This window comes from Ruditapes philippinarum, unplaced genomic scaffold (assembly GCF_026571515.1).
Source record: "Ruditapes philippinarum isolate M1 unplaced genomic scaffold, ASM2657151v2 ctg6351_1_1_1_1, whole genome shotgun sequence".
NCBI classification, from domain to species: Eukaryota; Metazoa; Mollusca; class Bivalvia; order Venerida; family Veneridae; genus Ruditapes; species Ruditapes philippinarum.
Window position 1 is genome coordinate 1 of NW_026862856.1, and position 53,775 is coordinate 53,775.

The 53,775-nt window shown below is 32.1% G+C and overlaps 3 protein-coding genes across 4 annotated transcripts; all 3 read left to right on the forward strand.

Moving 5' to 3' along the window:
- The first annotated feature begins 5,378 nt into the window (after positions 1–5,378).
- LOC132720401 (calcium-activated chloride channel regulator 4A-like) lies at positions 5,379–27,500 on the forward strand. Of its 2 annotated transcripts, none has more exons than XM_060704530.1 (14): positions 5,379–5,642; positions 10,662–10,953; positions 12,115–12,229; positions 12,520–12,688; positions 13,256–13,394; positions 16,256–16,362; positions 21,659–21,883; positions 22,682–22,972; positions 23,588–23,803; positions 24,088–24,358; positions 25,216–25,371; positions 26,184–26,408; positions 26,576–26,994; positions 27,223–27,500. In XM_060704530.1, exons 1-14 carry the CDS (start codon positions 5,484–5,486, stop codon positions 27,259–27,261), a joined length of 2,823 nt encoding a protein of 940 aa, XP_060560513.1. In that variant the 5' UTR covers positions 5,379–5,483; the 3' UTR covers positions 27,262–27,500. The 2 variants fall into 2 exon arrangements, with proteins under 2 accessions (XP_060560513.1, XP_060560514.1); XM_060704531.1 differs by having other exon boundaries at positions 10,662–10,884.
- Positions 27,501–28,950: 1,450 nt separating this feature from the next.
- On the forward strand, positions 28,951–31,538 carry LOC132720399 (complement C1q tumor necrosis factor-related protein 6-like). The gene is made up of 2 exons (XM_060704528.1): positions 28,951–29,101; positions 29,909–31,538. The coding sequence occupies exons 1-2, from the start codon at positions 29,014–29,016 to the stop codon at positions 30,385–30,387; spliced, it is 567 nt and encodes a 188-aa protein (XP_060560511.1). The 5' UTR covers positions 28,951–29,013; the 3' UTR covers positions 30,388–31,538.
- A 9,466-nt stretch (positions 31,539–41,004) lies between these two features.
- Positions 41,005–44,946, forward strand: LOC132720400 (calcium-activated chloride channel regulator 1-like). Its single transcript, XM_060704529.1, has 4 exons — positions 41,005–41,263; positions 42,589–42,880; positions 44,055–44,169; positions 44,394–44,946. Exons 1-4 carry the CDS (start codon positions 41,120–41,122, stop codon positions 44,617–44,619), a joined length of 777 nt encoding a protein of 258 aa, XP_060560512.1. The 5' UTR covers positions 41,005–41,119; the 3' UTR covers positions 44,620–44,946.
- The last annotated feature ends 8,829 nt before the right edge of the window (positions 44,947–53,775 follow it).

Consider the following 53,775-nt stretch of genomic DNA (forward strand, 5'->3'; position numbering starts at 1 on the left):
TAATATATTTACCAAACACAGAATAACCCTGATAAAACTCGGACCTGTCACATAAATAAAAACATTATCTTGAATAAAAGTATCGAAATCATGTCAAAAAAATGTTCTAAATATAGTACACGACTCTATTCAAATCTGTTCCCGCGAATGACGTCATACGAGATCTCGCGTGGCACCTGAATGTCATGGCAAACTGTAGTCGGCGTAAATTGATATTTTACAGTTAAATAGGCAATTTTAATGACGGTATTAATATTTTGATACTTTAATTGGTATAGAATGATATTACAATGATTGTTTTATCGTAAAATGCACAAGAATTGATTGGGCCAAGTGTATTTGCAAGTGAAAAACAAGAATAAATCAACTTATGTTATTCTGGTTAGGTTTCGTAACGGGTCTAATCCAAAACTTTAATGCCGCATCAGATGAAAAACAAAAATGTTAAAAAGCGGCTTATAAAGTTTTGGAAGCCAGAACTATGTCATAACCTTTGTTGAAATGATTCATATGCTTTGGACATCAAATATCATATACTACGATTACTGTTACTTCATAAATATCAAACAAGATAAACTGACCATTATTACAAGTATGGACAAATTTACCTCGAATGCAAACCATGAGTAAGGGGAAACTACATCATAAAATAATTCAACAGTTTTCCTTGTGGGCGCAGCCATTTTTATTCGCGAACTGATTTGGATAAAAGCCGTACCGGATCGGGGATGTACTATTCGCCGGTCTCCTATCGGTAATTCCCGGTCTCTCCCGGTCTATTTTGACCGGGATTTACTATAGACCGGCGAATAGTATCGTCCGGTCTCTCCCGGTTTTGGAGAAGATTTATTTTGATATCGTTAGAAATATATTAGATTTTATTCCCAAAAATGAAAGTCTGTCACTTAGTTTGGTTACAATAATTAATTGACACAGATCATCTTTCAAATTTATTCATTTACTGTAATACATAAACATATAATTCTAAAAATAACAATAGTATGCATTTTATTTATGTAAGATAAAAACAATAAATATATACAATAATTGAATTAAAAGATGCATTTTTATGATATTGATATGGCAAATCAACTTTAAAACATTTTATTTAATTTGTTATTCGCTTTAATAAAGAGATTCTGAGGAATTATATATTATAGTTACAAATAAGATTTTATGAATTATTCAATTGATTGATATTGGTACGGATTTAAATCCGTGATTTTGGCAATTAAAAAAAGAGATAAAGTAAAATAAATGGTTAATGAATTGTCAATGTGATGATAATTTACTGACTTTTCCAGTTAGTTTAAGAATCATAATCGTCGGTCAATATGACAATTTGAATTTTTAAAATTTATATCACAATTAAAAAAAAAGCGTAATGGCTCAAGATTAAATTAGCACATAAAACACACAAAAAAAGAAAAAGGAATCATTTTTATAAAATATGTAGAAAAACAAACATATTGAAACAGATATTACAATTATTGATTAATAAAACAATTATACTCAACATAATGAACATAGTAATATAATCAGTGTCATCTTAAGTGTGAACAGATATTTTTAAGATATTTAATGATTGGGACAAAAGTCTTCGCTAGTAGCGATATAAATATAATAAGGGACAATAAACAAGTGCGGTGTTGATCATGTGTTACACAAGTAAATTTTAAATGATTGTATATATCCGTTACCGTTGTTAAACGATATTCCATGTATGACCATAAAAACTAATAATTATAATTATAAACCAACATGTTAATAAAAAAATGACTGTTGCATATATTTTGGCAAAATCGGCATGATATATCATCAATCATTTCATTGACAATTACATAACAACACAGAACATATATAAATCAACATTATGCACAAATGAAATCAGAAATAATGACATATCTCACACAGGATGCATTTTATCATTTCCAAAATGTAAAAACTCATTTCAAATTATGAATTTACGTAAAAAAGACAAAAATCATGAAAAATAATTGAAAATGGTACGGTGGTTAAGTACCAATATTAAACGATATTATTATATCATGTAAATTTTAATTAGTATGCTTTTACATTTATATCTTTGATGATTAAAATAAATAAAAAAAAGAACAACAAAAATACGTAAAATAAAACACAATCTATCGGAAACAAAATACTTTATATACAAAAAAATAAAATATCTTATATCACACTCTTTTTCATCTAGAAAGATCGACCTTTGAGCGGGCCAGTAAATATGATACTATTCGCCGGTCTCTAGTTAATCCCGGTCAAAATAGACCGGAAAAGACCGGAGGCCAGAAGCGACCGGACCGGAGGATAGTATATCCCACCGGATCGGTTTATAACCTGTAAGACTACTCCGGTATAAGTGTCGCTTTAAACGCACACAATATACATGCAGTATAAATAGTAAAACATAGACAATGTAGTAGAGCACGGGGCCTCCGTGGCCGAGTGGTAAAGGTCGTTCACTTGAGATCACAGGTCCCTCACCGCTGTAGGTTCGATCCTTTCGAAATCTTTCATGTGAGGAAGCCATCCAGCTGGCTTACGGAAGGTCGGTGGTTCTACCAAGGTGCCCGCTCGTGCCTGAAATAATGCCCGAAGGGGCACTTGGGGTCTTCCTCCACCAATAAAGCTGGAAAAATTGACGAAAAAATCTCGGCGGGACGCTCTAGGATGGCCCGACTTGAGTGTACGGTCGCCCATATGGGCTTTCCGGCGGCGACCTTAAATAAACGCATAAAAAATGTAGATAAGCAAAAAAGGTGCGACAGCCAGTTAAATGTTTAATCAGTTGCTTTAGACGAAATTTGAAATACAATAAATACCCAGTTAATATTATACATGTGTATATGTGCATGTATAGGCCTATGCAGGGTCTTTCAAAAAGAATTCTATTTGAAAGACCCTGGCCTATGTATACATGTATTGTGTTTTTATTATAGTAAAACTCTACTATAGCAAGACCCTGACCTCATCGTGCTCAACCCTTATTATTATCAGTAAATTCTTTCTTTCTTACATGAATGTGGTACATGTATCTATTTCCACCATAAAAACGTGTTTTTAAAGGTGAATTAAAAACAAAAACCATATACACTGTACACTTGTAATATAAATCCGTGACAGTATGTACCATCAAGTTTCGACATTTAATGTACTTAATTGACACTATTGATTTTTAAACTCACGTTGAAATTAAATCAAACTAAGTTTATGGTAACTATATACAAATTTAAGTTTAAAGCCCAACGTCTATTAAAACACACACAACCTGATATGTGCTCATGTTGATTAGTTTCATTAAGTGCAAAATAAAATTTGTGTCCCAAAACTTGACAAAAAAACTAATAAATTAACATTTGAACATTGACTTTCAAAGTTAACGTTACATTAGTAAATGTCCAACATTTTATAAATAGCAGAAAACGATTTATTTTAGAACCCTGGGTAAACATGGTAAAGGCTAATCATAAAGTTCGTGATTATAGACAGAAAAAGTAGCGCAATTTATTAAGATTTAGTACACATTTCATGAACAGCTCTTTTTATAATATCTGGACTTAAAATAGCTTATATATGATATTTTAAGTTTTTAAGTCCCAGATATTATGAAAAAATAAAATCACACAAAGTGCTTATTTCATAATTTTGATTATACTACCAGCAAAGAGTATATTTTTCCTGTTACCTTCAAAAGAAAATTCATACATGTAGTCTAGTATTTATTTGTATTTCTTTGTCTGTTTATAGTATATTTTTCATTGAAGTGACACTAAAGTTTACAAAAAGGAATTTATTTCAATACATAATTGCAACAAAAAATGTATAGCATATCGATCAGTACAGACAATGTCGTTAAGTTAAATCTATTATTACACCAAATCTATATTTTGCGCGTTTTGCTACATATTCAATGTTGTCTACAAAATTATAAATGCGAATGAGATTGAAATTAACAGGGACTATTCTGGGATTCAAAAACAGGGGGGGGGGAGTTATCGAAAAGTGAGAATTGTTTTAATTTGTTGATTTTTTGCCTTCTTTCTCTATGTAAAATGTTCCCCCCTGCCTCTGAAAAAATAGGGGAGAATTCTCAAAAAACATGAATGCATCCCCTATCCTAGAATAAACACTGAATTAAGCTATTAACTCTGCACATATTGTACTTTCTTCAACGTCTTCATTTTCTGTAATAATGCATTTTAGTCCCTGCATTCTATATACATGTTTATATAGGACTGCATTTAATTACATAAATGTCAAAAATCAATATGATTAAAGAAAGTCAAAACTGTGTTGTAAATTGATCAAACATATCATATTACTTTCGAGGAAATTAATAATGCATGACTATAGCCCATTAGGGGTTGATTTGGTACACTTTGCGCGTTGCCTTGTCGATAATGACAACACAACCTATGTCGTTATCGCCTTTTCGTCTTGTCGCTAGCGAACTGCGCCAAACGGCGCGTTGTGGTGCGGTGCGTTGTCGCAATGTCGCCCTGTCGCTTGGCTTATGTATATACAAATAGCCAATCCTTGATTTGAGCCGAGCGACGATGTGACATCGCAACACAACACGCCGCACGACAACGCGCCGTTTGGCGTGCATCGTTATCGACAAGACGACAGTGCGAAAACGCACTGTTTGGCGCTTTGGCGTGCTATCGCTAGCAACACAACGAAACACAAAGGTGTTCCAAATCAGCCACAATACATAACAGAACATTTTCAACTGACGCATAGAATAGAACAGAAATTTTATTCAAGACTTGTACATGGTACATCATCTTACAATTTGTACAATTTATATATACTATAGTATACAATATTCACATGACATTTAATGTACAACAATATTTTCTTATTATTACAATTTAACAGTTCAATAAATTTGAACTTACTTGGTCTAGCATAGTAGTATCTCTAAATATATTTTTCACGAATTTCAAGAAATCAGGTACATACTAATATAAAATGGTTTTCATCTTCGATGTCACGAAGGTTACAATATATACAATATCGTTTCTAGGAATTCTGTTTATACCATAACGTCCGGTTTGTATTAGTAATGTATGTGAAGACACACGTATTTCTTAATTACAATTAATAAGTAGAATATTCAAGAAAAAACTTGTTTAATAAATAAACCTTCGCCCGCGCCCCGCTAATTGGCGTGTTTTCGCGCTGCATCCCCGCCGTTTTATTTCTTAAATCTCGTTCCGCGCCCTCGCAGAATGACGTTTTATTTACTTCCCGTAAAGCGAAAATACGACATGGCACAAAACAGCCACCATAGTAAACAGATCATGAAAGGTATAGCAAGATAACATAATACATGTATAATATTACACAAAGCGATTGCTACCCATTATTGATAGCGATAGATCATGCATTGCGTTTGCATTGTTTAAATTTATAAAATCATCTTAAATATATCACTTAAAAAAGGAATTGTACACGATTTAATGAGAGAGCAAAACATGAAGATTTTGGTATTTCTGATAATGTGTTGGTGCTTCAAATACATCGCTCCAATCCGTGTAAACAATGGCGGATATGAAGATATGTATATTGTTATACAGGACAACAACGAGGACAGTGAATTTCTTCTAGAGCGTATACAGGTAAAAAAAATTATATAAAAATATATATATTAGTATATTGAAATTATAAATATTATCGCACGACGCGAGAAACCCGGTCTTAATGACATTTTTTTCGAAATTTTGTTTTTATCTCGTTATTGTAGATTTTTGTTCTGTAGATGATAGTGAAAACCGTTTGCAAATCAAAAGGTTATTTATCGAGATATAGCTTTTTAAACAACAACATATATTTGAACACTTTGTTAACAAATGACGTCGAAAAATTTAATTGACGTTTAACGTAATTAATTGAAGTATTTTAAAGCGGCAATTTTATTTATCTTAAATCAACTCAATTATTTTGATCTAACTGTAAAAAATTAGTAAGACAGTTATTTAAAATAAGAGACTTCTTGTTAATTGCGATTATTAGCGTTGCTTAGCAACTTTATTTTATTCTTTATTATAGTCTCATCTATACACATATATACATATAAAACAATTAAAACATTGAAATTGTATATCGCCATTCTCGAAAGAATTACAAGAGACTTGATAGAAATGTATAATATGTACTGTAGATTTACCTCCCTTACGTATATTCACATTCTCAACATTTACATGCAATAGGATGACATAATTGCACATTGCCATTATTTAAAAAGTTATTTGAGACATTTAATTACATAATACAATAGACTTTTTACATTCTAAAAGTTTGATAACCCCTACTGACCACGACTTAAAAACTGCCATAGAAATTATACTGTAAAATACTAAAGTTTGTAATAAAAGCACTATCACGCAATATAAAAAAATGATTTTACAAAATCATTTATCATTCATGGTTAGACCATGGATGAACTGATCAGTAGTGATTATCAAAACATAGGGATAAAACAACTTATTTATGTAATTTAAAATATATCATAGTTCTATATTAAAATGTCTATGTGTTTAAAATTATGTTAACTGTTCACTTCAGGCAGGAGGTGAGATACAGACATTACAGACACTCTTGTTTATGAATAAGGAAATATTCTAAAGACTAAAACTTATTTAATACAATATTATTTTCAGGAAAAAAGTTAAACTCTCAGTATCTGTATATATACCCCATCTCCTACATAGAATGAAATAATATAACTTTGCTTTTTTACTATTTACGCTACTAATACTTATAATAAAAGGATATATGACTAATCCTGAAATGTAGTCTGTTTACCTATTTATATAAATGGTTGTTTCTGGCTTTTAAAATTTGGAACATCTCTTTTAACATATGTTCATTTGGGGGTACAAAGTTTAATTTATCCTGATCACTTAAATTGTTAAATGAGGCATCAATCTCAATAGCTTTTTTAACAATATCATTTCTGAGACTCTGATACAATGGGCAATGAAATAAAACATGAACTTCATTTTCCATTGCAAGTTCAGAAATCGGACATAGACGCTGTTCTTCTGGGATATTTTCATATCTCCTCTAAACGGAGGGGGGCAACTCCACATCTAAACTTAGCTAACGCAGACTTGTATTTACTAGACAAAGTTGTACATTCAACATACTTTTCAGTTTCATAAACAGATTTAAACTGCGTATAAGTCCTAAGTTTATTTCTACCTCTACCAGAGGGACCTGTGACATTTTGTATACTGGTTCTCCAATCATGAATGAAAGTATCCATGGTGCACTTACTTATCTTATCACAAAACTGTTTGGAAGCCATGCTAATACAATCGTTTGATATATTCAATAAACTGTTTGACAATAGATGTTTCTTATACAGAAATTGCCAATTTTTGCACCTATTATTACTCTTACTGTCACAAAATCTAAAAATCTTGAAATTAATTATCTCACTATCCATTAACTTCACTCTATGCCAATGTTGAGACACAGATCTCCACTGTTTCACATGAGGGGGTTGCCAACCAAACTCACCATAAATGGCATTAATAGGGGTATATTTACCCAACCCCATAAAGAATCTCATTGCTCGACTCTGCACTGCATTTATGCAAGAATAGGATCTTGTTCCCCAAACAGATGCCCCATATGCAATAACAGGCCATACTGTACTATCGTAAAGTTTTGTGAATGCCTTATATGGCATGCCACCATAGGACTTGGACTTAGCTATAAGGAGACCAAGGGCTCTACCAGCACTCTGAGCAACAGATTTCACCATGATATTAAAATCAAGCATCTCGGTCAGTAACAGACCTAGGTAAGTATGGTTGGCAACGACTTTCAGACTGTGGTCCCCACATGTGAAACTGTATGAAGTTCTGGGAACAGAAACAGGTCTAAATTGAATGATATTACTCTTCATAGGATTTACAATCATAGTATTCTTGTTACACCAATTATTTAACATATCTAACATGAACTGTAAATCTTCTGCGTTTTCAGCTATAAGTACAATATCATCTGCATATAAAAGGATGCATAGTTTTTCATTATCAATACAAATACCCTTACCGGCTGCTTTTATAGATACTGCCAGATCATTTACGAATAAATTAAATAACAAAGGTGATAAGGAGCAGCCCTGTCTTAACCACATTTAACATGAAACCAATCTGTATACAAACCGTTAACCCTAACACTAGATGTAACTTGACTATATAGAGATTTCATAGCATTCATCATTTTTCCATTAACACCAATTTCCGAATTCATTAATTTGTCCCATAAAATAGTCCTATTTATAAAATCATAGGCTTTTTGAAATCAATAAATGCACAAAAAGTAGATTTTTTGGCCTTTTTTCTAGTATCAATAATATTAGTTAATGAAGATTTATGATCAGTTGTATTTCTACCCTTTCTGAACCCATTTTGTTCATCCACTAAAATATTATTTGATTCGGTCCATTTTGACAACCTTTCATTCAGGATTGAACAGTAGATTTTATACATAGCACACGGCAAAACAATTCCTCTATAGGAAAGTGGATCTCGAATATCCATTGTACTAGATTTTGGAATAGGGCTGATAATAACTTTGCCCCACTCTGTAGGAATATTATCAGTATTAAAACAAACATTATATAAAATATGTATATGTAAAAACGACACTGAACACTGGATTTTCAAAATGTCTACTGGTATTGAGTCAATACGACATGATTTACCAGACTGTGCTTTGGTAACAGCCTTCTCTATTTCCATTATAGATATATTTTCATTTAAACTATCACTATTATTTTGACAACCATTATTAAGTACGGTAGTTTCAGCACTGCATTGTCTACTAACAAACAAACTGCTAAAATCTTTTTCTATTTATCAAAAACTATACTTTATATATCTATATTGTTTGTAATAGAACCATGTTTACAAATGACTTCTATTGGTATACCCTTTTTCTTTGATTACCAAACACCTATCTTGCCTATGGTTTTCCAAAACTTCTGTTGATGATGTTCACAATCAAGAAGTAACTCATTCTGTAAAGAAACCCAATATGCTCTCTTACACTTTTGAACTTCTCGGTCAAAATCTTTTCTAGCAGATATGAAAACACCCTTTAAATGATTTTTAACTGGTCAAATAGAACCTTTCAACCATTTTCTTTCAGCTTCACATAGTTTGTTCCATAGGCGAGATAGGTTGCTGTTCCACCTGGGTTTACCAACTCTTCTTTTCTTGTTAGAGATACTTACATCAAATTATACATTAGCAACGTAATAACAACACGAACAAGCGTGTCATACATGTATGTGTTTAAATCATTACCACGCTAAATATCTTAAATCTGGACAAAACCTTTCATCTTCTTTTTTGGATTTTTTTTTCAAAATATGTACTGACTGAAATGCAAATTTTGCAGACTACGATCAGAAGGCACAGGTGTGTTCGTAGGTTTTGTATGCACTGGTCGCATAGATGTTCTCAGTTCCCACCAGCAGAAAAATTGTTTAGAATGAACCCAAAGAAAGAAACAAACAAAAAATAGTATATAGGTCGACGTTAAATATCTTTACGGCTAAAAATTAAAAAATAGTGAGTTAATGTCAAAATTCTAATTTCTTTTTTTATTCCTTACAACAGAACAGTAAAGAAAATTGTAAAACAATTAAACAATGCTGTATGATGAACATAGAAACAAGTAGTTTGAAACACCTATTTAAGCACTAAGCTATTAGAACAGTGTATCTAAATCTGATTGGTCTTGACTTTAACAAACGTTCGCACACTTTGCGACAAATATCTATTGCGCTCTGCTGAAAAGCTTTCCATTGCCACCATGACCACTGAGGGTAACATACAGCGGCGATTTTTGTAGACGATTTCTCTGTTTCATCGGCTAGCTGTTGTAGTGATTCTACATCATGCCTCCGGAATTTAATTTTTAGATGTGCAAATCCCACACCAACTAAACACCGCGCATGTCAAAAACAGAAAATTCAAATTACTTTTAAATATGGAAAAGCCTTATACGATTAAAATATATATGCATTTGTAACTAAACTACATTGTTTATGATACATATTTGGTCATGTAGAAAATCAAATATGATTGTCAAAATCAGTAAAGTTTGAAAGATTACCTTGAAGTAAGTAAGAATATAAGTAATGAACGTTTCTTGAATAAGTACCTGGTACATATGATACTCGATCTTTTTATTCTGTCCTGTCATGAATAACCAATATTGTAACAGTTCTTATTTTGCCCTGAATATAAGTTATAGTACAATTATTTCTATGTTAAGTTATTCACTTTGCTGTATTTTATTCAAAGAAATCTTTTAATTTTGAAGAAAATAGTAAGAACAAGTTAAGTCACTTAAGTTGCTTAAAGACAGTTAGTTCTTTTGATACTGTTATAATGTTTCTATTTTAAAGCTTTTTTCATATTTTACATATTTCACATATTGTTAGCATACAACTGTCAGCAAAAATTAGCTTGAATTGTTGTGCTAGAATTGGTTTGGGCTAATACTAGAAATCTAACAAACTGAAAAGGTTGAGCTCACAGAAAGTTAATTTATACACAATATGTTTTAATATGTCCTGTTATTTGTCATAAATGATCTTTCATAAATTGCAGAAAATTTTTACGGACGCGTCTGAACTACTGTTTACAGCCACCAAGAATTATTTATACTTCAAGAAAATCAAAGTAATTGTACCAAGGACATGGCAGCATAAGGAAAAGTACAAGAAGGCTCTGATACCTTCACACATTAAACAGGAAATAATTATTGACAACACTAAACAGAACGAAAAAGGCACACCAAGAGTAAATGGGATAACAGCATGTGGCAAGGGAGGTGAATATATGTACCTTCATTCAGAATCATTTATTTTGAAAACAGGGCAAACATCTTGGGGTTTGCATGGTATGTATCATTTACCCTTTATTAGATAATTACTTAAACAATTGGAAACAGCGAAATTAAAACATAAATTAACCTTTAGACTTTCTCACTGTTGTTGAACAAGGTGCAAATTTAGTTTGTAGACAAATCTTGCAAATTTCATTTATTTTTATGCGCACCTGTTGCCAATGTGGCAATTACATACATGACCTTTTTGACGCAAATGATGCGTGACCTTTTCCCTCGTGTGCAGACTCAAGAAAACCGAGTCTGCAATGTTCATGTAATTTTTGTTGTGATTAATGCTTCCGAAGGATCACTTTTGTTTCTTGATTTTGATATGCAAGGACTTAGTCTTTCTTGGGCTGCCCATATTTGTTATGTATCTTTCGCTTAGACTCATAAAAGATAACACACGTCTCATCGCCAGTGATGATTTTTGTGAAAGATCAATTGTTTAGGGAAGTGTTTCAACAATTGTTTGGAGATATTTACCCGAGCAAGTTTTTGTTCTTTTGTAGAAGATCGGGTATCCATCTGGCACTAATCCCACATATTTTGAAATCACGTTTGAGCATTGTATGAGCGGCTCTTACAGAGATACCAACGCATTTAGCTATATACGTAGTTGTAAACCTTGCATCAGTAGTTATCAAATCCTTTACGTTTTCAACTTTTTTGGCAAAGTTGGAGTTTTCGGACGGCGTGCAGGAGATTCATCATTTACTGAATCCACACCACACCATTGCTCCCATACACACGACATATTTCTTTTTTTGCCATGCAATTACATCTGCAGAAACACAAGTACTCATTTAAAGTCTAACCCTGAAGGGTTTGTGCAGTAGTTAGATATGCATAAAGGTGCATTAGTTCTTTTCTTTTTATTCCGCATTTGGTTATCTATTTTTTGTATAACGAAACCCTCTGTTCATACTTTATATGTGTTAGTGCGGTATCATTTGACAGTTATGTTTAAATAATGAAACTACCGTGACCATCATTGCAGTAATCTACTTTCACATCAATAATATTTGAGGAAAATGCAACAATATTGGTCACGTAAATATCTCCATTAACGCGTGTCTTTTTTTCTCCATAATTAATGTTATTTTATGCAAGAATATGCAACAGCTTTGCAAGTTTGTGAATAGTGAAAAATTTGATTAAATTTTATTTCAGATAGAGTGATTGTTCACGAGTTTGGTCATCTACGTTATGGCTTATATGATGAGTATCCTATTTCCGGTGGTAGTTCTCAATTTTACCAGCACGAAGGAGAGTGGAAACCAACAGGGTTTGTATGCTTGTGAATGAAAAGTTACGTTTCAAACTTTATTAAAGAGATACGGCGCTCAAATCATTAATTCTCAGTCTAGTTTTTGTATCCTTAATTCTTTTTTGTTCCGTATCTATATTTAGTTATATAATTTACAACATGCAGTTGAATATGATGTTAATGATTTTAAATCACCATATCGTACTACATTGACAGTTCCTGTTAAAAAAAGCAAGGAATTATGAAATGGTGTTTGACTTTTTTTCGCTTTGCTGCCAGTTTCCTGATGTATATTTTGTGAAATTTAGATGCACAGAGGACATTCAGGGAGAAATTGGAATTGGCAGCCATTGCGAGAAAAGTAATGCATGTGATTATAAAAATACCGGAAAGAAAATGGATGATAATTGCGACTTTTGTCCCGACCAAAATCAAAATTTAGAGGCTTCTTTGATGGGTTATCAATGGATAGATGCCGTAAGACTTTACATTAATAACTTAAGGCATGTTCGACATAAAATTGTTTTATAAATGAAAGTACCCTTCTTTGATATATTAAGTTTATTTTTCTTATATAATCATTAATTATTTTGCTACCGTTCTTATTTATAAATACATCTCGCGTGATAGACTATACAAAAGCCATTTTGGAGTTGTTAAGGAACTAGAATGTGTGTGTGTGTAAATTGATTTGTGATGTACTTATTCGTGTATTTCTGGGTTTTGCTCTAAAGACCAATGTAGTATTTCAATTGAAAATGAGGCTTTCATTATAAGTTTTAGGATAATATACACAATATTGGATGCCGGCCTGAATTCTGTATGCAGAATTCATGTTGCTTTTAATCTGAAAATACACGTATGTGTCAAATCCTTACTCTATAAAAAGGAGCATAATATTTATTTTTCGAATCAATTTGCGTTTGAATCAGATCATTAACAAATGCGTTTTGTTAAACAAATTGAATAATTATCATTTACATCAGATTATGTCTAATGGTCACTGACCAATTACTCGTATATTGACACCTTGTTTGATCATAGTTATCCAAGTTCTGCGAAAGGAATGACACAACAACGTCCAAACATGTGTGGCATAACCCTTCTGGGAAAAATTTGCACAACAAACGATGCAGTTCCAAGAGTGCTTGGGAAATAATGAGCAATCATCAGGACTTTTCAGGTAATGTTTACTTAACAACTTAAAAGAAAAATAATGCTTCTTAATTTTGATATATCTCATTGCCATACATCAGTCTTATAGATCGTTCAGCACGACATTATCGTTCTGTTTGTGTGTTTTTTTAACCCTTTCCCCCATAAGCATACATGTATTGTGAAAAATGGCCGTTTTCACTGAAAAGCCTCCTGTTACAAGTTCAAACTGCTATGAAACTATGAAAAATGCTTCAATACTAATCAAACTTGGCACAAATGTTGACTTGACCATTGCCTTTGTAACGACATGCTCAGTCTTAAATTTCCTGTTACCATGGCAACGAGGGGACATCTCAAAATTGCCAAAAATCACTATTTTGCCTCGATTTTTTCCATCAAAATTTATTTCAAAGTGCTGCAACTTCTCAAGGGATAGAGTCAAAGGCTTTTCAGCGTTGGTTACACGTTACATTATGATCGACCTGGGGTCATTTTTAGCCTCTCACAAGTCCAAAATTTTCTTCAAACCCCCCTAACAGAAGGGGGCACATACCCCTTCTGGCAACCCCCTGATGTTTCTTTTGGATGGGGGGCGGCGCCGAAAAAGTGCTCATTTTTTTAGCAACATTTCTCAAACGAAAACATGTGCCTGGGGCCCTAAATAGGACTTTTTTTCACTATTTGAGGCCTATAAAAGCGGGGGGGGGGGGGGGAGGGGTCGAAAGTGCGTTGTTTCGCGTATATATGAGGTAAAGGGTTAAGTTACTTCATTCGGTTTCTTTCTAGTTAGGTGGTTCCAGTATTCCGAACTTGGTTTGTGGCCTGCCTATTAAACGTGTCTATTTACAGCTTATCTGTGATATGCAGGGTTCAAAACATCTGATCCCCATTTCAAATTCTATTTTATTTTGTTCCATCCATTGTTTTCCTGTTAAGGGCGCACGGAGATCATACGTTACTATTCGTGCAATGGCACTAACGTGTTACATTGTAGGTTCCTTGATAACCGCCTTATGAACACAGATGATGTTTCATAATTCAAATTTTACCATTTCATGTTACATGTTGAATACTGCTGAAACCGTGCTAGGGAGCGTGTACGGTAATTTTCACTTCCAATTACCGTTCATGAACATGCTTGATTAATCCGAGCCTGCAACATTTTTAATTTTGTCGTTTCGTGCGTTCTTCAGGGATTCTTTATTTCTCTCTATTTTATTGCCACATCAGCGTTGTTTGTGCTGTGTTGAGGCCGTAAAATAGCCATGTACATTCAATTAGGGATGTTTTATTTTCGATCATTAAAGATCGTTAGCACAAAATTATTGTTGTGCTTGTGTATTTTTAGTTCTTTCTATTCGGTTATTTTCTATTTGGGTGGTTCCAGTATTCCCAACTTGAACATTGTTTATTCACTTATAGTATATGTGGGCTGATTTTAAATTTGACTTTTGACAGCTTATCTGTGATATGCAGGCTTCCTAACCTCTGAGTTCCTTTCAAAATTACATCTTAGTTTGTTCCGCCCATTGTTTTCTCGTTTAGGGCACACTCATATATTATTGGAGAGGTCATCAGACCTCTCCATAGTGTTCAGACTGATTGCTGGCGGCATCCATTATTGCGTATCTGATTGTAGTAAATGAATCTCATTTACAGCTGAAAACCATTAGGAGCAGTCTACAAAATTTGTTTTGCGCATGCTCCGTTTCAAAATACGACTTAACTTAAACGAAAAATTAACATCGAAGTGAACGAATCGGTACATAGAAAAATCAGAAAATATCATTTACGTTACTTAGCGCTACGTGAATGTTTCATTCGTAACCCATCTTTTAAACTGTTTAAATCGATTACAGTATTGTTTTCTGAATAGCGTTTTACTTTTTCGTGTTCCGATAAATAGTAACAGTGACGATACATAGTAGCAGTGAACATTATAGCTACAATAACACCATGTACTATTATATAACCGAGTGAACCGTGTACCGAAATTTTGCTGCTCAATTAACTTTTGAACAGGAATGACTAAGTAACGCAACGGTGATTTTTTGGCGCAAATGGCAAAAATTGGTTGGAGGCCTGCAGCTTTATATTCTGTTTATTCCAATCAAATGATATAAAACATTTCTTATGTAAATCCTGGACTTAAAATTGTCTGATTTACATACTTTATGCCGTTTTGGAAAATGTAGAGGAAATGTTTCCATATACTTACAAAAACACTAACAGAAAATTTGCTTATTGAATTTTACATGAAACTTTTATTTTGCTACTACTTTTGATATACCTTTCATTTATTTTAAATTTAGTTACCTTTGTAGAAAAAGTATCCCTAATGCGCCAAGAAAAAAGTCCATTTCTCCGGCATATAATCTTTCAAAACATTAAAAAATGAAGTGTAAAACAAACTTTCATTATGATACTAGTACTATATATTCAATTCATATAATAAATTATATTTTGTTAAATAACTGTAATTTATAACCATTCATTGTGTCTTTCCTTCAAATATTTTCAAATCAAGCAAATCTTCTACAGCAGCAAAAGACCTCTCGCATGCTTCTTTTTAAAGGAGCAATCTTGTTTTCATACTACTTGGGGACCATACGCCGCTTTTCGCGGAATGACAGTGTCACATTGAAGGTTTCATGATAACCATGAACACATCTGCGCATGTTTTATAATTCTAAATTTTATCAAATTTGCTTACGGGCGTGAGAGCTAACCAGCACTTTCCATAAGGTTCCGTTCAAGGACAGGCGCAATCAAACCGAGCCTGCAACATTTTCAATTTTGTCGTTTTGTGCGTTTAGTTAGGATTCTTTATTTCTCGTTATTTTATAAAATGTGTTGTATCGATAATCTAATAATTTGTGATTCTAGATGCACATAAGCTGCCTAATTCTACTGACACTCAGCCAACATTTGAATTCATTCAAGAAAATGAACAATACCGTGTTCTTGTGCTGGATGTTTCCGGCAGTATGGAGGTAAAGATGTATATGTTTCACAGTTAAACATGCTAACGCTCATAAGCATAGCTTTAATAACTTATACATCGAGGGGTGAGAGCGAAAAGGTTCTAAGTGCATTTTCCAAAATTTTACAGGAGAAGCAAAAAAACTGTCTCAAATGTTTGTAAAATAGCAAAATTCCACAACACTTTTATTTTACACATAGAAATGTTTAAGAAACATGTCAATGATAATAACATTTTTTGGAAAGACTTCACAAACAAGATATTTAATCAAATGTAACTTAGAACTGTTTCGCACTTAAAATTTCTTATATTTTGAATTTTTTGTTCAAAGCGAAAAGGTTCCAAGTGACATTTTGATAGAACAAAAGCATGATTTTTTTCTTATTTAATTTCAGATTGAGCAACATTTTGTCATTTATAATTATTCAGTAAGAGATGGAGTATAAATTGCCAGATAGGCCTGTTCGCATTTACTTTTTATTTTGATTTCATATTTTAGGTGTGAGACATTCTCTTACTCCACATTCAAGATCAAGAAATTTTAAGTTTGACTTTGTTTAAATTAGAAACATAAATAAAGGTCATAATTGGTAGTGTACAAATCTTTTAAAGAACATTATGGACATTAAATACCCCTGTTTGAAAAAAACAAAACAAAAAAGCAAACACCAATCAATTTGATAATCATTTTTAGCTGAACTATACGAAGTATATTGAGAGCTGTCCTACTCGCCCGGCATCCGCGTCCAGATTTCATGCAGTAAAATACTTAAGGTACAAAAAATGTATCAACTTCCAACTTCAAATATATGTTCCTACGGCCTTTGTAGTCAATTCCTATGCATCAAAACTCCAAACCGGTGTTAAATAGCCAATAAACACCGCTAAGGCCGATATTATTTCTTAATCATTACACACATGCCGTGTGACATGGTACATAACTCTAGCGTCACTACTTCCAGAATTATTCCCCCTTGAAATTTGAATTTATGTTAACAAATGTTATTTTCTTTTTACTATAACTTCTTGTCATATGGATAAGACTTATAAAACGCAAGCTCCTGTATTCCCAGAATTATCCCCATTTAATTTTTGAAATTCACTTGTAAATTGATTTTATTTTAATATTATCTTTGTTGTTATAAATGGTATCTACTCTAGACTTAAGATAAATAATTGATCTTTCTCATTACTCACATTATGCATGACAAGGTTCATAACTCTAGCTTCTTTTTTCAAGAGTTATTTCCACTTTGAACTTATAATTTTCATTATTGTTGCTCTACTTCAGATTTAAAATTGCTGTCCTTCCATTAACGAACATTTATTGACAAGATCATTATGTTGTGCAAAAGTATAGAACATTTGACTGCTTTTTGATAAAGAAATATATTTATAGCATAATTGATTTTTCTTTCAAATGTTCGTCTTCCTTACTGTGTCCAGTATTTGATAAGTCGAGCTTCGCTGTCTCCTGTGACAGCTCTTGGTTTCTTTCATTTTCTGTCATATTCTTTAATATTCATAATAAAACAGTTACATTCATATTCTTTCATATTTATAATGGTTACCTTCAATTTTAAAGATATTTATTCATGGGAATTCATGTCTTTTCATCCACAGCTATTTTCGTGCAATAGTGTATGCATTTATTTTTGAACAACTTTAATAAGAACGGCTGAATGACGTCATCCTTAGCACATAGTTCAATTCTAATAAATGAGCCAAAATGACATTTTAACGCTGTTTATTAATAAAATGCGCTCAAATGACGCAACTCATCTGGCATTCCCATGCTGTACGGTTTTTAGAATATGAGTCCCATGCTGTACGGTTATTTAGAATATGAGTCTGATTCTAATTTAGATTGGGAAAATCCAATTCAGCCAGTGAATATGATACTTCACCCAGTGAATATGATTTTATAATTTGTTCTGATTCCCACTATTTGAACCAATGAGATAACATTAACAGCTATTTTTAGATCATATAATAGTGAACAATATTGTCTGAAAAACTTTTTGGACTTGTCCCAAACTTCATTCAAAGGCCAAGAATATCTTTATAAACAGTTTCACAAACAGTCCCAGAATATTTTTGAACTGAAAATATATTTAAAAAATTGTGCATTACATATGACTTGCACAATTTTTTAAATTATGTGCATAACACACGAGACACCCTCATGTAGCAACAATACATAAAAGAGATGACATGTCTCAAGGCCAAGTTCCAAAGGCCACCTTCATTAGCATAAGTGTCACCCATACCTATACTTTCATTTACATTGTTTATACATCAAAGTCACCCAAAACTCCACCTACATTTACATTTTTTAATATCTCAGAGGCACACATAGCTACCACTTTCATTCACGTTACTTAATATCTCAGTATCACACATAGCACTAGCTATATTTACACTTCTCAGTTTCTTGGACTAAAACATAGCTCCAAGTTCATTTGCAATGCCCAATATATCAAAGTCACAATATTTTTTATTTTAATTTTGTGTATAACCTTCCTACCTTATCATACCCAGTTTTCTGATAATCATCAAAAAATCCTTTTTAACAATTCTAAATATATCACTATCACCTGACGTCTAACTTTCAAGGATATCACTTATCGTATTGTCATCTAAAGTTGCGGTCTCACTTACTCCTGGCAGAGCCCAGGACAACCTTGGTAAGTTACTGGGATGATCGATGGTGAAATTATTGTTGCTGTCACACTTACCCCGGCAGCACTACGGTAATTCCCAACTAACACCCAGGATGCGCCCGGACCATCCAGGTAGAGCCCAGGTAAAGCTATAATTCATGTCGGTGCTTACCCGGTCATTCCTGGATGACGGAGGCAGAGCCCTGGTTGACCAAGGCAGAGCCCCAGACGATCTTGACAGAGCGCCGGTTAGAAATCCCAATGGATTGAAAATGTTAAAAAATGATGACGTTGTTACATAATTTTCAAAAATACAGTTCTTAATGATATGTTCTCCTATTTAATAAGTAATTCATGATGAATTTCTGAATAATCCTTATGCAAGACTGGACAGAAGGGAAATGGGAACGGTTTTATAACAAACAATTATACCGCATCAATGCAAATTGGCGGGTACTTCTTTGAAATGAAACCGGGCTTTGCCGTGACACTACAGGGATCAACTGTAGCTCACTTCGTCATCCTCCAGGGCCTTCTGCCGGCTTTTCACAGGGGGCTTCTGCGGCATTCACTGGGGCTCTGCTGGCATTCACCGGGGCTCTACCATAGCTTCTACTGGCTATATAATACCCCGGATCATCCCCAGTTTTGAGTCAGCAGAGCTACAGTGCTGCCCTGGTGGTAACCCGTTCGTTCCCGGAAGGGCTAAGGATGACGCCGGCAAAGCTACACCTTCCCGGATCAGCCCAGTGATAATATAATTAATTATTTTATTCCAACCGGGTCGGATGCCTAATGTTCCCGGATCATCCCGGACGTTGCAGCAGAGTAACGGAAAATGTACCCTGGGTTGTTCCCAAATCATCCCTGGACGTCAACCAGGGCTCTGCCGGGTTTTGAGACCATTATCTTTAAGATTCTTCGTGCCTTGATTTATTACAACCAGCTAAAGCATCACTTTCAGTAACATTATCAGATTTCTTACCGTCATTTATAGCCCTAGCTTCAATATCACCATACAATTTCTCACAGGCACTTAAAACCATTTAAGATAGTGTGTGATCATTACTGGCCTTGTACACTTAGAACTGTTTCCCTTTTAAAAATTTGATAATTTCATGAGTGGAGTTAACTGCGAAACAGTTTTAAGTAATTAAGTTTTCTTCCAAAATCAAAGCATCTACTCTGAAACTAATGAATTTCTTATATGATGTTATTTAATGATATACAATAAAAGGTTAAGCTTCCAAAATTATTTTGATTTCATTTATTTTAATGCAGTTTGAGTTGTTTTTATTTAATCTTGTACATTTTATACTCAATGAAGGCGAAAAGGCAGTTAGAACCCTTTCGCTTTTTTTTTTTAAAAAGTGAATTTCACTTAGAACCTTTGGACAATTTTTCATTTCACCCTATTATAAGTAAACTAAGTCTAATATATTTTGACATAAGATGTATCTGGATGTTTATGTTACAAATTTTTAAAAAAGTGAATTTTGTAAAAAATGTGAGTTAGAACCTTTTCGCTTTCACCCCTCGACATTTAAATAAAAGAAATAGAAATGTTCTATCGTATAAAACAAGTCTAATATTATAATAGTTTTTCTCATTTTATAGTTGAATATACTTCAAATCTAATTTAAACAGGTTATGCCCCTGCATCAGATACTTTTGGCACTATGGTTTATTTCGTAATTATTTAATTGATCATTATATGATATTTTACATGTTTGCTTAATTCAAATGCTCTGGACCTCATTAATTTCTAGTTTAGAGAGGATTTCGGATTGCAGAGTGTTTCTCTGTTGGCAATGACATTTACTATACGTATTAATTTATATCATGACACTGTAGTAAAACCATATCCTGTTTATTAAACATTTTATGCTTTCAGTTTTTCATTATTTTTCATTGATCTGAATGTTTGCATTTTCAATTGAATTGGTCATCTTTATCGAGCAAATCTTTGAGTGAAGATAGATACAATTTATAATTGGTCACCGTTGGTCAAGAACAAATATTTATAAATTGAATTGAATTGAAAATGTACCTGAAATCATTGGTCTCTAGATCCTCCAATATTAACAATTTATTTAATTACTGTACCTTATTAGATGTGCAGTGTACGTATTCTATTTTTGTAACCGCTAATTGTCCCATAATTATCGTCTTTAGAGACTCCATTACCAGAAAAATTATGCTAAAAGAATAAATCAAATGTATCATAATAATTGCGATTTTCAAACCTTTCTAATTCAATAGGCGCACCGTCACCAATCAACAACGTGTTGTAAAGATGCGAATATTTCAATAAAGATTAACTATACACAAGATCTTAAGAAGTCATTCGACTCGAATTTTCCTTTGTGGTTTACGAACGTATAATGTACAAACATTATACTGAAATCGTTCCGGTTTCCGGAATTTGGTGTTTTTTTGTCGGGACCGCGAAAAATTTACGGTTTATAGAGGATTCCGGAATACAAGGTTTCCAGTTTAGGGAGTTTTTACTGTAATGAAGCGTATATTAAACTGGCTGACACGGTTTGCCTAAATTCCACTTTTTACTCACAAGTTTGCTTCTCCTTGCTTACAGCAACATGAATATAAACAAGCAAACAAATAAATGCATAAATACTTCAGGGGAAACGGCTTGAAATCCTGCAACAAGTAACAACGCTTGTCATTAAAGATCTCATTCCGTCAGGCAGCTATCTTGGTATCATAGCTTTCAGTAACACAGCCACAGTTGTACAACAACTGACAAATGTAACATCCGATTCCGTACGAGATCAGTTAATAAATAGCCTGCCTACTGTGGCTGAGGGAGGTACATGTATTGGTTGTGGCATTGAAAGTGCCATTGAGGTTTGTAATCAAAAAAATTAAGCTGGCTAATAAAACTTAAGAAAATAATAAGAAACATAATAAATACTGACGAAAACAGATATGCCAACAATAGGTCTATTTGAAGATTTATCTAACAATCTCAGATTAAACATCTTCAAATTGACGGAGCTACATTATTTTTAGAACTACACATTCGTAACTGTTAAATAGAATTTCTTTTTACTGTATTGCAACAATGTAATTTTGAATTATTATTTATCCAATACGCTCATCACTTTATCTTAATTAATAGTTTGAAAACAGACATTTTTGAATTACAAGTTGACAACACTTACCTGTTTTAAATTAACTCTCCTTATATCAGTTGAAAAAAATATTGGCTTTAACATAATATTTATAAGCACAAAAGTGAATTGTTAATTATACTCTGTTAAGTGTTTGAAGTTTGCAAACATTTGGTAAGAAATACAATAGTGTGATGTCCTGTGGAATATGTCAAGATGAAAGTTATCTAGAATTGGAGTAAAATCTTTGATGTAAATTTAAAAGAAGTTCTCAAAACTTTTGATACGCTTGGGAAATTAAACTATACTAAATATCAATTTATGTGTTGTAACATTGACGAATTAAGAAATTAATGTCTAAAATACATTTTTAGATTATTCAGAATTGCGTATGTGCATGATACTATCATAATTTACAACTATCATTACATTTAGTCAGTGTCTTTGTAACGTTAAGTAGTAAATATGAAAGGTATACATACAATGTATTTTCTGTCCTTATTAAAGTGCTAATATTCTCTTTTTTATTCAGTTATTTAAAATGGAACAAGGTGAGGCCACTAACGGAGAAATTATTCTCGTTTCTGATGGGGAGAATAATGAAGGCAACATTGACAAATCGAGACAAAAAATGTTAACAGAAAAGGTCACAGTGCACACTGTCTCTGTCACTCAAGATGCCGATCTTGTTCTTGCTGATATTTCAACAGAAAGCGGCGGGAAACATTTTACATACCTGGAAACTGGAACATCTAGTTTTATTGCTTTATTTGATGAAATAATAGTTAGCAGTCACACATCTGCCTCGAAACAAACCGTTGTGGTATGATATTTGAACTATTTCACGAATCCGTTAAATCTTACGTAGGACTTGACTGACAGCATCGTTTGCAGCCATGCATGACATAATCAAAATGGAGCCTTAAATGTTGCAGCGATACGAATCTTTAAGGCTTGTTCATAGGCGGCAGTGGCATATACAATTTATCTTTCATGCCCATGTAACACTAGCATAAGCAGAACTCAACATGTAAAAATTCAAGTAGTATTCAGTTATGAATGTAGAAGATACTTTTGTAATTGTCAACGAAATAATTTGCCGATGATAGATGTTTCTTATCTTGATTTTAGTTTAATGGTAGATCGTCGGTATGTTTTATTAATACACAATGAAAATGCAATATTTAATTAAAGGCATTTTGTTTGTCATAGCTGACACATCATATATACTTTTTTCATATAAATATACATATGCATGTAATACATCTGTGCACGATACCTTGAATGTCAAGTGAGTAAATGACAATTTTGGCACCTGTTTTAAGTATTTCATTAAAGTCTTCCGTAAAAGTATAAGTCTTCCGTAAAAGTATTGTATTTCATAAGCATTTCAATACAAATCTATGTTCTAATTGGAATACGCATTTTACGATTCCAGCTTGCATCAGAGAGAATAAACAGCACAACATCAAGCATAGTCAAACTGGCATTTCCTATAGAAAAGAATCAAGGAGAAAATACATTTGTTGCTGTTATTGTACAATCTGATTACAACGGTCGATTGTACATTAATCTAACTGGCCCAAATAATTTCTCTAGAACACTTATTACTGCAGAAAAGACAGCGACTGTTCGGATTCCAGATATAGCTCAGGTAAACAATTCTTGTATTTTTTTTTATTTTACATTTTATCTGGTGGACGACCTCACAATAACAGGTTAACCTTTTTATTATTTTTAAAATTAAAAAATATACATACATCAACATTGGAATTGACATTTATAATATTGTTCTTTTTCGCTATTGATACATACAAGTTGTTTATGCTATGTTTTGCTTGACTGTAAAGAATGTGAAAATATATGAAATGCGATAAATCTTAAAAAAATAGGATTCTGTGTGTTTAAAACATATTAAAAAATTTAATGTTGCAACAGCCTGGTGATTATGAAACAACGATTACAATGGACACGAGTGGAATATCACTTGAATATGTAGTAAAATCAACACCAATCAGTAGTGATATAATAAGAGTTGAGGCATATATGTCAGCATCGAAGATCGACTTTAAAACTGGAGAGCTTCCTATTATCTACACAGAGGTTACTAAGGAATACTCCCAAGTAATAAATGCAAACGTCACAGCTCGTGTAGAATCAAACGACGGAGGCAAAGGTTGTAACGAATATTTGTATGATAATGGCTTAGGTAAGCGTTTTTCTATCTGATTTGATATATCCTTTGCACGCCTAAAATGATAGCCATTTCACGTCACTTTTGCCAAAAAGAATGTTTCATTTGAACACATTGGCATTGGAATAGATTTTCCATATTTTTCACATTCATTTTGAATGCGAACATCAATCCGACCTTGCTTTATGCCCCAAATGGATTACGAAATGGAATGAAGTTCCGCCTATTGTCTATCCCATGTATTTCTCAGAATGCTTTACTAAAGCTATCGCTTTTGTTCGGTTAACTTACTTTAAAAATGTACTGGTTATTTGAAATTGAAATACTCCAAGTTATAAACCCTGACAAGTTTATTTATAATTAGGTAACATACTTCAATCTGTAGCTCAACTAAATACAGCGATTAGCCTATTAATTTTTCAATCCAGATATAAATTTTGAGTTTGTAGTTTGTTGAGTGTCTGTTGGTATGGTTATGGAATCTGCAAATTCTACTACCGAATATTATACATTTTGTGAGTGAAAGACCCCCTTTATCTAATTAAACATTACTCATAAGATAAGATTTGTCAGAATGAAAATAGCGAAATGTTCTTGCATAATTATATGAAGTAAAGAAGAATCTGGATGATGACACAAAAGTGAAAGTTGCAAAAAAACAACAACAACAAAAACAACTTTGTACAATGGTTTGTGTAAACGTATACAGCATATCTCACCGGGGGTTTAAAAGGCAACGCTGGCATGTGAGAGCCTCGAACAGACGTAAATCATATACATCTATGTCAGAATATTTATTTAAGCTAATTATTTGGCTCTTACAAAAACAAATCTACATAATAAATTCTCTTTGATAATTAATACTTTAATAGATCCGGATGATATTCGTGATGACGGGATTTATTCAGCATATATACTTCCACAATGCCTGGGTGCTGGGCGCATAAATGTGAAGATTTTTGCAAAAGGGCAAGAAGGAAAGGTACGCATTAAGAGTGTTACTGCTGGTGGTCAAGCACCTTACCAAGGTTTGTCCAATCATTATATTAACCTCTATCACATGTTACTTTTCGTATTATCATACCTTACATGATTTTATTTTTATAGCCTTATGTGGCTTCAGTGTGTGACAACCACAATGTTTCATGGTAATATCACGTTTCAACCAGCAGACATAACGAAAGAAACTCCACACGCATACTTGATTACGAATCTTTGTAACAATCCTTCTTGAAAATCATATAGACGCACTATGTTGTTCTTTTCTGTTTAACAAAATAAACATTCTTACTTACGACAATAGAAAATGCAGTACTATTCTGCTTACGATTCTTTGACGCTTTCTTTGGAATGGGATTGTATATCTCTTTTTTCAAAGATCATTGACTTTCCTTTACAACCAGTACCGTCCATAGAAACCGTTGAGTTTTCTTCGCAACCAGTGAATTCCTAAGCAAACATTGACTTCTAAAGCAAACAATGACTTCAATAGCAACAGTGGACTTTCAGTAGCAGCAAGTGACGACGATAACGACCTGTGATTTCAGTAACAACAAATGCATTGTCTTATCAAAAAGTGACTTCTATAGCAACCATCCACTTTCCCTAGCATTCTCTGATTTCCATAACATACAATGACTCCCTATTGCAACAAATCATAGTGAGTCTCATTTACATTCCGTAGCAACCGGTGGCTTCCATAACATTCATAAACTTTCTTAAACGACTAGTGGCTTTTAAAAACAAACATCGACATTCCAAACCAAACAGTGACAAGGCCCACCGTGGCCATCTTGTTTTCTTTTTTAATATGTGTTTATGGAGCATTGTACTTTTGCAGAGGAACAGTTGACGGAATACAACGAACGTTTTCAGCGTGTTAGACTGATGGAAGACCTTTATATTGAAAACTATGAGGATCCTGGACTAAATGACACGGTTCCACCAGGAAGAATTACCGATGTTGATATCCATAATATTGTCACGAAAGCAACATTGTCAGGAGAAAGCAGAAGTTTTACAATAGCATGGACTGCAACGGGTGATGACAAAAGCATTGGTCGAGGTAAATGTCAGTATGATATGTTAGTTTACAGACCATAGTACTTTAATGTAATGATAAGATAACTTTGTAAACGAAAGGATTATGCTATTTTTATGCTTATTCATCTTATTGTGTTATTCTTTTCTTTCATAAACATTAATTGCCTGATCATTTTGTATCTTATCTAGCTTCGGCGTATATATTCAGAATCTCCGATGATTTTAAAACTCTCCAAGACAACTTTGATAATGCCGAGCTGTTAGATGTCGGAAACTTTAGCTTTAAGCCTTTAAATTCTGGTGAAAAGGAAGCATTGAAAATAATTGTTGACGCAGAGAAATCTTATACCAGCACAGTGTTCTTCGCCTTAAAAGCAGTTGATGAAGTGGGTAATACTGGAGACGTGTCAAACATTTTGTCAATAGTTGTTGCTAAAGGATTTCGTGCGCATGGAGAGGCAGGCAGTTTGGAAACGGAAGATGTTGACGTTGATAAGCCAGAAGGACGAAATGTCATTTTATATATTATTCTAGGATCTTCAGCAGGGGTTGTCGTGTTTTTGACAATAGTCATAACAGTCTGTTTGTGTAGAAACAGAAGAGCCCCGGTATGTCATTTATAAAATGTCAAACTTAATAAAGTTTAAGTGTCAATATATTTCTGTTGACGAAAACGTTTGTTTTTGTTTTAATAAAAGTAGTAAAACACTTATCAAATAAGAATTGCAGCGTCGTGTTTACCTGTTCATTTGTCGAGTTACGAATTGAAATATCAAGCGTAGATTAATGGTTGCAAAAACATACTCGTTTACATTTGTGTTATTATCTTTTTACAGAATGCAAAGAATACAAATGTTCCACTTGGGAGAGTATGAACTACTTGATGAAGCAAAACATAGAAATACGTACATATACCATATGCACGACTTAAACGATCGCGTTTGTGTGCCTGTATGTTTATCAATAATGATAATTCTTTGTGACAATAATTCAATTGTAAAAATTCATTGTGTTTATCTATTTGTGCGTATTATATTTCATTGTGATGAAAGAGAAATAATAAATATTATGACATTAGTAATAGAAATAAAAGCAGTTCCCGTTGAATTAGTCCCGTTAGCAATTAAGAAAGTTCAATCTATAAAGACCTAAACTACAAAAGAAGAATCAAATTGTACAAATGTTGATGTTGTTGCAGACATACGCCCAGTAATTCTAAAGTCCACACACCTAAAATAAACCCCTTTAGGGGTACAGGTTGCCTTTAAAGCGGCCATCGGCTTTTCTAACATAAATATGTTATTGTTTGATTAGTCGTTTCATATCATTGTCAAATCAAAAGAATTAAGAAAGGAAAATAATATCGGGATGATAAAATACATTAGCAATAAGAAAACCACTCGATATCTCTAATCTCTATATTTTCAACTTTGAAGTCAACCTGATTGAAACTTATATCATTTAACTGCTACATGTGAGGTATCTCCTATTGTTACGATCAGTACCCATCATTTTAACCCTTTCGCTGCCAGAGGGTTATTGTTTTATTGTTCACCTATTTGCCAGAGGATTTTCTAAGAAATTACTATATTATTAATTAATATAATTATTATTATTTGTTATATGTATTATAATAATTATATATGTTTCCAAATCTGTTAGTATAATAATAATTATTGTCAATGGTATAATTTTCTTTATATTTATTATTATTTTTATTATTATTATTATTAATTTATTATAATTACTATTATTATTATAGAAACGGCTAAAGCCGTCCATATGGCAAATACGCCGAAAATAACAGGGACGGCTTAAGCCGTCCCTATGGCAGTGAAAGGGTTAAGTCATAAAACAAACCTATTTTACAAATACTGTTCAAGTATCAAAGATAATTGATTTAATAAATCAATACTTTGTCTTTATATGATTTTTATTATATTTATGTATTATTGCACATTAATGGTAATCCTCAAATGGATATTAAGCGTATCAATGTTTATAGAAACACTCTATTGTGCAATTGTTTATTTTCTTTTTTACATGCAATAACATCATAAAGATAACAAAGTAATATGATTTACACTTTAACTAAATAATGTTTTTTCATGTTATGTCATTAACAGTTAGTCTTTTTCTTTTGTATATATAAGAACTATATCATCAGATAATTATTGTGCGAATTTTAAATATATGAATAATTAAACTCTTATATTGAAAAAGGAAAGTTATCGACACTATATTTATAATGATGTTTCACACAAAATATCATGCAGAATGTAAATGTGTTCCTATTTGTCTTAACAATGCGAATACATATAGATCATGCGTAAAAAATAGAATAACATTATTATACTTTTTTTAAAGTACAGTTTACTTGTATAAATCAAAGATATAGCTTCCGTGTTGATTTGTTATTTTGCGCAAAAAAAATTGTTCATACTTAAGGGACATAAAAGAATTTCGAATATTTAGAATGGTAAAATATGAGTATTATATTATACAACACTTCTGCTTGTTTTACACTGATTAGTAAAGGTTCATGTATAGATGTAATTAGAATTTTAGATAAGAACTTTATAATGCTATGTCGTAGAGTTTAACACGAGAGATAACACTAATGTTTCATGTTTGATTACGGGAATATGTCACTTTCAAAATATTTAACAGAGTACTTTTCAGATGAAGAAAGTGGGGCGATAAGCGATTCTGAAGGTAAGCTTACTATATATAGAGGTTATTGATAAAGTGAAGGTTATATTTGGTGAATATGCAAGCGTCTGCCAGGCATAATGTTATTTAATTCAACGAGTTCAATAAATATAAAAATAAGCTACACAAATATAATTTTCCTTTTATCACATATCCAAAATAAGAACCGTTAACGGAAAAATAAGGCACTTCTCCATTCACAACATTAAGTGCGTCTTAACGCAAATGACTCCACGTCAAAGAATATGCACAGTTGTACAATTCCGTTTTTAAGGAGTCGCAAAAGTTGCTTGGGTTATGATAAAAAAGGATATCGAATGAGTGTAGGTTCAATCATGAATTTATTGAACGAGTTGAATAGAATTGTATTATGTAAGCCTCTGGCGAGCAAAAAAGTATTTATTCAACCAGTTCTTACTGACGAGTTGAACAAAATTATATTATGCGAGCCTCTGGCGTGCAAAATATTATCTATTCAACGAGATCAATAAATTCAGTAATGAAGTAACACTCACGAATATGACATACCACAAAATAAATACTGTTTAAAGTGCAAAAAGAATCATTTTTCAGTGGCGCACCTTTAGCATAACGCTAATATTTACACTACGAGTTATGTTAGTATTTATAACGCAAATGACATCACGTCAAAATATATGCACGGTCGTGCAATGCCATTATCTTTTGATAATAATAAATGATTGAAATGTGATATAAACAATTGAAGACTTGTAGAATTTCTAATATCTGATTTAGTTTTTCTCTTTATAATTTAAACAAGTATCTGTATTTCGCTTTTATACATTATAGAAGAAGGACAAGCAGATGCCAAGCCGAAGCCGAAAGACTGGCGTCCATCAACATTCTTATCTTTGGACTTTTCGGTTCACCTTTCGGTGTCTCTATCAAACGTAACTCCATATCGAGCGATAAGGTTTGACACGGTTGATACGAATCATGACGATTGCTATAATGTCACAACAGGGCGATTTACTGCACCGCTAAAAGGATTGTATGTTTTCTTTGCCACAATAACTACCACCGAAAGACTTAAAGCAACGCTATGTTTTATTCATAAGTTCCACCCTGTGGACCAATCGAAAGTTAAGGAAAGGGAGCAACTAATAGAGGGGTTTAACAGCAAAACTCTAGCTGTGGTGCTGACACTTGATAAAGAGGACGACGTTTGGGTTCTAAATGTTTCCAAGGTGTCAGATGTCAGCCAAATGCAAGAACCTTACTACACATCTTTCTCGGGTGGTTTAGTTGACAAACTTACTTCAGACTGACTGTCATCAGTTGATTTTTGTGTAAAATTATTTATGTTGTCAATTATGCACGAAGTTGATAATGTTTAAAAGGGACTCCACTGAGGTTTTTGACATTAAGGAACTAGAAATAATTTTTCGAGATTTATGGTCCATGGATGAAGGCCTGGCACAATTACCTGTGTGCAAAAATTCAGATCATTCGCTCACACCTTTTTTTTTAAAGTTAGTTAAATTGTGTAAAATGGCGCAAAAATTGAAAAACATTCCTTCGCGTTTCATTCAAATCGGGCTAAGAATAGTACAAAAATACGATTTTTATTTACATTTAATTTTTAATTACATTTTACGAGTACAGTTGTTAGTTATCTTTTACATATTTGTCTGTTTTAAATGCCCCAACAAATTATAATTTTATGGGTTGTTTTAGATGTAGACCTCAGCGGAGTTCCTCTAAGGACGTTTTATATGGAAACATTCAGTGCATAGCCTCCTGTGTTGTTTTAAAGATTTATTAATTAAGGATTTTCATTATCGTGAAAATTATAATCATTACACTATTTAAGGAACTTAAGTGAAGTTTTTAGACTTGAAATAATTTCTTCGAGATTTATGTTTCTTTTGGTGTAAGTCTTTACCAATAACTGTTGTGCAAACATTCCGATTATTCACTCACTCCGTTTTTTTCGCGTTGCAATTCTTTTCACTCTAATTGGGATACGAATAGCACAAAGTATGATTATATGAGTATATTTCTTTCCATGCTTTTATGCTTTTTTACCTGAGTGGAGTTCCTTTTAAACGTTGAAACAGTTAAAAGTATGGTTATTATCAAGCGATGCTTACCTGGTTATTATGGTCAATATTTTAGTCTGAACTTGACGCTAAATAATTTATAATAATTATTTATATTTCGAATGTAAATAGTTGATATCCATAGAAGAAAAATTAAGTCAATTTTGCTTAAATTATTGCCACGGTTCAGCACTTTCACCTTTCAGGGGAGAAGATTGTAAGCGGCCGGATAGCTCAGTCGGTTCCTAACAACGGTGTCCGAGGGTCCTGCTGCACATATTTCCCACCGGTTACATTATGATTGTTAATATGTATGATTTGAAAATGCTCACTGATGTATAATCATTAACAAATCCAAATAAATATCAACAGGTAGACATTTTGTACTTTCAGTTTCTATCACCATTAAAATAATCTATAAATTATGAATTGTTTACTTTTACATCTATAAATTTACTAAACTTAAGGTGACAACGGAGTCAATTATCACTGAAAATACCTAAAATGAGATTTTTTGCTAAGAAGATTTATCAACCTTTTCTGAACACATTCGTGATTTAATTTTGGAAGCAGTTAGTCCAAAAAATGTGTTTTTAAACGTTTTAAAACGGTACCTATACTATTTGTATCTGCTATTCGCGTAACCTGTCGATTATCGATAACGCTCCACCCCCTGTTGAGGCATCAATGAGGGAAATCGGTAGTTCCATATATGCGTGAATTACAGGTCCATACTGGTCCATACTACTCGTAATACATGTATCGTACAACTACCGTACATCTTTTATGAATATCTCAACATTTAGCCTTTTTTTATAAATTAAAAAATTGTCGGCCAATGTACGTAACATAATGTATGAAACATAAATAATTAAGCATAGCGACAAATGGCACGACCACAGGGTTGATTAAAAATGTAGTTGCTAAAATATTCATAATGTGTGAGAATAATTTGTCTGTCCCGTTAATCTGATAGATATTACATTGAGTTGATAGACTTTTGTACGGATTCAAGGGTTTACTTTACATTCAACCTCGTTTTCTAACAATGTCAAGTAAAACAATTAACAACAAAAACAGACAACATTTTTTTATGTGAACGCCTATATGACTTGTGGTAAGGTGTCCCTGACACATTTCTAAACCATTTTAGATTGTCTAAGGATGATTATTTCTCTATGAATATAAAAAAGATATTAACATATATTTTCAGTGAAAATAAATTGTTCGCCAGTAAATCGGACACAGTACTATATAATAAATCTGGGACAAAGTATGAAATTTATTGTCTATCCCGGTAGAAACTGGATCTCTATGCCGTGCATAGATGATATTCATGATAATAGAAGTCAAGAAGGCCAGATCATAATGATCGAGTAATACCTTTTATTTCTATTAAAATATGTGAAGCATTATCAATTTGGTGGAAAAAAATATATAATATCCCGTTCTTATTTGTACATCTACCATGGACTTTAAAAGACTGTCAGAAGCTCAGTTTTTTGTTATTTTATTTTATATTTTAACGGAATTTCATACACGAATACACAGGCAGAGTGACACTGGTATAATACAATAATAATGCTGATGATAATAATAATAAACTTCAAAAAGGAAACAATTAAATACCCCGCTAGCGGTGCGCAATGCGTTCCATTTCCCCCCACTGAGTGCCTCAAATTTTACCGATAGTCACGTGACATGTGCGACATATACCAGACGCACAGTAAATCACGTTAAGAATTGAAGAAATTTCGGCTATAAACTGATATTAATCAGCAGCTTTTTAATTGGTCAGATGTCACTGGGTCATAAAATGTTGTTAGAGTATGTTACCGCAACTTGTGACCCTCTCTGGTACGATATTTGTGTATTATGCAATTATTTAGCGTGAAACGTAGGGGTCCGAGAGAGAACAGCCGATTTATGACACTTCGTTTGATGCGGGTCGGACTAACTTTGAATCGGCATAACTTTTTTAATAATCAAGCAATTAACATGCGGTTTAAAGCACATGAAAGGAAATTCATTTACGGAGGGAACCGTGTCAGGGATTTTTGTTTGCTCAATCATCGACTTAATTATATTTAATTACGTAATATGTATGGTGAAAAAGTCGCATAAAATGTTTGACGTTACGTAATATTTTTTTGAGAAAAGATAGAAAAAATTTGAGACACGGTTCCCCAGATAATATAAGTATGGTTATTTTCCAAAAGTTTGATGACAAAAAAATAAAAAATGACTTTGATATGACGATTTAAAATTTTAGGATTTTTATTCAAAATCAATCATTTACAAAGGCATTTTTTTCAAATATGTTATTTTTTATGATTATCAACGATATTTAATGCACAAAGATTAAATAAATAACAATTATTACTAAAATAACTTTGTTTAAATGACATTTATGTGAGTACCACGGAAAGTGACTGTTGTCACCTTAACTTATTTGGACATTTACTAGATAAATTGGAATAAACAAAAACTCCCAACATAAAATTACTATTTGTTTACATGTTTACTTTCTTAGCGTAGGTTAGACCGATGAAATACTATATGTGTATTTACTATTGTATCCAACGTTCTTGCCCGAAGACTGGCGGAAAAGGCCGAAAAATTCCGATTGCCAATAGCAATCAATTTAGTTATTTCTGCATAAATATAAAATAGTTCCCATCACACTTCAGTGAAAAAAATTTCAACGATTTGTAACGAATGTAACATTTTGGTTATGGTTATTGTTACTGTTCTTTTTAAATTGATAAGTGAGAAAATACAGGGTATAAATGAAAAGGGATGGAATCTATCAGGTTATTCATTTTTAAGAAATAAAAGTTGTATTCCTTTGCTATTGCGTTTCTTTTGAAAAATAACACATTGTCTTCCTATTGAGTGTACAATAGAATCACTTTCAGACCTCAAATGAGATAAAGTGAAATAAAACAATTAGAATTATGTAGAATAGAACGACGTTTCAATTTCTAAGACAAATATTGTATTAATATTCTGAAGAGAAGATCTTAAATATGAGAAAACAATATTATCTAGTAAGTTACCGTTTAAGTGAAACGGTTTTTGTACGTTTATGTGCTTTATTGATTAAACAATAAACGTCAGATATATTAACACTAATTGGTTATAATTGGCATATGTTTTTGTTAACAAATATACAGTTATTTAAAACTTGAAACATACCGTATAAAGATCTATTATTTTTGAATTTCCTTGTTTCATGTAGGCCCGTGACATACTACTCTATATCACTTGATAATGATTGTTTTCATAATTAAATCTATGCCGGTTGAAAATTATATTGAATATATATATATATTCTATAGTTTGAACAAAAAGTAACTTTGAGTAAATTGAGCATGTTTTCCAAGGCTCCCTTTGCTCATGGAAATTAGAACAACTGAATCAAATATATACCAATTAGAAAACGACCCATATGTTTTAATTCGTTGTGCGCATGATTTTCTTCCTTGGAGGGCAATTTCATTCGCTTTTTGTTAGGATTGCAGAAATGAAATCCTTAATAGCTGTCATTTGAAGAAATCAAATTACAAACCGAAAAAGAATGAGTTCAACAGTTCAAGCACTCTGTGGACATTGGTGGTTTCGATTTGATATTGTATCCGTCAAGTTAGGGATTTTATAAAATAGCAGTTGTAAACATTAATAAACATTATGCAAATCATGGTAATTTACCATAACGAACTAATCTGTCTTCGCACAATGGAGTCAATCTAATTTTACATGGACATCGCCAATAACAAAACAATGCTTCAAAAGTGGTGGCAATTTTTCCTTCATTCCGTCCAATGTGAGTTGGCCCTTTAGACTTAACAGCAAATTATGTACTGTTTACTTTTATAATTATATAGGTGGACTTTTACTAGATATATTGAAATATACACAGTCAAGAACTCTTAGCATAAAATTACTATTTGTTTACATGTTTACTTTCTTAGTGTAGGTTACACAGAAATGCCGTATGTGCATTCCGAGGTTATTTCTACATAAAAATATAATTGTTTCCAGCATATTTCAGTAAAAGAATTATCAACGATTCGTTACTAATATAACATTTTGGTTATGGTTATTGTTATTTTTAATTTGATAATTAAATAAAGAAAATATCGGGGTATAAATGAAAAAGGGTGTAATTTATCAGTGTATTTGTTTTGAAGATGTATCAGTTGTCTCTCTTTGTTATTGCGTTTCCTAAAAATGTTCACAGCTTTTCTTCCTAATGAATAATCCTAATGAAATAGCATGAAATATAACAATTATAATTAAGTAGAAATGAATGAAATTTCAATTTTTAAGACATCGTTTGTATCGATATTGTGAAGAGAAGATCTTAAATGAAAGAAAACAATATTATTTAGTAAGTTATCGTTTTAGTGAAACGGTTTTCGTAGGTTTATGTGATAAGATTGTTTTATTAATTAAACAATAAACGTCAGATGTCTAACTCTAATTCATTATGACTGGCATATGATTTTATTCTGTGAACGATGTATATTAAATTTAAAACTTGAAACATACCATATAAAAATATTAACTATTTTTGAGTTTGCTGGTTGCAAGTATATTTATTTTCTCTTCAATATGTGCAGGACCATGAATTAATACTCTAAATCACTTTACATCGATTGTATTCATAATATAATCTATGAAAATAATAATGAATATATAAATATTCAATGGTTGGAACAAAAAGTAACTTTGAGTAATTTAAACATGTTTTCCAAGGCTCTCTTTGTTATAGGAATGAAAAAAACAACGATAAAGCAATTAGAAAGTGACCCATATGTTTATAAACCTAGCCTGCATGACTTCCTTCCTTGGAGGTTAATTTCATTTAATTTTTGGTGGGATTGCAAAATGAAATCCTTAATAGCTGTCAGTTGAATAATCAAATTACAAACCGAAAAATGACGGAAGTGAGTTCAACAGTTTAAGCATTATGTGTAATTGGGGGCTTTGATTAAATATTATATCCGTCAAGTTAGAGATTTCATACAATGGCAGTTGTAAACATTAATAAACATTATGCAAATCATGGTAATTTACCATAACGAAATAATCTGTCTTCCCCACAAAAAAGTCAATCTTATTTGACATGGATATGGCCAAGAACAAAACAATGCTTCAAAAAGTGGAGGCAATTTTTCAAATCATTCCGTCCACAAGTGAGTTGACAATTTAAACGAAACAAAATCCTGAACGTCAAACTGACATCTTTATCATACGTTAGCTCAAATGTCTCAATTAAGATGTTTGATAAAACAGTGTCTTATTCGTCTGATTAGAACAACAGATGTTCAAAAAAAAGCTTTCAGTTTTTGGACATATTTGACTGCTGATTATTTAAGATAGCAAAATTTTGAACACAGAAAGACACCATTTCTGTATCAATTTGCGAGTTATCAGAACGTATGACTTAAAAAAAATTGCGATAATGATAAGCTGATGTTCAATTAACAAAAAAAATAATGGCCATGTTCGTGTGATTTCAGGCAGTCGAAGTCATAAATGACCTCTATATAATTGCTATCTATTATATCATCGTAGATCGGTCGTTGTCAGTGCATAATGATGTTCGATCTTCACGACATTTGATCAAACTGTTTAACTTAAGTGGTACAAAAAATATATAATTGTTAGTTTTTGCTAGCTGTTATATTTATTTATAGTTTTTAATACTCAGTTAAGATGGAATAATTCAATAAGTTTGTTTATTTTTCTTGCCTTGTTTTGTTAGTATATAAGTGTTTGTTAAACACATCAATACACACACATAATCCATAAATATAATCGTATGACCTTTTAAGTGGCTATGCACATTCGACCTTCATTCTTTTTGAAAGTTCACCGTAACAGCAAACTGCACGTATATGAAAACTGTTCCGATATTCTACATGAAACCGTTCTTATATTCTAGACTGGAACCGTTCCAATATTGTATTTGAAAACCGTCAACTATTTTACATAAAAACCGTCCTTTTTATGATCAAATATTTACACCGTTACTATATTCTAAATGAAAATAGTTACTATAGTCATGCTATAACGCTTTACCACGAAAATTACTTTTTCTATTGCAATGACGGTGTACTGATATATCTGTATATCAGTTATTGTTGCAGACCTTGACGGGGGATTGGCATATCCAATTGTCTTGAATATCAATGCAATGTAACACAATTAAAGGTCAAAGCAGGTCCAAATAACATTTGTAATAGAGGAAATAAATATGCTTTTAAACAATGTTTACTTAAAATTTAAAGACAGATGTTTGTGTAAACTGTGAAGTAGTTTTTATCTTGGGTACAGATTGACATGCATATTTTGTCACTTATCATTTCATAATGTATTAATTTGAATTATAATAGATGTAGTGGCAAACTTTATGTTATAATAGTTTGTAATTAATAACCTTACAGTTGTATTACTATAATAATTATCAATCAAGACACTGAACGTATAAATTTACAAGTACCCTTATTAAGTATTAAAATGATCAATAACTGTGTGTATTGATTTGAGTTTGTTATTGGGCTTTGTGAAATGACAAAGTTAATAAGTTATCAACGTTTCCATAGCATTATATCCCAGAACGTATAAGTTGGCAGAAACATAATTTGTTTTCCCATTGCAAACTTGAGATTTCAATTCAATCAGATTTAACTAAGGTATTTATAATTGCTTCTTGATGTTTTGATTTTATATACATGATCATGTTAGAGGTAGTCTATAATACTATTCAGATACTCAAGAGTGCAAATTTCTTTACCTGTATAACGTATTTGTTCAATCTGCATCAGGTTATAAATACTGCTTATCTTTTAATCGATGTTAAGCTATCTTCTACAAGCATATCGGTCACATGGAAAAAGCCGCCTTTTATTTTTGTCCTTTATTTCTAAATAATAATGGTGCGACAAGGGAAACAACAATAACTATTCAAAGGATTGCAAGAGTTTGTGTTCGTCATGATAATTTGCGACACGAAACTTGATATGTCTTTATATTGATTAGTTTCATTAAGTGCAAAATAAAACTTGTGTTCCAAAATTTGACATAGAAAATAAACAATTTGCATTTGAACCTTGACGCTACATTTTGTAAAGTTACAACAATTTAAAATAAAAGAAAACGGTTTATTTGATATAAAAGCTAATCATATCGGGCAAAGACTATTGAGTACACATTTAAAAGAAAACACTCTTTTTATATTATCTGGGACTATTACTATCTTATATATGATATTATAAGTCCCAGTCGCAAACAGTGCTTATTTCATGATTTATATTATGCTACCAAGTAAGAGTGTAATTTTATATTACCTTCAAAAGAAAATTCATATTTTTTATTTTTATTTCTTTGTCTTTTTATATATCATTAATTGACGTGGCACTTAAGTTTACAAAAAAGAATTCATTCTATTAATAATTGCAGACGAAAAACAAGTAAACAACAAAACAGACACATTGTATAGCATATAAGATATCAGTGCGATAAGTTGTTAAATCTGTTGTTAATCCTATAAATCAATATTATCTGCGCTTTGCTACATATTCAATGCTGTCTTCAAAATTAAATGCCAAGGAAATTCAATGAAATTTAAATTTAGATATTAAGTCTGCACATTTTGTACTTTCTTCAAAACATTTATTTTCTATTACAATGAGTTTAAGTCCTTGCATCCTATATGCATGTTTACATACGACTGCATTAAATGTGATTTATTTATATAAATTCCATAAATGTCAAATAATAATATTGTGGAGTGTCAAAACTCTTCAGTAAATTTATCAATTATGCGAAATATAAACTAAGTATATTAACTTTCGATAAAGTAATAACGTATGACAGAACATTTAAAGAAGAAGAAGAAGAAAAAGAAGCAGAAAAAACAGGAAGAGAAGCAGAAGAAGAAGAAGAAGAAGAGAAAAGAAAGATAAGAAACATTTTGTCTTGAATAAACTGCATGGATATGATTCATCTTTTTAAAAATTGAGAAAAAAACCTCTTAATTTCAATATCAGTTCAAGTGCACTTTCAATATTTTTAAGCCCACCCAGCTTTCATAATAAAAGGCAATCTTTCCTACTGTTCTTTAGAACAACTATTTAAATGTGTCTTCTTTGTAAGATTGTAAGAAGACACTTTTAAATGATTGTTAAAAAGAACAGTAGGAGGGATTGCCATTCAGCTTGAAACAAAGACATACATTATCGAAATAAATCAAAAAACAATGTAAATGAAAAACAAATAAAAGAAAAGTCATGGTGTAGCTTTCATTTTTTTAAACATACCACTTGGCTACATAACGGTAGGTCGTAAATTGGTACATTTTAAAACGATCCATGTCATTGTATTTAGTATTTATCTATCTTTCAATGACCATATTTTTTATCTTGACTTTTTATTAGTTAAAGTATATAAAACGCGTTTGTTACGAGTGTATAACACTGGCGTGGGCGTCTTCTACAAAAAATATCGTCTCGGCCGCCGCAAAATCGATTAAGCTTAAGCTTTAAAAATATGAGACCGATAGGCTGAGACGATTTTTAGGCAGAAATATTTAGAGATGTCGCCAAGCCAGAGTTTTATCCACGTACCTAACGAATTTCATAAATTATAACTGTTTTATCGCAATTATATATATATTTATTGTTACAGAAATTGGCAAAAATTACAATGTTCGGTGCTTTTCCCTCTCTTGTGCCCTTTACCTTTTATTTCTCATTTCAAGAAAAATGACCCGATATCATCCAATTAATCTATGTGTTTTGCTACTGGGACCCGTCCCATCCTCTGATTTATAACAGGTTCAAAAAACACAACTGTTATATATCAGTTAGATTTATTCTATTTCAAATTGAAACTTTTAATTCCGATCGCCACATTGTAACAATTTCGGCAATAATAAACACATATATAACATTTCCAAAAATATAACAATATAAACAATGATTCTTTCCACAGCACCTTTAAGTGTTGAAAATTGAGTATCGCTTAAGCCGGTGATGGGGGGGGGGGGCGTGAGGGATGTTCCATTGCATTTTTTCATGTATATGACTTTTTTAATTAGAAAATACCTGGATAAAGTTTTGCATGCAACATTAATCTTTCAAAATATTGAAGGTATTCAACTGAAACTTAATACATAGCTTCAGAATTATATTATGAAGTCACTATCCAAGGCTTATTAATCAGACACAAATTATGACTAAGTGGGGACCGTCGAGTGAAAGTTGATCAGTACGCGCGTACAAACGGCCTATTATCATTGTCCATACGATAACTTGAGAATGAATAAGCCCTGGTTTATTTAATTTGGTAGAGACGTGACTAATGACCAGTAGACTATGACAGTTAATGTAAACTTTTCGTCTGATAAATAACTTGAGACGGAATAAGCCATGTTTTTATATAACCTTGTACGGACATTGCACCACTTAATCTATTGAGGCAACCTAATGATTTTGAGGTCATTAGGTCAAATATCATTGTTACATTGACGCTTGATGAAAACCCTTGTCCATTTTATAACCTGAGAAGTAACACTTACTTTGTTACTTGATAGGGACATTGTCCTTAGTTCCAAGGTGGCCAGTAGAAAATCTTTATTAATTTTCATATCATTAGATCACTGTTCAAGGACACAGACATAGTAACTATTTTTCCCGACATAGAAACTTGTACGCATGTTCAAGTTGCTTATTAGATAAATAAAAAATGCACGTGTCACCTTTGTGCAACCGTAAATATAACTTTCATGTTCAATGTAAAATTATCGAAGTCAGTGCCAAAATTGCACAAAGCGATAAGGACCCATACAATGACATATTGGTAGTTTATACAGTGTGTTGACATTGTGCAATGTATGAAATCATTTTAAACATATCACTTATAATAAGGATATTGTCGAAAGCAAACAATGAAGATTTTGGTATTTCTTATAATTTGTTGGTGCTTCGAATACGTTGCTCCAATCAGTGTAAATAATGGCGGTTATGAAGATATGTATATTGTTATTAAAGACAACAACGAGGACAGTGACATTCTTCTGGAGCGTATACAGGTAAAATTTTTTTTTTTTGGTTAAACAATTAGACGTTTGGTAGCTTTATTATGCGCCCCAGGTGTATTTATTGTGAGATATTGGATACGCCAATGTCCGCCGTCTTCCGTGTGTCATCCATTGTTAACATTTTAACTTAAACAATTTCACCTCCTACGCTCCTATATAAAAAGTGTTGAAACTGTACAAGAATAAACCTTGGTTGGCCCACTTATGGCCGCCAGAACTCAAAATAGTAAAAAAACCCACATTTCAACGCCATCTCTCCCTTTGGTAGCTTTTGATAAAACTTAAGACATGATTCTAAAATGGACCTTTATAAAATGCTCTTATGGTTCACGTCTGTTGGAAAGATTTTCGTCATTGCTAAAATAGTAAAAGTGTTAAATAATGATAATAAAAAACTGATATTTTTAAATTATGACTTACTCTACAGGAATGATCATTGGACAGTTTATTTGAATAATTGCTCCAAAAGATCCGGTCTGCTAAACATGATGATTTTTCGAGGTAAAGATAGAAAATACAGGTTATATGTCTTCAATCGCCCAATAGATTTTGATAAAACTGTAAAGAAATCATTTGGCAATACTTTACTACAGTTGCTAAATTTGTACCGATGCACCGAATAAAAAATCTTCCAGGGCTTAAAGATAACTTAAAATGTCATCTTCTCCTGAACTTTAAGGAAGATTTTGTTGAAACTATCAAACCGAAATAAGAATTTGATCATTTCTATAAATATTGCGTCTTAACTATTTGGTCGATTTTGATGAAACTATACACAAAAGTCGTTAGAAGGTCCTTTGGAGAATTTACCAAAATTGTTCCAGTCTGCTGATCAAGATTTTCACCAGAACTGGAAATAATTCTATTTCTAAAGAAAACAAGACAAAATATAATTATCTATCAATTCCTTAAATCGTGAACAAATGGGAAGTCAGGTAAATGAAAAGCAGGCAAATATGGCCGACAGTTGATAATAACTGAGAACAATGTGGATAACCTATGATGTTCAGTTTTTGAAAACTTATTGGGACTGAATTATCCTTATTTTCTTCGTCATCTTCCTTATTTAGTCGAGTTATTGTATGTAATGTCATTGAATTCTTTTGGTACGGTTATTGTGTTTTTTTATAACTATCTTAAGAATCAGGTTTTTCTTTTACTTATTTTACATTTTGTTAACGTAACAACTGTTAGAAATAAGCTTGAATAGTTTTGTTTGAATTGGTTCTTACACTAGAATCTAGAAATTTGAGAGCGTGGCATAATGCATTTATATATCCTACAATTTCTTATAAATAACCTTCCATGAATTTCAGAAAATCTTTACAGACGCATCTAAACTACTGTTTACAGCCACCAAGAATTATCTTTACTTCGGAAAAATCAAAGTTATTATACCAAAGACATGGCAAGAAAAGGAAAAATACAAGAATGCCATGATACCCTCAGACATCAAACAGATAATAATTATTGACAACACTAAACAAAACGAAATAGGCACGCCAAGGGTATATGGGGTAAAAGCATGTGGCACTGGAGGTTCATACATGTACCTTCATTCAGAAAAATTTATTTTGAAAACAGGGCAAACATCTTGGGGCAGGCATGGTATGCATCATTTACCTTTTATTAGATAATTATTAAAACCATTAAAACAGCGAAATTAAAGTAGAAATGAGACTTTTGAGACATTCTCACTGTTGTTAAACAAGGTGAAAATTTAGTTTGCAAAAGTAGTGGGTCCATCCGGAAAATAACGGGATGTACCGATAAAGCGACACCTGCTGTCATAACATGAAAACAAAATATTGCAACTCGCATTATGCTTACCGCCAACTGCTTATTGTGCGTACTCTAACATGCGACTATAATATCGCTATCGATGTCATCTTCGTTGTCGATGCGCAGTGATCATGTATTGCATTATATTTGTTATTAGTGAATATATTGAACCATATAATTACTAAGACACGTCAAATTCGCAAAAAAAAAATTGATCAAAATCAATTATCTTTTGTGAAATATTGTCGACAATGTAAATGGCAGATTTATAGCACTTACACTTTTATAGGTACATACAGGAGCTTACCATTTCAAATCTAGTTATATCAAGAACAAACAAGGAATGTTATCTTAAACACCGAACACAATACTGTCTTTTAAATGATGCACAATGAGCAAGCATAATGTAAATCCCAAAATCACCAAGCAAGATGAAATAAATCCACTAATTCGGTTCCAAAGTATACTAACATATGTACATGAACATTATCAGAACGTATTTAGTCTGAATATAAAATTGTAAAGCAAGGATAAAGGGTTTATGCACTTTAAGCCATGTATAAACAATTGTTAAATGTAGGAGTACAAATTTGAAGTTCAAAACCGAAGTATTCTGCAAGTGTCAAATACGCCCAAAAGGTGCAGTAGCGTTTTTCCTGTTTTAATTTAACGTCTAATTAGGTTGTTTCATATTTCGTTATCTATTTAATTGTATTAAGAAACCATTTGTTATACTTTCTATGTGCTAACTAGTGCGGCGGTATCATTTGACAGATTAAAGTAGGTATTGAAGATGAAACAGCCGGACGTCATTTTAGTTTTCTATACTTTACAATTGCGTCTTGAGTCAGCATGTTAAAATATCTATAAGAACGGTACGTGGTCACGATAATCTATTAACTTACGCATTCCTTTTTCAATTAATGTTATTTTTATGCAAGCATATGTAAAAGCTTAAGAATTTAAGTATTCTGAAAAATCTGATTACATTACGTTACAGATAACGTGATAGTGCACGAGTTTGGTCATCTACGATATGGCTTATACGATGAGTATCCTATTTTCAGTAATAGTTCCCAATTTTACCAGCACGATGGGGAGTGGAAACCAACGAGGTTTGTATGCTCATGAATAGAAATTTACCTTAAGTTTAAATTTATAAATAAATATGGCGCCTTAATCTGTATTGAACCATTGAGTCATCAATTCTCAGTCTGGTTTAATAATATTCTTTACTAAACATACTTGAAAATAATTATATTAATTTAAGATTTCAACGATTTATAAAACGGAGTTTTGCTGCTACATTTTTCTGATGAATATGTTTTGTTATATCTAGATGTACAGGAGAAATTGAGGGAAAAATTGGAATTGGCAAATATTGCACGGAAAGCCATGCATGTGATTATAAAAATACGAGAAAAATATTGGATGGTAAATGCAACTTTTGTCCCAACCAAAATCAAAATGAAGAGGCTTCGTTGATGGGTTATCAATGGATACATGCCGTAAGACTTTTCTGTCAGTACCACCTGGGACATGTTCGTTTAAAATGTGTTTTATAAGTGAGACTGCACTTTACGTATATACAAAATCATTTGTTATTTTGCTATCGTTCTTAAATAGATATTTTCATATGTGAAGACATAACACATTTTGAAGCCATTTTTTGTAGTCTCTTGGGAACTCGAAGACCTTCAATTGTCTGATTTGGTTCATCAGGTCATCGACTATGATTTGTTTCTCTTAACATGCCATGACTTTTCTGCTAAGTGCGGTGGTACGGGACATGGACAGTAGTTGAAATTACTAGAACTCAATAAGACTGAGCGCGTGAAATTTTTAGTCATGTCCTTTAGGGCTTTCTTTAGAGATTCGTTTTTTTTTTTCGTTTTTTTATTTATCTACATGACTATTATCTTTTATGTGTTTTAAATGGTTTTCTGATGTACTGATTCTTTTGTTCATGAGTTTCACACAAAATAGCATTGTTGTCGTTGAAATTCTGTTTTATAAATTTCCTTTGATTATCTCTCTTATTTATCTAATTTTATCAATATTTTTAAATGTTACATTTCATGTGATTATTGTAGTTTAATTTTCAGTGTGTTTCCGCTCTTATTTGCATCTAATGCGTCTGATGATATTTCTACTGCATGTGTATTAACTTTGCCATTTCCTTCTGTGTTTTGGAGGTTCCTAATACGGAGTGTATCATAACCAACATCGTTTTTAGACTGCTTAGTTAATCATAATATAGATAAATTATTTAATTACTGACAAATATAATTATCAGATTATCTGGTTATATAAGTTTTGAGATAATAAACACAAAATTCCATGCCGGTCTGATTTCTGTGTAAAGAAAATATGTTGATTGAAATCAGAAAATACTTTTATCACAAAAACCGCAGCGCAGGAATGAAATTTAGTCATTTAATGAAATAATATTACACTAGTGTAATAACATTTTGTCGTCACGTCATTTGCGCCGTATGGAAACATGACGTTAAAGCGCAATAATGTAAGCCTTATACTATATAAGCGTCATTGAAAAATTACTCATTTAAACAGTTTACTGTTCTTATTTTACATATGTGATAAAACGAATATTGTAATCGTGTATGTTCAATACTAAATCTATTGAACTCGTTGAATAAAACAATATTATGTTCGCCAGAGACTCGTATAATATGATTTTGTTCAACTCGTTCAATAAATTTAATATTAAACTGCGTTCATTCAATTTTCCTTCTATTATGTGTTTTAAATTTCCTTTTACCAATAACAAGGGTTTGCTTTTTTGAATCCCAAATTTTCGTTTGGAATTTAGATTTAAAATTTAAAAAAATCGTTTTTTTTAAAAACCCAAAATTGGGGGTCAAAATTTTACATTCAGATTTTTTGTCTAATGGGTTTACTTGGAAACCCCAAATTTCCTTTTGTTTTTATTGGGCCCCCCTTGTTTTTTATTCATTTGTTTTTTCCAAGGGGTTCTGCGAAAAAGGAATTGACACAAACAACCGGGCCAAAAAATTTTGTGGCCCTTAAAAACCCCCTTTTTGGGGAAAAAATTTTACAAAACCCAAAAGAAAGGGGGTTCCAAAAGTGGGTTGGGGAAAATTTAATTTAGGGGAAAAATTTTTTAAAAGGCTTTATAAGGTAAATTTTTTTCCCCTTTTTACCCAACTTTAATGAAATATTAAAAAGGGGTTCTTAAATTTTGATTTAAAATTTTGCATTCCCAAAAACCATCAAATTCCAAAAAAAAAGTGGGGTTTTTTTGGGTAAACCAAAAGACAGGGGGCCCCATTTTCCCCCCTGGTTTAAAGGCCCTTTTTTGGGGAAATAAAATTTTCCAAAACTAAATTAAAAGATAGTAATTGAATTTAAGGGAGGTAGGGAAAAAAATTTTTTTATTAGGGAAAAATTTTTAAAAGGGCCCAGTTTTAAAACCCGACATTTTTCCCAACCCCAAAAAGAATTTAAACCCTTTTTGTTCAAAAAAATTTTTCTTCCTTTTTTTTTTAAAAAATAAAAAAAAATAGTTTTTTTTGGGGGGAAAAAAGCAAAAAAAGGGTTTTTTTTTTCCCCCCTTTTTTGAAAAGGGTTTTTTATTCAATTTTCCCCCAAAATTTTTTGTATAATTCTTTATGCAGATGATACTGTTTTAGTTAGTGAAAATGAAGCAGACTTACAGAATAGTTTGATTTGAATATATTTGAAAAATATTGTTTAAAGTGGAAATTAACTGTCAATGTTAGCACAACCAAAATATTACTAGTGGGTACGATGAAAAAAGAATTATAATATAAAATTTTTGTTCAATGGTCAAAAATTAGACATAGTAAATGAAAATAAGTACCTAGGCATATATGTATCAAGAAGTGGCGGCAATTGAACAGCCAAAAAGCATATTGCAGAACAAGCAAATAAAGCCATGTTTTCACTTTTAAAAAAGACCAGAATACTTTATTTACCTATTAATCTACAAGTTGATAATTTGTAAAACTATTAGACCAATTTAAGTGTATGGTTGTGAAATTTGGAGGTGTGGCAATTTAGATATATTAGAAAGAGTACAGGTAAAAAAATAAATTAAATTTAAATCTATAAAAGAGTACTCCATCTAATATGATATATGGAGAACTAGGTGTGCTACCACTGGAAGTAGATATAAAATCTAGAATTATTGCTTTTTGGAGTAGGTTACATAATGTTGAATTCGGAAAATTATTTAGTAATTTATATTTTAATATGTTTATTAATCAAAACCAAATAAAATGTAAATAGATTATAAATGTTAGACATTTATTAGTATCAAATGGCTGTGGATATCTTTGGAATGTTTTCTCAGATATTAATGCAAAATGGTCACTATCATTTAAACAAAAGATAAAAGATCAATCTATGCAAAATTGGAAAGGAAATATTTCACAAAGATCTAGTGCTAAGTGTTATAATCTTGTTAAAGAAAATTTTGTGCAAAGTAATTATATCAAAATTCTTCCCAAAAAGAACTGTAAAACAATGATGGCATTCTTGTGTAGAAACCACAGACTGCCAAATGAGGTTGGAAGATGGCATAGTATTCCTATACCAGAAAGAAAGTGTCAATTATGTCACATACATGTTGGTGATAAATTTCATTCTGTACTTGAATGCAAAAATTTTATTGATGAAAGAAAAAAGTTTGTTAAAGCATACTATTATAGACATCCAAATATACTGAAAAACAATCAATTATTTAATAGTGAGAATAAAATCAATCAAATTATGTCAGGTTCTAGAGATAATAATGAAAAATGTTAATTAGTTATGATTAATAAATGTTTTTAAATGATAAAAAATGTTTAAAACAATTATAAATGCATGAACATGTTTATATATATACATGTATGTAAATATGGTGTATGCATGTATATACTTGTATTTGTGTGCGTGCGTGCATGCGTACTTGCGTGTGTGCGTGCGTGCGAGCGTGTATGTGTGTATGTGTGTGTGTGAGTATGTGTTTTTGTATAATTATATAAAATAACAATATAGGTATATATATGTGTGCTAGCTTGCAAGTTTTGTATGATATATATTTGTGTAAGGAAATTTTTGTGAGAATGAATGGTCAAGAACATATTGTATATATATATATATATATATATATATATATAGTATACCTAACCTGTTAGTTGTTTTTATGCTAAATGTACTGGCATGCATGCAATAGGTTTTCTTACATTTCGTTTCGGTAAGATTTCTTGCCAAAAGCATAAACATGTCAATTATTAATAAACAAACAAAAATACGTCTTCATTTTTGCCCTGGCTTTAACATAAATCAACATAAAAAAATAGTCAGAAGAAACAATAATGAAGGAAAATATCAATCATAATAACATATTAAGTTTAATAGCAAATTATCTTTATATTTTGATCGGTAAATGTTTGTTTGTTTTTATGCTCCCCGAAAAATTTCGGGGGAGCATATAGTCGGCGCCTTGTCGGTCTGTCCGTCCGTCCGTCCGTCTGTCTGTCCGTTTTCTTGTCCCGAGCATAACTTGAAAACCCTTGGAGATAATTTGTTTAAACTTCATACAGTGGTAGAGGGCATTGAGAGGGAGTGCAGTGTCAAAAAAACATAACTCTAGTTTGCCCGGTTTTTGAATTATCTCCCCTTATAGAAAAATCTTGTCCGGGGCATAACTCTAAAACTATAAGAGATATCAACATGAAACTTTGTAGGTGAATAGATCTCAATAGGTAGATGTGCAGTGCATAAGAACAATAACTCTTTTTGTCCTAATTTTGGAGTTATTGACCTTTGTTAATTTTAACACTGAACTTTGTCCGGAACATAACTCTAAAATTATAAGAGATATCAAGATGAAACATTGTAGTGCAGTGCAAAAAAACCATAACTCTGTTAAGCCTCATTTTTGAATTATCTCCCCTTTTAGAAAAATCTTGTACTGGACATAACTGTAAAACTATAAGAGATATCAACAGGCAACTTTGTACGTAGATGTATCTCAATGGGTAGATGTACATTGCACGGGAATCATAACTCTGCCTTGCCTAATTCTGGAGTTATTGCCATTTGTTTATTTTTACTTTTGAATTTGTCCGGAACATAACTCGGAAACCACAAGAGATATCAACAAGAAACTTTATAAGAAAGAACAGTAGAAAGAACAGTAACTCTGCCTTTCCTAATTTTAGAATTATTGCACTTTGAACTTTTTCCAGGGACATAACTCTGAAACTACAAGAGGTATACTTTCCTGTGTCCAAAACCTATTCGGGGAGCATCACCCGGCTCAAACCGGGCTCTTGTTTTGGGTTTTACGTCACATCGTCACAGTATAGGTCATATCGCGACGTTCCAGCTTTACTGATGGAGGAAGACCTCAGGTGCCCGTCCGTGCATTTTTTCAGGCACGAACGGGTACCTGAGTAGAACCACCGACGTTCCGTAAGCTAGCTGGATAGCTTCCTCACATGAAAGAATCCAAAGTTCCTGTCGGGATTCAAACCCACAGCGGTGAGGGGAATCGGTAAATAATAAGACTCAAAATAAAAGCATGTCTGCAAATACATTTGCTAACTCGTTAACCATCTATCGTATAAGATGATTAGTATCCCATTCAGTATAATACGGTATATCTACAGATGTATATATATTTTTACCTACTTCTTTTTTTTCTGTACAGTTGTGACTTAACTTGAGCAATTAAAATTAGAATTCAAATCGGTACCAAAGACATAAGAAAAAGCTCAAAAACTTCTAATTTAATGAAAATAAAACCAAGCTCATGATATTTAGATATTAGCAATAAATTGTTAACACTTAGGTTTCCCTTAATGACAACAGCATGGCAACACTAGCTTTCGGTATATCTAGCCATTGAACAATTTCATAGTAAAATGTATCCAAAATCACTTGCAAACTTTAGAACACTGCTTAATTTCAGTAGAAATGAATCCATAAACACTTTATGTGAATAACAAAAAGATACGTGAGACCGCGTATCTTAAGGCCCGTGAAATAAAGAAATAAATAAACCCCGCAAAAATGTGTTAAAATTCAGTCGACACAAATTTCGATACGTTAAACTTTACTCAACAAATACTATCATTTGCCCGATATCATGCATGACAGGTGTCAAAATAATATGATAATATGAAATAGACATCATTTTATGATATTTTCATACTATAAAAAAACACGTGGTCAAACATAATTTAAATATACATATTAATTATGCTGAAGAATCGTTAAACTAAATAAATTACTTCCCTACTGAACGAAAGAAGAAAAGAAAACTAAACAATAGATGGTTAATCCTTTTTATGTAATGTGATTGTTCTCTGTAAATGACTTGCCATGTATGTATTGCCGTTTATACTGATATTCCTTATGTTTGTATCATGTATGATGCACTGATTGAAATAAAAAAATTTCTTATTATAGATGCACATAAGCTACCTGATTCTACTGACACTCAACCTACATTTGAATTCATTCAAGAAACTGAACAATACCGTGTTCTTGTGTTAGATGTTTCTGGCAGTATGGAGGTACATATGTTTTTGTTACACAGTTATATACGCAAGACTTCAATAACATATTTTGGCAACTTATACATTTAAACAGATGGAATAGAAATAATCTATCGTACAACAAGTCTAACATATTAGTTTTCTTCTTTCATTTATATTGTTTCGGACAATTCAAATGCAATTTTTATTGTTCTGCCCCCTGCAATTGATAATTCAGTCACTTATTTCGTAAAACTATTAATAATTTGGTCGACATATTATAGGCGTTTTACATTTTTGCACAATCTTATTAAGAACTTTCATTTATCGAGGCCTATTTAAAACAGACTATTTTCAAATGTGCCTTAATTCCACTTGTCTGCTTTTCCTTGCTTACAACAAAATGATTACAAACAAGCAAAGAAATAAATGCATACATACTTCAGAAAAAAAGACTTGAAATCCTGCTTCAAGTAGCAACGCTTGTCATTAGAGATCTCATTCCGTCAGACAGCTATCTTGGTATCATAATATTCAATAACACAGCCAGAGTTGTAAAAGAACTGACTGAAGTAACATCTAATACCGTACGAGATCAACTGATAAATAGTCTGCCTACTGTGGCTAAGGGAGGTACATGTATTGGTTGTGGCATTGAAAGTGCCATTGAGGTTTGTAATTATAAAATGCGAACTTACTTTAAATTTACAAATTTATATGTCTAGGCAAAAAGGAAACACTCTTACTTGCGTTAAAATAGGAGATGTAAATATATCAATTGTATCTAACAAGCTTACATTAACATATAGCACTGCTTTGAAGAGATTATAACATTTCAAAAAAATGAATAGAAAAAAGTGAAATATTCAGTAAATTATATACAGTCAACCAGGGATATGCCAAAAATAAATTCATTTGACTATTTATGTAAGAGAAACACAAGACGGAATATCTCAAAATAATTGTTTCAGACATTTTTAAATTTCAATTTCAATTTGACAAGGCTTACATTTATATTAGTTTACAAATATTGACTTTTAAACTATAATGAACTGACAGGATAAAGGCCGATGTTAAAATGATAAAAATCAGTTTGCTCGTGATAATGGAACAGAAGAAATAGTGTATACAACGTTATTCATGAATTTGACCGTTTATTATCCATATATTTTAGTCTCCGTCCTTCCGTGCGTCCGTTCATCGATCCCTCCGTCCTGCCGTCCGACATTTTTGTCCGGAGCATATCTCAAAACGTATTTGAGGTATCAACTTGAAACTTCATAGGTGGATAGATCATATTAAAAAGGAGTGCAGTACACATTAATGATAACTATACCCTTCATATTTATTGAGTTATTGCCCTTTGTTATTTTCATACTTTATTTCTCACCTGAGTGGAGCATTACTCGAAAGGTCTTTGAGATGTCAGCATGAAACTTCATAGGTGGATAGATCTTATTGAGAAGGAATGTTGTGCGCAAGAATGATTACTTTACCCTTCTAATTTTATGGTTATTGCCATTCGTTATTTTTCATACTTTTTGTCCGGAGCTTATCTCAAAACGTGTTAGAGGTATCAACTTGAAACTTCATAAGTGGATAGATCTTTTTTAGGAGAATTGCTGTGCGCAAGAATTTTAACCCCACTCCTTATAATTTTTAAGTTATTGCCCTTTGTTATTTTTATAGTTTTTGTTCGGAGCGTACCTAAAAAAGTGTTAGAGGTATCATTTTGAAACTTCATAGGTGGATAGATCATATCAAGGAGGAATGCAGTGTACAAGAATAATAACTCAACCTTGAATAATTTTTCATTAATTACCCTTTCTTATTTTTTAAACTTAAGTTTTGTCCAGAGCTTAACTGAAAAAGCCTTTGAGATATCAACATGAAAATTTATGGGTGGATATATCTCACTCAGAAGGTATGCAGTGTCCAATAATAATAACTCTTACTTTCATAATTTATTGACCTTTGTTTTTTTTTATGCTTATTTTTTTTTCATCTGAGTGGAGCATAACTCTTTGATATGTCAACATTAAACTTCAGAGGTGGATATATCTTATTGAGGAGGAATGCTGTGCTTAAGAATGATAACCATACCTGTTATAATTTTGATTTATTGCACTTTGTTATTTTTCATTTTATATCTTTTGTCCGGGCCTTATTAGGTATTAAATTAAAACTTCATAGGTGGATAGATCTCATTGAGGAGCAGTGCAGTACATTAAAATAATAAATTATACATAGTTTGGGGGCCTTTCTGTTGAAAAAGTGTCAGAGTTAAATCGTATACATATACATGCACAGTGCGGTAACTGGAGTACAGGTATCAGTTACCCGCACTCCAGATGATGCCAGTTGATTGGTTCATTTTTGCTGGGGTTTACTTATTGTGACGGCAGAGAAAGGGAAAGGGGCAGAAATATCATATTCAAATGCCCGTTCATTGGTTATTCTTTTTTGGGATTTCATATTATGACAACAGGGAACGTGATGTCATGTTTGACTATGATACAAAAGAGAAAAAAACACCAAAACACTCTGAAATCTGATTTATACTCGGGGGCTACGCCCCCTCGTACAAATTAGATAGCCTCGTGTTTCGGTGCTCTTTCTATTACTTACCCTGCATTATTTTTCAGTTATTGCCATTTGTTGTTTTTTTTTGTTTCTTTTTTCAAAATTAATTTTTGTTCAGGTTTTTCAGTATTCACATAGGTTTCAAATCTGTAATCAATCAGCCATCAGTTTCCATTACCAAAGACCGCTTTAGATTGACTTAGATTGACTTATTCTGCTCTACTAAATTAACATTCTTACAATGAGCAAACACATTCGGCGGGGGATGGCCATGGTAATATGGTCAATGTTAGGACTAACACATATTGTTTTTTTAACTCTCTTTTTGTTGGTTTTACGACGCACCATCATAGTTAAAGGGAGACACAGGCAAAATTTTCATTTCTTAGTTTTGAAATTTTCATTCATTATTCTGTAAATGTCCTCAAAATGAATACACTAAACAGTCAAAGGAACAAAACTTTTCTCCATATAAAGAATAAAATGGTGTTTTCCTAACTTGACCCGCGTGTGTCAGGTTAGAGCGCTAAAATTTCACAATAGTTGTCACTCTGTACTCTGGAAACGTTAAAAAACATGTCAAATCAATTACTTAGACTTGTA

Bases quoted from the DNA above. Each gene is read 5' to 3' on its own strand.
- LOC132720401 (XM_060704530.1), top strand. From the start codon at position 5,484: ATGAGAGAGCAAAACATGAAGATTTTGGTATTTCTGATAATGTGTTGG. The intron at 26,409-26,575 runs GTAAATGTCAGT...TATCTTATCTAG, and splicing joins TGACAAAAGCATTGGTCGAG to CTTCGGCGTATATATTCAGA. The intron at 26,995-27,222 runs GTATGTCATTTA...ATCTTTTTACAG, and splicing joins GTAGAAACAGAAGAGCCCCG to AATGCAAAGAATACAAATGT.
- LOC132720399 (XM_060704528.1), top strand. From the start codon at position 29,014: ATGTTTGATTACGGGAATATGTCACTTTCAAAATATTTAACAGAGTAC. The intron at 29,102-29,908 runs GTAAGCTTACTA...TATACATTATAG, and splicing joins GGCGATAAGCGATTCTGAAG to AAGAAGGACAAGCAGATGCC.
- LOC132720400 (XM_060704529.1), top strand. From the start codon at position 41,120: ATGAAGATTTTGGTATTTCTTATAATTTGTTGGTGCTTCGAATACGTT. The intron at 42,881-44,054 runs GTATGCATCATT...ATTACGTTACAG, and splicing joins AACATCTTGGGGCAGGCATG to ATAACGTGATAGTGCACGAG. The intron at 44,170-44,393 runs GTTTGTATGCTC...TGTTATATCTAG, and splicing joins GGGGAGTGGAAACCAACGAG to ATGTACAGGAGAAATTGAGG.